We start from the raw sequence: 67296 nt of genomic DNA, 5'->3' as shown, positions 1-67296 counted from the left end.
AATTTAAAAAACGCACAATGAAGATTTCAAAGGAAGAAATTAAAAAACCCAACTGAAGCTAAATCTGGGAATCATACAATTACATATTATGCTTACATGGAAATGTGTAAAATGAGTACAACCATGCAGGGAAAGGAAGTGAAAACCCACCAATCTCGTACGACTTTGCTTCCATCACCATGCTTCTAGTATCCAATTAATGACAGCATGCATGCTAAAAATTGACGGAGATGGGGATTGAGCTCATATCATTTACAAACACAAAATAAAAAAGATCAAAGAAAAAGAACAACTTAGAGAAGTGAAGGCGGAGCAAAAAAAAAAAAAGGAGTATAAGATTTGGCCACATAATCAAAGGAGATGGGGAGTACATATAATAATATTGTAGCCGGAATGGAACAAATGGGAATGTACGTGGGAACTAAGAAATTACTGCTTGGTAGTGGGAGAAGTTCACTGTTTTTTTTTAAACTAACGATAACCTCTATCCCTTTTCTCCCACATTATTATTATTATTATTAATATAATTTTGTTAGATATTAATATCTCCTCCTAAAATGGAGGAGATACGTTCCTGTCCATTTATTTTTTTAAAACTTTTTCTTCCTTTTTTTTTTCCAATAAAACAAATTTTAATTTTATGTTTAATATTTGTCTCCTAAAATGGAGAGCAGTTACATTGTTTTTGTTTAATATAATTTTGTTAGATATTTTTAATATAATTTTGTTAGATATTAATATTTCCTTCTAAAATGGAGGAGAAGTTATTCACAACATTCCTGTTATTTTATTTGTTTTTTTGTTTCCTTTTTTTTTTTTTCCAATATAACAAATTTTAATTTTTCTGTTCAATATCTCTCTCTCCTAAAATGGAGAGCACTTATTCACTATGTTGCTTTTTTTTTTTTTACTTAATTTTTTAATATTTCTCTCCTAAAATGATGTTCAGTACAATTATCTCTGACTTTAATATCTCATCCTAAAATGGAAGAGTTATTCATCACGTCCCCTACTTTTATTTGTTTCTTTTTGTTTAATATAATTTTGTGAGATATTAATATCTCATCCTCAAATGGAGGAGTTACCCATCACGTCCCTTTACTTTTATTTGTTGTTTGTTTGTTTAATAATCTAAAATATAGCAAGAACCGTACTAATCAAAATGGAAGCATAAACATTCTAAGAAATATTTGTTAAAAATCATGCATCAAGAAATTAAGGTGAATAAAAGAGAAGAATAACTAAAAAAGAAACCCGGCTAGTCAAATTTTTTTTGAGGCACTTTCCCATAGATATCTATTTAAAAAACCACACGATAAATGCTCATAGCAGTTTCAAAAATGACGCCACATTCATCCTCTTCTCTTCCGAACGGTTTTGCCATTTTAGTTTGGATTATCTATTTTTTTTCTATTTATTTTAATTTGTTTTATTTTTAATATTTTTTTGTTGCCTTTTTATTATTTATCTCTCTCTCCTCTCCATAACTACTAACTTTTAGAGGATAATTATCATGATTTTTTATTTTAATTACCATGTTTTGTTTCCAATACAGTTTCTGATAAGTTAAATTCTTTTTTACGTTTTTGTCCTCGATTTTGGGATTTTTTGGACTTTGATTGTGAAGGAAACAAAGGGACTTTTTTGGTATTTCTAAATGCTTCACTAAACTGGCCTTCTCACTTTATATATAGAACTAAAAATTGACAGAGATGGGGATTGAGCTCATATCATTTACAAACACAAAATAAAAAAGATCAAAGAAAAGAACAACTTAGAGAAGTGAAGGCGGAGCCAAAAAAAAAGGGGAGTATAAGATTTGGCCACATAATCAAAGGAGATGGGGAGTACATATAATAATATTGTAGCCGGAATGGAACAAATGGGAATGTACGTGGGAACTAAGAAATTACTGTTTGGTAGTGGGAGAAGTTCACCCTTTTTTTTTAAACTAACGATAACCTCTATCCCTTTTCTCCCACATTATTATTATTATTTTTAATATAATTTTGTTAGATATTAATATCTCCTCCTAAAATGGAGGAGATACGTTCCTGTCCATTTATTTTTTTAAACTTTTTCTTCCTTTTTTTTTTTCCAATAAAACAAATTTTAATTTTATGTTTAATATTTGTCTCCTAAAATGGAGAGCAGTTACGTTGTTTTTGTTTAATATAATTTTGTTAGATATTTTTAATATAATTTTGTTAGATATTAATATTTCCTTCTAAAATGGAGGAGAAGTTATTCACAACATTCCTGTTGTTTTATTTGTTTTTTCGTTTCCTTTTTTTTTTTCTTCCAATATAACAAATTTTAATTTTTCTGTTTAATATCTCTCTCTCCTAAAATGGAGAGCACTTATTCACTATGTTGCTTTTTTTTTTTACTTAATTTTTTAATATTTCTTTCCTAAAATGATGTTCAGTACAATTATCTCTGACTTTAATATCTCATCCTAAAATGAAAGAGTTATTCATCACGTCCCCTACTTTTATTTGTTTTTTTTGTTTAATATAATTTTGTGAGATATTAATATCTCATCCTCAAATGGAGGAGTTACCCGTCACGTCCCTTTACTTTTATTTGTTGTTTGTTTGTTTAATAATCTAAAATATAGCAAGAACCGTACTAATCAAAATGGAAGCATAAACATTCTAAGAAATATTTGTTAAAAATCATGCATCAAGAAATTAAGGTGAATAAAAGAGAAGAATAACTAAAAAAGAAACCCGGCTAGTCAAAATTTTTTTGAGGCACTTTCCCATAGATATCTATTTAAAAAACCACACGATAAATGCTCATAGCAGTTTCAAAAATTACGCCACATTCATCCTCTTCTCTTCCGAACGGTTTTGCCATTTTAGTTTGGATTATCTTTTTTTTTTTTCTATTTATTTTAATTTGTTTTATTTTTAATAATTTTTTGTTGCCTTTTTATTATTTATCTCTCTCTCCTCTCCATAAGTACTAACTTTTAGGGGATAATTATCATGATTTTTTTATTTTAATTACCATGTTTTGTTTCCAATACAGTTTCTGATAAGTTAAATTCTTTTTTACGTTTTTGTCCTCGATTTTGGGATTTTTTGGACTTTGATTGTGAAGGAAACAAAGGGACTTTTTTGGTATTTCCAAATGCTTCACCAAACTGGCCTTCTCCCTTTATATATATATTTTTAATATTTTTTTGTTGCCTTTTTATTATTTATCTCCCTCTCCTCTCCATAAGTACTAACTTTTAGGGGATAATTATCATGATTTTTTTATTTTAATTACCATGTTTTGTTTCCAATACAGTTTCTGATAAGTTAAATTCTTTTTTACGTTTTTGTCCTCGATTTTGGGATTTTTTGGACTTTGATTGTGAAGGAAACAAAGGGACTTTTTTGGTATTTCCAAATGCTTCACCAAACTGGCATTCTCCCTTTATATATATAGACTAGCCTCTCTGCACGCACTAACGTGCGTGCGAGAGATATTTTTGCATCACGGGCGCTACGCGCCCCAAAGATGTGTTGTTTTAGATATTCTTATATTTCTTAAGTGATTATTTTATAAAATGTGTTTGTGTCCATCACAACAATTTCTTATTATTTTCAATTTTTTATTATGTTCAATCATCTAACTTAGTCTTTTTGCACCTACCCATTGTACCCAAAAATGAAATTTATGAATTGTACACTAACCAATCCACCTTTTTTTTCTTTTTTTTTTTTTGCTTGCTAATTATTATGGTGTCTTTTTTTTTTGTTTGGCTGATAGAATTTGATTTCACGAAATGAGCTATGCTTGATCATTATTATGACTTTGGTAATTAAGTTACTCAGTCTAGTTAGAATTTTGTTATCTCCATCAGTACCATTTTACCCTTATATATTGTACAGAAGATCAAGAGTTAGGTTCCTTAATTATGGGCAATATTTTTTTATTATGGTGGACAAAAAGGTATTATGGGCAATATTTGGCGTCATTCGAGCAGGTTGGCAGATCATTTGTTCAATGGTTGTGTGAATGGGATAGTTGATGCAGTTAGAGGAGTGAGTACATAATTATGGGTGTGCCATTTTGGGTTGGGACTGAGATGTTCAACATTAGAGCATGGGCCAGGCTACGTAGTTCCAATTGCTTGAGTTGAAGAAAGGTTGATGAGATAATGGTGTTACCGTACAATCATCCCATCATTCCAAAGTGATAATGGTGTTATCGCATGCCATATTGTCATATTGCCACATTTGTTGAATAATTTAGGAGCATATATTCCATCCAATTTGCACATATGTGAGTAATCTCTCATACATTTTTTACTATTTTTTCTTTAAAACAACAACGAAGATAAAATGGGAAACATATACTATTTATAAATAAAAAAATTTGAAAATATGACATGTAATTTGATTTCTAAATACATATTGACAACACTTAATGTCCTTAAATCAAAATGTTTCAGATTCATAAGTTTTCAATCAAAGTTATAGGCTAGCTAGGGATGAACTCCTAATATATGAAGCAAAGCAAAATATGGACAACATGTACATATGTAAACATAGCGCCTACGTGTGAAATCAAAGCCATGCTTGCCACCCATTTGCTTGCACTTGATGCTTTAGATTTTCATGGTTAATCTGCAAGCAATGATGATAAAATAAGAAGTCTAACAATAATGCACAATCCCAACTATAAAGATTGTAAGCAACTTAACCTAAATACCTTTAAGTTTGACAATTTTCTCATGGCAATACTTTTACTCCAGTTATTTGTAGAATACTGAAAGATAAATATATTTGTCAAGTTTGAGGTATCAAATTGTAACAATATTTACAAAATTAAATAATAAGAAATATTACCTTAATCTTGTACTTCAACCTTTGTACTTTGAGACGGGTGTGATGCTTGTAAAATTGACAAAAAATGCAATTTTATTTATATTTGAAAATTGAATGCAATTTGAATTTATAGTATACTTTTGTATGAAAATAAGAGAAGACTTACCGTATTTAGAAAAGTTGTTTGGCCACTGTTAATCTTTTTTCTGCACCCATAAATTGTTTTATTTTATTTTATAATTTGAGATAATTAATTTGTAGAATGATATAGAGAATGCCATTAAAAATAAATAGGTAAGAAATGGTGTTGTACCTTATTTGTTGGACTTTATTCCAAATACATATGATATGAGGAGTTGTTGAAGGTTTTAATTCTTCCACAGCCTTTTTCATGCGCCACCTATATATTGAAGGTATATACAATGTTAGATTTCTTGTAACAAATTTGTATATAATTTAGGATACATACTGCTCATGCTTCTTCTTTTTCCACTCTTTGAGAATCAGTTGGCTTAGATCAGTAGTTTTTACTCCAACAGATATCTCCCAACCAGGTGTAAAAATACAGACACGTCTGTTTGAGATCTTATCAATAGGTTCCTTCTTCATTTTTTGTGGGTATTCTTGTAAATGTCCTAAGAATGAAAACAAATAATTTTTAAAATTACCATAGCACACGTATAGTACATTAAGATAATCAAAATTGAAATTCACAATCTGACCAAAATTTAAAAAACGCACAATGAAGATTTCAAAGGAAGAAATTAAAAAACCCAACTGAAGCTAAATCTGGGAATCATACAATTACATATTATGCTTACATGGAAATGTGTAAAATGAGTACAACCATGCAGGGAAAGGAAGTGAAAACCCACCAATCTCGTACGACTTTGCTTCCATCACCATGCTTCTAGTATCCAATTAATGACAGCATGCATGCTAAAAATTGACGGAGATGGGGATTGAGCTCATATCATTTACAAACACAAAATAAAAAAGATCAAAGAAAAAGAACAACTTAGAGAAGTGAAGGCGGAGCAAAAAAAAAAAAAGGAGTATAAGATTTGGCCACATAATCAAAGGAGATGGGGAGTACATATAATAATATTGTAGCCGGAATGGAACAAATGGGAATGTACGTGGGAACTAAGAAATTACTGCTTGGTAGTGGGAGAAGTTCACTGTTTTTTTTTAAACTAACGATAACCTCTATCCCTTTTCTCCCACATTATTATTATTATTATTAATATAATTTTGTTAGATATTAATATCTCCTCCTAAAATGGAGGAGATACGTTCCTGTCCATTTATTTTTTAAAACTTTTTCTTCCTTTTTTTTTTCCAATAAAACAAATTTTAATTTTATGTTTAATATTTGTCTCCTAAAATGGAGAGCAGTTACATTGTTTTTGTTTAATATAATTTTGTTAGATATTTTTAATATAATTTTGTTAGATATTAATATTTCCTTCTAAAATGGAGGAGAAGTTATTCACAACATTCCTGTTATTTTATTTGTTTTTTTGTTTCCTTTTTTTTTTTTTCCAATATAACAAATTTTAATTTTTCTGTTCAATATCTCTCTCTCCTAAAATGGAGAGCACTTATTCACTATGTTGCTTTTTTTTTTTTTACTTAATTTTTTAATATTTCTCTCCTAAAATGATGTTCAGTACAATTATCTCTGACTTTAATATCTCATCCTAAAATGGAAGAGTTATTCATCACGTCCCCTACTTTTATTTGTTTCTTTTTGTTTAATATAATTTTGTGAGATATTAATATCTCATCCTCAAATGGAGGAGTTACCCATCACGTCCCTTTACTTTTATTTGTTGTTTGTTTGTTTAATAATCTAAAATATAGCAAGAACCGTACTAATCAAAATGGAAGCATAAACATTCTAAGAAATATTTGTTAAAAATCATGCATCAAGAAATTAAGGTGAATAAAAGAGAAGAATAACTAAAAAAGAAACCCGGCTAGTCAAATTTTTTTTGAGGCACTTTCCCATAGATATCTATTTAAAAAACCACACGATAAATGCTCATAGCAGTTTCAAAAATGACGCCACATTCATCCTCTTCTCTTCCGAACGGTTTTGCCATTTTAGTTTGGATTATCTATTTTTTTTCTATTTATTTTAATTTGTTTTATTTTTAATATTTTTTTGTTGCCTTTTTATTATTTATCTCTCTCTCCTCTCCATAACTACTAACTTTTAGAGGATAATTATCATGATTTTTTATTTTAATTACCATGTTTTGTTTCCAATACAGTTTCTGATAAGTTAAATTCTTTTTTACGTTTTTGTCCTCGATTTTGGGATTTTTTGGACTTTGATTGTGAAGGAAACAAAGGGACTTTTTTGGTATTTCTAAATGCTTCACTAAACTGGCCTTCTCACTTTATATATATAGAACTAAAAATTGACAGAGATGGGGATTGAGCTCATATCATTTACAAACACAAAATAAAAAAGATCAAAGAAAAAGAACAACTTAGAGAAGTGAAGGCGGAGCCAAAAAAAAAGGGGAGTATAAGATTTGGCCACATAATCAAAGGAGATGGGGAGTACATATAATAATATTGTAGCCGGAATGGAACAAATGGGAATGTACGTGGGAACTAAGAAATTACTGTTTGGTAGTGGGAGAAGTTCACCCTTTTTTTTTAAACTAACGATAACCTCTATCCCTTTTCTCCCACATTATTATTATTATTTTTAATATAATTTTGTTAGATATTAATATCTCCTCCTAAAATGGAGGAGATACGTTCCTGTCCATTTATTTTTTTAAACTTTTTCTTCCTTTTTTTTTTCCAATAAAACAAATTTTAATTTTATGTTTAATATTTGTCTCCTAAAATGGAGAGCAGTTACGTTGTTTTTGTTTAATATAATTTTGTTAGATATTTTTAATATAATTTTGTTAGATATTAATATTTCCTTCTAAAATGGAGGAGAAGTTATTCACAACATTCCTGTTGTTTTATTTGTTTTTTCGTTTCCTTTTTTTTTTTCTTCCAATATAACAAATTTTAATTTTTCTGTTTAATATCTCTCTCTCCTAAAATGGAGAGCACTTATTCACTATGTTGCTTTTTTTTTTACTTAATTTTTTAATATTTCTTTCCTAAAATGATGTTCAGTACAATTATCTCTGACTTTAATATCTCATCCTAAAATGAAAGAGTTATTCATCACGTCCCCTACTTTTATTTGTTTCTTTTTGTTTAATATAATTTTGTGAGATATTAATATCTCATCCTCAAATGGAGGAGTTACCCGTCACGTCCCTTTACTTTTATTTGTTGTTTGTTTGTTTAATAATCTAAAATATAGCAAGAACCGTACTAATCAAAATGGAAGCATAAACATTCTAAGAAATATTTGTTAAAAATCATGCATCAAGAAATTAAGGTGAATAAAAGAGAAGAATAACTAAAAAAGAAACCCGGCTAGTCAAAATTTTTTGAGGCACTTTCCCATAGATATCTATTTAAAAAACCACACGATAAATGCTCATAGCAGTTTCAAAAATTACGCCACATTCATCCTCTTCTCTTCCGAACGGTTTTGCCATTTTAGTTTGGATTATCTTTTTTTTTTTTCTATTTATTTTAATTTGTTTTATTTTTAATAATTTTTTGTTGCCTTTTTATTATTTATCTCTCTCTCCTCTCCATAAGTACTAACTTTTAGGGGATAATTATCATGATTTTTTTATTTTAATTACCATGTTTTGTTTCCAATACAGTTTCTGATAAGTTAAATTCTTTTTTACGTTTTTGTCCTCGATTTTGGGATTTTTTGGACTTTGATTGTGAAGGAAACAAAGGGACTTTTTTGGTATTTCCAAATGCTTCACCAAACTGGCCTTCTCCCTTTATATATATATTTTTAATATTTTTTTGTTGCCTTTTTATTATTTATCTCCCTCTCCTCTCCATAAGTACTAACTTTTAGGGGATAATTATCATGATTTTTTTATTTTAATTACCATGTTTTGTTTCCAATACAGTTTCTGATAAGTTAAATTCTTTTTTACGTTTTTGTCCTCGATTTTGGGATTTTTTGGACTTTGATTGTGAAGGAAACAAAGGGACTTTTTTGGTATTTCCAAATGCTTCACCAAACTGGCCTTCTCCCTTTATATATATAGATATACTTGGATTTCCATATAAATTTTATTAATTTTAATTAGTTTTTGTTCAGAAACATATATTAGATTGAATTAATTAAAACATTTCAATTTTCATAGACTTGCACCCCTTGTCCAATCGTCCTCAAATACTCTTTTCGTCATCCCAATCTCCTCCCTCCTTAAAGTTCCTCTAATTGTCTTGTGCTTCTTCATCCTCCTTCATCCTCTTTTCCAAAACAAATAGAAAGAACATTAAAATAAAAATAAAAAACAAAAGGCCAATTGCAAAAGTAAAAAAAAAAGCATAATTAATTTCAATAATTGGCAAGCAATTGCAGCATAAATCTGAGGATTTTTCAAGAACAGTGACCCCATAACCTTCAATCTGATAGAAAACTTGTTCCCTTTGACTCCTTCATCAAATTTTTAAAGATGCATATAAACTCATTGTTCAATGAAACGATTAGCTAACCCTTATTTTATGACAATAAAAAGGAAAACAAATACGATCAGTTAGAAACCAAATAAAATTTGACAAAAAAATGGAGATTGCAGGAGGCTGAAGAGGAAGGAGGGAGGAGATTGGGGTGAGAGGGAGAAAGGAGATGGAGTGGAAAACGAAGCGTCCAACCCAATCAATCCTAATTAGGGTGTTTTAATTATTAATTTTTTTGTAAAAGAATAAGTGTGTTAATTATAGTAATCTATCTATATCTTTAATCTTTAATATTAGAAAGCCAGCAATCAATTTTGGTGTCTCAAGGCTTCACCAAAAAGAATGGGACTATAAAGCCCCTCAAACAAAAAAAACCAAAACTAACTGAAAATAATAGAAACAAAATAGCAGGGATAATTTTGTCATAAAAAAAATAAATTAACAAAACATTAGAAGCAGTTTTCTTCCCACTATTTTGCGAGAAGAATCTTTAATATTAGAAAGCCAGCAATCAATTTTGGTGTCTCAAGGCTTCACCAAAAAGAATGGGACTATAAAGCCCCTCAAACAAAAAAAACCAAAACTAACTGAAAATAATAGAAACAAAATAGCAGGGATAATTTTGTCATAAAAAAAATAAATTAACAAAACATTAGAAGCAGTTTTCTTCCCACTATTTTGCGAGAAGAATCCGCGTGATGGAAGCAAAAGAAACTGTCGTCGTCCCACACAAGAACCACACCCGGAGGAATCCTTTGATATTACGCGTATTGGAACTCTTTGACTCATCTCAAGAACCACACCCGTTCTTCCCGGAGGAAATTTTGGTATTTTAGATTGCTTTTTGGGGAATTTAAAGTTACCCAGAAACTCCAATTGCATAATTTGTGGATATAATTTGTTGGTATAATCTTAAACTAGCCTCTCTGCACGCACTAACGTGCGTGCGAGAGGCATTTTTGCATCACGGGCGCTACGCGCCCCTAAATGTGTATGGTGTTAGTTTTGTTCCATTGTGGTTGTCAATGTATATGCTTTAGAAAGTATGATACCAAGTTTGGAGGTGAGGGATGAAATCTAGAAGATGACTGCACCTAATTGGAAGCAATAAATTGAAGTTGTTGACGTGGATACTCTCTCACACACAGCAATGCCTATTACGGTGTTCTCAAGCACGTGCGAAATACACTTTTTAAATTACGGCACGCTACACGCAACTTACACATTTTAGATGTATTTATATGCGAGGATTGGTTCAAAGTATAGAAACATAAAATAAAGGCGATTATCATCTCTAATAATACAGGCGGGATCTAAAGTATTTTGTCTAGAATATGTAAAAAAAAAAAAAAGTAATAAATAACAGAGAAGATCCTTATAACTTAGTTGCAACTAAAAATTAAATAAAAAGTATAAAAACAATCCGAGAAATTTAATTGACCTAGATACACATGACACCAAAAAATATAATGAACTCATATCATTCGTCCTGTTGAAAATTTAATGCGTTTGGTTAAAATCAAATATTAGCATTATTTGTAATTGAAGTGCATTAAAAGTTGAAAAAGGGAATTAAACATTAAAAGAAAGAATGTAACCTTATGTTGAATTCGAGGGAAGCAAAATATCTTTGTACACAACATTTCTTGTGAAGACTCCTTCGTTACCGTGTAACTCTCCTTTCTTTACCAAGACTTTTGTTGTAGACGCTGAAACTCCTCTTGCTAAAGCCACGTACAATTGTCCATGACTGAATACGTGATCTGGTAGATAAATACCCACATTTGGTATTGTCTGCCCTTGTGATTTATTTATAGTTAGTGCAAAACTCAATTTCACTGGAAACTGTTTCCTCATCATTTCGAATGGGAGTCCTGCGCTTTCTGTGGTCTTTAAAGAGATTCTTGGTAAAAACACTCTAGTTCCAGCAAATTGTCCAGATAAGATTTCGGCATCAATTAGATTATTGTAAGCTCCATGGCAAGCCAGTCTTGTACCATTGCACAACCCCATCTTCGGATCGATATTTCTCAAAAGCATTATCGGGGCACCTTTTTTCAAAGTTAACTGATGAGGGGGCATTCCACCAGGTGAGATTGAATTCAAGAATTCTTGTTGATACAAATTTCTCACATCGTCCTCAACTGAATCGAAAGAGTATAAGATATGTTCAATCCCCGGAAACTTATCGATGATCATTTTATTGATTTTGTCAGCATCCTCATTTTTTGGTGTTATAATTGCTCTTTCCACCAAGTATCTTGCATCACATACATGACATTCCAAATCGGGGAAAACTTCATTAACCAATTGGACAATGGATTCTTCACCATTCCATGGAATAACCATAGATGATGGCAATTGCATCATGTCGTCTATCATAGTTTCTTGTTCCCCATTACCAACATGAAGTAAGAACTCTGAAAAGTCTTGATCATTGATGGATCTCATGTTATGCCTAAGACGAATGATTTTCACGTGTTCCCAAAATGAAGCATTAATCATACTTGCTTGCATCAATTCAGATCTTGTACCTTTTGGAACAACTGGAAGAACTTGTCGAAAATCTCCTCCAAAGATTATGACCTTTCCTCCATATGGTAGGTCAACGCCCATTATATCTTTGAACGTTCGATCGAGAGCCTCAAATGCAAACCTGTGTGCCATTGGTGCTTCATCCCAAACAACAGCTGATGTTTTTCTTATCAATTCTGCCAAATCTGACTGGATACTAATAGAACATGTGGAAGATGCATCTGGACTGAGGGGAATTTTAAATCTAGAGTGTGCTGTCCTTCCACCTGGTAATATGGTTGCTGCAATTCCAGATGTTGCTGTTGCCAATATAATATGACCCTTACTCCTTAAGGTTGCTAACAAAACACGATATAAGTATGTCTTTCCTGTCCCTCCGGGACCATCCACAAAAAATATGGCATTGTCTCGTTGTTCAATAGCAGACACAATCGAGTTATACGCTGTCATTTGGTCTTCATTTAAATTTTGTACCGCATTGAGGTCTGCTTCAGAGATGTCAAGTGAAACTTCATCTTGTATTATCCTTGGAATTGTGTTGTCTCTAACACAATCTTGTGTTATTTGTGGTAAATCGTAATCAGATACAGACTTACTATGTTGCACTAATAGTCCGTTCAAGTCTTGCAAAAGCTTGTTCAAGATAGAAGTATTATTTGTGGTACTTGAAACAGAATAATCTTCCACCATAAATGAATGAAATTCATCCCATAATCTTCTTACTCCATGTGGCTCACAATAAACTAAGATGGTAACAAACAACCTTCGCAAAGCTGACGGCATGCGAATGTTAGTGGCTTCACAGAGACACTGTCTGATGCTATCATCACCTTCTAGCAAACCTCGTTGTTCCACTGCCTTTTTAAATGTTGGTTGTACAATGTCATTGACTGTTCTTAAGTTCTCAAATGATGTTGGTCCTCTAACATGATTAAGAAGGATGCGTAAGTAGAATTTTTCACCCTCATTCGGCGAGACTGCATATATCCGGCCAATAACTTTATGGTTATTCATCCTCTCACTCCAGAGTTTATCTCTTTGACTCCATTTGAACCGTTCAGGGAATTCCCGGTATAAGTATTGTCTTGCTTCCGGGCAAGTGGTATTCTTGGTAAAAAACTCTGTCAGCATAATCATCGAGTTAGTGTCATCTGCCAAAATATCTGCTACTCTTTGGTGAGGGTAAAAATGAATAGTTTGTCCTTCAGGAAGATGAATTTGTAATCGTTCCACCGATGGATAAAGTCGATTAGTTACAAATTTGAATATTCTCCATAAAGCTTCAGGTGCACAAACCCATCTTGCATCAACAAACTGCTTTATTTCATCTTGAATAGGTTCATGATGGACTTCAAAAGCTACTCGGTCGGGACCTTTGTAAACGTATTTGTACAGATACTTAACACTCTTAATGCTGCAACAAATCTCAACATTAATATGACAATCATATCTGAGGAGTAGCCATGAGTTGTACGGAATGACCCACCGATTATCCACCATTATACGTGCATTATGATCTAATGGGATTGGATCATAATTGTCTCTTCTACGATAGACTGGATAAGAATCATTTCCTTGAACTGTAGTTGGTGCAAATGGCTTAGGATAATTTCGTTTACAGCTACCACGTTTCATACAGGTTGATCGTGAATTGTGTATTCCACATGGACCATGTATCATATGCCTTAAGACGGCACCATACAATTCAGGCTCTTCATTTGGATTTGGTTTTTCAGCCCGTACCACTTGATCATAATCATCTGGACTATTAAGCTTATCATTTTCTTCTAACATGAGAAGCATGTGAACATGGGGGAGACCGCGCTTTTGAAACTCAATGACATATACATATGCAAGAACTTTGCCTAAAACACCTTTTTTTATAACATCATTCTTCAACTCTTCAAATTTTGCACGGAAAACCCTTGTAAGCAAATCTGGTCGATCTTGTGGTGTTTGGCCAGGTAGTAGCTCATCACTTATTTCTTCCCAAGTTGGATTACATGTCATTGTTAGGAAAATGTCTGGTCTTCCATATTTTTGAACCAAAGTCATTGCATCTTGATACCTTTGATACATGTCTCGGGGACTACCAACAAAAGATGATGGTAATATAGTCCTACGACGACCGACGTCTCCTGTATTTGTTTTGTTATAAGTCGTTAATAAATCTAAATATGTTATTTTGTTTCAACCCTTTAATAAGTCTCATTTAATGTGACAGAACATGAACTTAAAGAATATATGTTTTATTATAAACTGATTAGCTTCATACCTGCATTATTTTGTTCTGCAATTAATGAGTCTTGCAGTCCTCGATAAAATTCAGATCGAATTGTGTGTTGATTATTACGCATCCATCTAAGCTTTTGTGATTCGATCTTGACGTAGTTATCAACTACATATTGTTGCAATAGGCGGCCACCACGAAGTAGAAGCGATTCGTCATGTTGACGGATCTAAAATGATAAAATTCATTGTTCAACACAATATAAGTTTTAAAAATTAATATTGTATTCATAGAGATGAAGGTCTTAGGTTACCTGAAGAAGATACGAATAATAGTCACAACATGTCACTTTTCTGCTGTTGTTATTTCGAGTATTCACATCCCATCCATATGTTCCATAAGGTAACAACAATGGATATTGTAAAGGGTCATAGTAGCCGACACAGTCTTTGATACTCTTAAGTTGACCATCTGTAGTTTGCACAACAATATCTCGACCTCTAATGTTTTCTGATCCTTCACCACCTACTATGATTGCAGCAACCTGAGATGCAGATGGTAAACAATATTGTCGTTGATTCGCGGGCTGCTCTTTGATAATCAATCTACAACTTTGCAAATCTTGACGTTGCGCAAGGTGGTGAAATGTTTGCACAAATGGATTATATTGATTCAAGATTTGTTGGATTTTTTCAACCACACCTCTGTTTAGTGCTTCACTTTCTCTCATTCGATTGTCTATTTCATGAGCTGTGTCATATATACATTTGTAGGAATCTCGGTCTACTATCTCTAATAGGCAAAAGACTTCCAATCTTATGATATATGGAACCTTGAGCACGAAATGTGTAAATACCACGTCTTCCAGTTGCTAGGTTTTCGTCAACATGAACTCCCATTGAAGTGAAGGCAAAAATGTGGTTGTAAGCTCGTATATTCTGCCTAAAATGTCTTCCCTCGGCAGATTGGTTGCAAAAAAGCTCAGTCATTTCAGGAGGGGACGGTGCCAATGGTAGAGCAAGCTTTCCACGTAAGCAACACATTTCAGATGTTTCATGAGAGAACAAACGGGCATGACAATCTGGACATGTGGTTGGATTTGGCATGTGAAATCTTGGGATTTCCATGTTTTCATTAAAGTTTCTAGCACAATTATGAATTGGCCTTCTTCCCATAGTATGATGTCGAGGTGGTACGTCCTCGTTAGGCTGGATCTCATTTTCATTAATGAGATTAAAAGCATCTGCTTAAAAAGGAAACATTAAAGGTGTTTCATGATTTAGAGAGCATAGTTGAAATTGTAGGTATTAATATTCAAAAGCTAATACCTTCATTGATGATGGGCAGATAACAATGACTCATTGGAGTATTCGAACTGAACGATTGCGCTGTTGTATTTTCTGTTATAATCAAATGAAATGGAAGTAAGGTAATAAGTAGTGTTTACAGAAATGATGATATTGATGTTTATCTTTTTCAAAGTTGTACTATGGTAGTTTGTGCGATTACCATTATTAGTGAAACTTTGTATTAGTCCATCCCGAGGCAAGCGTGTCCTATTCGATCGGGCAATTTGCCTTATATGAGTTAAGCGCATTGTTCTTGGAACTTGATTGCTGCTGCCTTCTCCAAACGGCACTATGTTTAGTCGTTCAACATGATTGCTACTGCCTTCATCGAATTGCACTATGTTAGGGTGTTGAACTTGATCGGCATCACCACCAAATAGCATTATGTTTGAGCGTTGAATTTGTTGAACACGATAATTGGATCGTCGCCGTGCTAAATATTCATGTCTTTGGCTTGAACTCATTGAATTCCGCCTCATACGTTGTTGATCCCGCCATTGCTCTCGTTGGCTTTGTGTCTCATCAGTAACATATGCATTTTGTTGCTCTAAACCAAGAAACGTAATGGTGCACGAAAAATATTAGTAAGCATAGAATATTATTTAAGTACCTACATACGTCTTTTTTTTTTCCTTTTGTTTTTGTAATTGAATCATTGGTATACATTACGTTTTTTTTTTATTTTCGTTTGATTGAGACTGCCTAGGTCACATAATAAGTGGCAGAGGAAGAAGAAAACAAAGAAAAAGTGAATGTTTTGTATTTTGAGCTATTTTCTCTTTAAATTCTGCAGATTTTAGTGATCAGAAAAGCAAAAACTATGGATTGTTTTGGATGCCAGACCTTGGATGAATAGTATTGTTTATTTTAATTGATCACAGAAAAGAAAAACTCATTTTTTTTGGATGAGAGTGGTTTTCTTCTTGCTGTTTTCGGATGAAAATGAATGCAACGCCAATATCTCTGAATCTAGGGTTTACTAAAATTTAGTGAATTTCATGCGCTGAATCATTGATTTATGATTTCATTTCTCTGATTTGGGTTGTGCTTTTTGCTTCCTTTGATTTTGCATCTGTATAATTATGTGCTGCATGTTTTTGTTTAACTTCACAATTTTTTCCATTTAGTATCGATGTACTATATCTTTATGTGATGTTATTTTTATATTTTTCTCTTGACTATTATAGTTGAACTGTTATTCCAAGTTTACATAATATTCCTTTCCTTATTTGTTTATTTTTATTTATTTTTTTAATTTTTATTTATTTATTTATTTTTCTTGTTTGGAGTACTTGTTAAAACGTTGGTCACTATGGTAAATATATACAATCCAAATGTTGAAATTATTATAGACATAACAGAATTATTAAATGGATGTTTGCATTGATAGTACAAAAAGGCAATGACAACTTAGAATCACTGATTTGTTCAATCTTATTATATTTGTCTTAATAATTTGTCTTAATAATTTGTACAAAAATGTTAATACAACATACGAATTGAATAGAGACAAAAAAATAAGAAATCATAGTTACCCGCAGATGTCGGTCCTATGTTTTCTTGGTTTACTTCTGTTTGATTTTGGACTATATTGATTGAGTTCAAGCAGGTTTGATAATTGGCACGTCGTCGTATTGAAATTCGAGCCCGCTGTGATGAATTCATAGATTGTCGTCTTTGTCTTTGTTGATTGCTCCTATGATTTTGCCTTTGTTGATTACTCCTACGATACCTTGGGTCTGACTGTTGAAAATTGTGAACATTTGTTTGTCCAAAGTCAACTTCTTCATTGCCAACCTACATTGAGAAATTGCTAAACAGAATGAATTTTATTTTATTTTATTTTATTTTTGAAAAAGAAGAAAAAATATATCATCTGTACAAAAGAGGAATAATGCAGATAAGGTAACAACCTCTGACATATCGCTTCTATCAATTCCCTCCATACTTGATATGTTGTAGTCCTCCAAAAATCTTAAAACTGAAATTTCAATTTGATGATTCTTAATAAAGGTAAAATTGAAGAAAAATATGAAAACATAAAAAAAAAAAAAATTAAGCTTACATCCATTATATATAGTTGAACCATAAATCATAAGGCAAAGGGAAAATACCCTTTATCTCTCTCTCTCTCTCTCTCTCTCTCTCTCTCTCTCTCTCTCTCTCTCTCTCCTCGTTTTTAAAAGGCCATCGGCTGCATTGCCTTCCTGAGGGCCTAATGGATGACCATTCTTGTCATCCTTTTCTATTTCATCTCTGGCAGGGAAAGTAGCCTATTCTGTTTTGGACGTACATGTTTAATATTGATCACGATGATGTTGAAATAACTCAAGTACGAAAAATGTAAAGTCTTATCTCATGTGAAGATTAATTAGAGTTTTGTTCTAAAGTAGGCATAAAAAGGTGATGCCTTTGACAACATTCAAAGTAAATATTAAGCAGGTTGTGCGATTGTCTACCATCTAACAAATTAAGAGTGAAATGAAGGAAGTACCTTAGTAATGCAGTAATTCTGTTTGTATCTCTGTTTAAATGCTCCACTAATTCAATGCACCAAAGCCTATTTAACCAAAAAGAAATGAGCAGAATGTAGATAGGGAATTGATATTAGTAATGCAAACCACCCACTACCGATTAATAGTCCATGTTTGTAATCCTTATTTAAGCTTGACAGGACCAAAACAAATGAGTTTGAGATTTGAGTATAAAAGATTAAGATTGAGAGTTGAAATGTTGTACCGAGCAAGACTCTTTCTCGACCTGACATTATGCTGTTGTAACAATTATGCCAGTAGAAAGCAAACAGCAAGAGAAGGATATACCTACCACTGGAGATAACTTTTATTTGAAAACACCTCTTGGACCCGCTCTCACCCGAATGTATTTCTGGCATATCGAAAACAACAGAAAAGAACATTCCTATTAATTTCACTACCTGTGATAATAAAAAATGAAACAGATAACAAATTTTATACCAAATGTTGGTCTACAGAAGCACCACATATTACTGATGATTATTCTTAGGGGTGGATCATTTAAACATATTTGAACGATCATCCAAATATTGGTTGGATGATCGAAAATTTTACCTCTGGAGGGATACTTGGATATGCATTAAGTTTGATAAGCATCAGTTCACGTTCTACTTGTGGCTCCCTTGAGAAGTCTTCAACCTGATAAAGCAGAATTATAAGTGAAGATAATGCAGAAACTACCAAAAGGTTTTACACGAAATACTAAAGACATCCACTAATTATAAACAAACCACCGAAATTAGGACTTAAATTTAAACACAATCAAAGCTAAAAGGAATATCAAAGTTTATTCAAACTTAAAAAATAGAATGAAAACATATACTTAAAATTTGATGTTAACAAATCCCTAATTTTAGATCACTTACCTTTAGTGCAAAAATCCTTGAAACAGAAATGGAAAGATGACGAAACGTGAAAGCACAATACTTCGAAACCCTTTTTTTCACAACTTGCAGAGTTGAAATTTTTCAAACACCTGCATTTGTCAAAGGAATTGATCACATTATATCCACTGGAAAAATTTGTTTTTCAGAGACTATATAAACTTTTGTTTTTTAATAGCTCTAAAGTAAATTAGTCACACACAAACGATAAATAAATTAGGCCAACACTATTAGTAACCCAAAAAAATTGCAGAAAAATCTACAAAATAGCAAGACATGAGAAATATCTGTGCATAAGAGAGAGTGAGTGTTTAACATATATCATATACCCATGGTGAAACACAAATGGAAAGTTTTCCTTTCAGTTTTGCAGCTATTCTCCCGGTTGGCCTTGGCCTCAATGAATCGTGACATTAAAAGTGGACCATAGCTTGGTTTTCTTATGAGCTACATGACGGACACAGATTAACACGTCATGACACAACTTAATGATCTAACCGATCCTACACTTTCTTGCAGAATGCCAGGCAGCAAGATTCAATAGATTAATGTTATTATATTCAATACCGCAAACCAAATTGTAAAGTGAACTCTAAAAAGTAAGGCCTATGTTAGACATTTGTATTATATAGCAACTTCATTTCCATCACAGAGTACACATCATTGAACAAACTAAGAAGATACATGTTGTAAATCCAGAAGCTTTCTTTCAAGATCTTTAACAGCATCGTGTCGCTCTTGAATTTTGACCAAAGTGTCCATTATCTACAATTTGATACACAATTTTGGACCTGATCAATCTTAATCAAAAAATTAAGTGTTTCAACAACCCAAGCTAGAAGAGTTAGGAGCTTAAAATTAATTGTTCAAGATGTCAAAAAATTTGTCAAGTTTGTGAGAGAATGCACAATTTCGATAGTAAAAAGTGTTTATTTGGGGGTAGAGAATAAAAAAGGAAATTTGACAAACCTGGCCTCCACCTTGTTCTTGGATTGCCATCCAGAAAATATGTTCACTGTATTGTGTGTCGATTAATCTTTCCATTGTCTGTACGATGTTAAATAATTAGAAACTGAGCTTTCACATTGGTATAGATATACCGTAATTTCAACAGTGCAATAAGTTTTACCTCTTCATCAGCTCTTATGCTCGTTACTGACATTCACAAAATGCAAGAGAAATAAACTATAAAATCAGATCATAGAAATTCAAGTAGAAGCTTCAGATATAGCAACCACTGATGAGTGGCAAGCGAGGGATTCAAACCTGTAAAAACTCGCCTCTCGACAACATCACAATACTCTTGATGGATGGTGTCCCTTAGAGTCTGCATGTTTTAAGTTAAAAAGTAACACTATTTTATCGATTAAAATTTGCATGTAACCTCAAAAATATTAAGATTATATGGTATGGAGTCAGACATGGCGAAAAATATATAATTTACAGCAGAAAGATGCTTAGAAGCATCCACTATGAGAACTGGTCTGCCGTTAACATCAAGAAATTCGTGTACATTAGTTTTTTCTGTTTCGGCTATACCCTGCACTCAATCACAGGATTAGGGAAGTACCAAAAAACACTGAAATAGTATGGCCACTGATTCATCCTACTCTCTCTCCCTCTCTAAAGCTTTTGCTCTGATATTTTGACACATGAAACCTGCAATTTTGCGTTCTGGGTAGTTTTTGAACATGAAAAATGAATGCCATATGAAGGTCTTGTGAAGAATTTTGGGTTGTTTTGATTTTGGTTTTGGTTTTTTGTGGGATTGTTAAAATGTCTCAGAATTCTGATACAATGAGAGGAATCCCACCTGGGATTTTGCTGATTAGAAGCATTAGAGGCAAAGACTGGAGTCTTTCTACATATAGATATGTGATTTTGCTTGTTACTTTCATAGCGTATACATGTTACCATGCATCTAGAAAACCCAGTAGTATAGTTATGTGAATTGAAAAAGACCAAAGCATATCTTTAATATTAGAAAGCCAGCAATCAATTTTGGTGTCTCAAGGCTTCAGCAAAAAGAATGGGACTATAAAGCCCCTCAAACAAAAAAAACCAAAACTAACTGAAAATAATAGAAACAAAATAGCAGGGATAATTTTGTCATAAAAAAAATAAATTAACAAAACATTAGAAGCAGTTTTCTTCCCACTATTTTGCGAGAAGAATCCGCGTGATGGAAGCAAAAGAAACTGTCGTCGTCCCACACAAGAACCACACCCGGAGGAATCCTTTGATATTACGCGTATTGGAACTCTTTGACTCATCTCAAGAACCACACCCGTTCTTCCCGGAGGAAATTTTGGTATTTTAGATTGCTTTTTGGGGAATTTAAAGTTACCCAGAAACTCCAATTGCATAATTTGTGGATATAATTTGTTGGTATAATCTTAAATATGCTTTGGTCTTTTTCAATTCACATAACTATACTACTGGGTTTTCTAGATGCATGGTAACATGTATACGCTATGAAAGTAACAAGCAAAATCACATATCTATATGTAGAAAGACTCCAGTCTTTGCCTCTAATGCTTCTAATCAGCAAAATCCCAGGTGGGATTCCTCTCATTGTATCAGAATTCTGAGACATTTTAACAATCCCACAAAAAACCAAAACCAAAATCAAAACAACCCAAAATTCTTCACAAGACCTTCATATGGCATTCATTTTTCATGTTCAAAAACTACCCAGAACGCAAAATTGCAGGTTTCATGTGTCAAAATATCAGAGCAAAAGCTTTAGAGAGGGAGAGAGAGTAGGATGAATCAGTGGCCATACTATTTCAGTGTTTTTTGGTACTTCCCTAATCCTGTGATTGAGTGCAGGGTATAGCCGAAACAGAAAAAACTAATGTACACGAATTTCTTGATGTTAACGGCAGACCAGTTCTCATAGTGGATGCTTCTAAGCATCTTTCTGCTGTAAATTATATATTTTTCGCCATGTCTGACTCCATACCATATAATCTTAATATTTTTGAGGTTACATGCAAATTTTAATCGATAAAATAGTGTTACTTTTTAACTTAAAACATGCAGACTCTAAGGGACACCATCCATCAAGAGTATTGTGATGTTGTCGAGAGGCGAGTTTTTACAGGTTTGAATCCCTCGCTTGCCACTCATCAGTGGTTGCTATATCTGAAGCTTCTACTTGAATTTCTATGATCTGATTTTATAGTTTATTTCTCTTGCATTTTGTGAATGTCAGTAACGAGCATAAGAGCTGATGAAGAGGTAAAACTTATTGCACTGTTGAAATTACGGTATATCTATACCAATGTGAAAGCTCAGTTTCTAATTATTTAACATCGTACAGACAATGGAAAGATTAATCGACACACAATACAGTGAACATATTTTCTGGATGGCAATCCAAGAACAAGGTGGAGGCCAGGTTTGTCAAATTTCCTTTTTTATTCTCTACCCCCAAATAAACACTTTTTACTATCGAAATTGTGCATTCTCTCACAAACTTGACAAATTTTTTGACATCTTGAACAATTAATTTTAAGCTCCTAACTCTTCTAGCTTGGGTTGTTGAAACACTTAATTTTTTGATTAAGATTGATCAGGTCCAAAATTGTGTATCAAATTGTAGATAATGGACACTTTGGTCAAAATTCAAGAGCGACACGATGCTGTTAAAGATCTTGAAAGAAAGCTTCTGGATTTACAACATGTATCTTCTTAGTTTGTTCAATGATGTGTACTCTGTGATGGAAATGAAGTTGCTATATAATACAAATGTCTAACATAGGCCTTACTTTTTAGAGTTCACTTTACAATTTGGTTTGCGGTATTGAATATAATAACATTAATCTATTGAATCTTGCTGCCTGGCATTCTGCAAGAAAGTGTAGGATCGGTTAGATCATTAAGTTGTGTCATGACGTGTTAATCTGTGTCCGTCATGTAGCTCATAAGAAAACCAAGCTATGGTCCACTTTTAATGTCACGATTCATTGAGGCCAAGGCCAACCGGGAGAATAGCTGCAAAACTGAAAGGAAAACTTTCCATTTGTGTTTCACCATGGGTATATGATATATGTTAAACACTCACTCTCTCTTATGCACAGATATTTCTCATGTCTTGCTATTTTGTAGATTTTTCTGCAATTTTTTTGGGTTACTAATAGTGTTGGCCTAATTTATTTATCGTTTGTGTGTGACTAATTTACTTTAGAGCTATTAAAAAACAAAAGTTTATATAGTCTCTGAAAAACAAATTTTTCCAGTGGATATAATGTGATCAATTCCTTTGACAAATGCAGGTGTTTGAAAAATTTCAACTCTGCAAGTTGTGAAAAAAAGGGTTTCGAAGTATTGTGCTTTCACGTTTCGTCATCTTTCCATTTCTGTTTCAAGGATTTTTGCACTAAAGGTAAGTGATCTAAAATTAGGGATTTGTTAACATCAAATTTTAAGTATATGTTTTCATTCTATTTTTTAAGTTTGAATAAACTTTGATATTCCTTTTAGCTTTGATTGTGTTTAAATTTAAGTCCTAATTTCGGTGGTTTGTTTATAATTAGTGGATGTCTTTAGTATTTCGTGTAAAACCTTTTGGTAGTTTCTGCATTATCTTCACTTATAATTCTGCTTTATCAGGTTGAAGACTTCTCAAGGGAGCCACAAGTAGAACGTGAACTGATGCTTATCAAACTTAATGCATATCCAAGTATCCCTCCAGAGGTAAAATTTTCGATCATCCAACCAATATTTGGATGATCGTTCAAATATGTTTAAATGATCCACCCCTAAGAATAATCATCAGTAATATGTGGTGCTTCTGTAGACCAACATTTGGTATAAAATTTGTTATCTGTTTCATTTTTTATTATCACAGGTAGTGAAATTAATAGGAATGTTCTTTTCTGTTGTTTTCGATATGCCAGAAATACATTCGGGTGAGAGCGGGTCCAAGAGGTGTTTTCAAATAAAAGTTATCTCCAGTGGTAGGTATATCCTTCTCTTGCTGTTTGCTTTCTACTGGCATAATTGTTACAACAGCATAATGTCAGGTCGAGAAAGAGTCTTGCTCGGTACAACATTTCAACTCTCAATCTTAATCTTTTATACTCAAATCTCAAACTCATTTGTTTTGGTCCTGTCAAGCTTAAATAAGGATTACAAACATGGACTATTAATCGGTAGTGGGTGGTTTGCATTACTAATATCAATTCCCTATCTACATTCTGCTCATTTCTTTTTGGTTAAATAGGCTTTGGTGCATTGAATTAGTGGAGCATTTAAACAGAGATACAAACAGAATTACTGCATTACTAAGGTACTTCCTTCATTTCACTCTTAATTTGTTAGATGGTAGACAATCGCACAACCTGCTTAATATTTACTTTGAATGTTGTCAAAGGCATCACCTTTTTATGCCTACTTTAGAACAAAACTCTAATTAATCTTCACATGAGATAAGACTTTACATTTTTCGTACTTGAGTTATTTCAACATCATCGTGATCAATATTAAACATGTACGTCCAAAACAGAATAGGCTACTTTCCCTGCCAGAGATGAAATAGAAAAGGATGACAAGAATGGTCATCCATTAGGCCCTCAGGAAGGCAATGCAGCCGATGGCCTTTTAAAAACGAGGAGAGAGAGAGAGAGAGAGAGAGAGAGAGAGAGAGAGAGAGAGAGAGAGAGAGAGAGAGATAAAGGGTATTTTCCCTTTGCCTTATGATTTATGGTTCAACTATATATAATGGATGTAAGCTTAATTTTTTTTTTTTTTTATGTTTTCATATTTTTCTTCAATTTTACCTTTATTAAGAATCATCAAATTGAAATTTCAGTTTTAAGATTTTTGGAGGACTACAACATATCAAGTATGGAGGGAATTGATAGAAGCGATATGTCAGAGGTTGTTACCTTATCTGCATTATTCCTCTTTTGTACAGATGATATATTTTTTCTTCTTTTTCAAAAATAAAATAAAATAAAATAAAATTCATTCTGTTTAGCAATTTCTCAATGTAGGTTGGCAATGAAGAAGTTGACTTTGGACAAACAAATGTTCACAATTTTCAACAGTCAGACCCAAGGTATCGTAGGAGTAATCAACAAAGGCAAAATCATAGGAGCAATCAACAAAGACAAAGACGACAATCTATGAATTCATCACAGCGGGCTCGAATTTCAATACGACGACGTGCCAATTATCAAACCTGCTTGAACTCAATCAATATAGTCCAAAATCAAACAGAAGTAAACCAAGAAAACATAGGACCGACATCTGCGGGTAACTATGATTTCTTATTTTTTTGTCTCTATTCAATTCGTATGTTGTATTAACATTTTTGTACAAATTATTAAGACAAATTATTAAGACAAATATAATAAGATTGAACAAATCAGTGATTCTAAGTTGTCATTGCCTTTTTGTACTATCAATGCAAACATCCATTTAATAATTCTGTTATGTCTATAATAATTTCAACATTTGGATTGTATATATTTACCATAGTGACCAACGTTTTAACAAGTACTCCAAACAAGAAAAATAAATAAATAAATAAAAATTAAAAAAATAAATAAAAATAAACAAATAAGGAAAGGAATATTATGTAAACTTGGAATAACAGTTCAACTATAATAGTCAAGAGAAAAATATAAAAATAACATCACATAAAGATATAGTACATCGATACTAAATGGAAAAAATTGTGAAGTTAAACAAAAACATGCAGCACATAATTATACAGATGCAAAATCAAAGGAAGCAAAAAGCACAACCCAAATCAGAGAAATGAAATCATAAATCAATGATTCAGCGCATGAAATTCACTAAATTTTAGTAAACCCTAGATTCAGAGATATTGGCGTTGCATTCATTTTCATCCGAAAACAGCAAGAAGAAAACCACTCTCATCCAAAAAAAATGAGTTTTTCTTTTCTGTGATCAATTAAAATAAACAATACTATTCATCCAAGGTCTGGCATCCAAAACAATCCATAGTTTTTGCTTTTCTGATCACTAAAATCTGCAGAATTTAAAGAGAAAATAGCTCAAAATACAAAACATTCACTTTTTCTTTGTTTTCTTCTTCCTCTGCCACTTATTATGTGACCTAGGCAGTCTCAATCAAACGAAAATAAAAAAAAAACGTAATGTATACCAATGATTCAATTACAAAAACAAAAGGAAAAAAAAAGACGTATGTAGGTACTTAAATAATATTCTATGCTTACTAATATTTTTCGTGCACCATTACGTTTCTTGGTTTAGAGCAACAAAATGCATATGTTACTGATGAGACACAAAGCCAACGAGAGCAATGGCGGGATCAACAACGTATGAGGCGGAATTCAATGAGTTCAAGCCAAAGACATGAATATTTAGCACGGCGACGATCCAATTATCGTGTTCAACAAATTCAACGCTCAAACATAATGCTATTTGGTGGTGATGCCGATCAAGTTCAACACCCTAACATAGTGCAATTCGATGAAGGCAGTAGCAATCATGTTGAACGACTAAACATAGTGCTGTTTGGAGAAGGCAGCAGCAATCAAGTTCCAAGAACAATGCGCTTAACTCATATAAGGCAAATTGCCCGATCGAATAGGACACGCTTGCCTCGGGATGGACTAATACAAAGTTTCACTAATAATGGTAATCGCACAAACTACCATAGTACAACTTTGAAAAAGATAAACATCAATATCATCATTTCTGTAAACACTACTTATTACCTTACTTCCATTTCATTTGATTATAACAGAAAATACAACAGCGCAATCGTTCAGTTCGAATACTCCAATGAGTCATTGTTATCTGCCCATCATCAATGAAGGTATTAGCTTTTGAATATTAATACCTACAATTTCAACTATGCTCTCTAAATCATGAAACACCTTTAATGTTTCCTTTTTAAGCAGATGCTTTTAATCTCATTAATGAAAATGAGATCCAGCCTAACGAGGACGTACCACCTCGACATCATACTATGGGAAGAAGGCCAATTCATAATTGTGCTAGAAACTTTAATGAAAACATGGAAATCCCAAGATTTCACATGCCAAATCCAACCACATGTCCAGATTGTCATGCCCGTTTGTTCTCTCATGAAACATCTGAAATGTGTTGCTTACGTGGAAAGCTTGCTCTACCATTGGCACCGTCCCCTCCTGAAATGACTGAGCTTTTTTGCAACCAATCTGCCGAGGGAAGACATTTTAGGCAGAATATACGAGCTTACAACCACATTTTTGCCTTCACTTCAATGGGAGTTCATGTTGACGAAAACCTAGCAACTGGAAGACGTGGTATTTACACATTTCGTGCTCAAGGTTCCATATATCATAAGATTGGAAGTCTTTTGCCTATTAGAGATAGTAGACCGAGATTCCTACAAATGTATATATATGACACAGCTCATGAAATAGACAATCGAATGAGAGAAAGTGAAGCACTAAACAGAGGTGTGGTTGAAAAAATCCAACAAATCTTGAATCAATATAATCCATTTGTGCAAACATTTCACCACCTTGCGCAACGTCAAGATTTGCAAAGTTGTAGATTGATTATCAAAGAGCAGCCCGCGAATCAACGACAATATTGTTTACCATCTGCATCTCAGGTTGCTGCAATCATAGTAGGTGGTGAAGGATCAGAAAACATTAGAGGTCGAGATATTGTTGTGCAAACTACAGATGGTCAACTTAAGAGTATCAAAGACTGTGTCGGCTACTATGACCCTTTACAATATCCATTGTTGTTACCTTATGGAACATATGGATGGGATGTGAATACTCGAAATAACAACAGCAGAAAAGTGACATGTTGTGACTATTATTCGTATCTTCTTCAGGTAACCTAAGACCTTCATCTCTATGAATACAATATTAATTTTTAAAACTTATATTGTGTTGAACAATGAATTTTATCATTTTAGATCCGTCAACATGACGAATCGCTTCTACTTCGTGGTGGCCGCCTATTGCAACAATATGTAGTTGATAACTACGTCAAGATCGAATCACAAAAGCTTAGATGGATGCGTAATAATCAACACACAATTCGATCTGAATTTTATCGAGGACTGCAAGACTCATTAATTGCAGAACAAAATAATGCAGGTATGAAGCTAATCAGTTTATAATAAAACATATATTCTTTAAGTTCATGTTCTGTCACATTAAATGAGACTTATTAAAGGGTTGAAACAAAATAACATATTTAGATTTATTAACGACTTATAACAAAACAAATACAGGAGACGTCGGTCGTCGTAGGACTATATTACCATCATCTTTTGTTGGTAGTCCCCGAGACATGTATCAAAGGTATCAAGATGCAATGACTTTGGTTCAAAAATATGGAAGACCAGACATTTTCCTAACAATGACATGTAATCCAACTTGGGAAGAAATAAGTGATGAGCTACTACCTGGCCAAACACCACAAGATCGACCAGATTTGCTTACAAGGGTTTTCCGTGCAAAATTTGAAGAGTTGAAGAATGATGTTATAAAAAAAGGTGTTTTAGGCAAAGTTCTTGCATATGTATATGTCATTGAGTTTCAAAAGCGCGGTCTCCCCCATGTTCACATGCTTCTCATGTTAGAAGAAAATGATAAGCTTAATAGTCCAGATGATTATGATCAAGTGGTACGGGCTGAAAAACCAAATCCAAATGAAGAGCCTGAATTGTATGGTGCCGTCTTAAGGCATATGATACATGGTCCATGTGGAATACACAATTCACGATCAACCTGTATGAAACGTGGTAGCTGTAAACGAAATTATCCTAAGCCATTTGCACCAACTACAGTTCAAGGAAATGATTCTTATCCAGTCTATCGTAGAAGAGACAATTATGATCCAATCCCATTAGATCATAATGCACGTATAATGGTGGATAATCGGTGGGTCATTCCGTACAACTCATGGCTACTCCTCAGATATGATTGTCATATTAATGTTGAGATTTGTTGCAGCATTAAGAGTGTTAAGTATCTGTACAAATACGTTTACAAAGGTCCCGACCGAGTAGCTTTTGAAGTCCATCATGAACCTATTCAAGATGAAATAAAGCAGTTTGTTGATGCAAGATGGGTTTGTGCACCTGAAGCTTTATGGAGAATATTCAAATTTGTAACTAATCGACTTTATCCATCGGTGGAACGATTACAAATTCATCTTCCTGAAGGACAAACTATTCATTTTTACCCTCACCAAAGAGTAGCAGATATTTTGGCAGATGACACTAACTCGATGACTATGCTGACAGAGTTTTTTACCAAGAATACCACTTGCCCGGAAGCAAGACAATACTTATACCGGGAATTCCCTGAACGGTTCAAATGGAGTCAAAGAGATAAACTCTGGAGTGAGAGGATGAATAACCATAAAGTTATTGGCCGGATATATGCAGTCTCGCCGAATGAGGGTGAAAAATTCTACTTACGCATCCTTCTTAATCATGTTAGAGGACCAACATCATTTGAGAACTTAAGAACAGTCAATGACATTGTACAACCAACATTTAAGAAGGCAGTGGAACAACGAGGTTTGCTAGAAGGTGATGATAGCATCAGACAGTGTCTCTGTGAAGCCACTAACATTCGCATGCCGTCAGCTTTGCGAAGGTTGTTTGTTACCATCTTAGTTTATTGTGAGCCACATGGAGTAAGAAGATTATGGGATGAATTTCATTCATTTATGGTGGAAGATTATTCTGTTTCAAGTACCACAAATAATACTTCTATCTTGAACAAGCTTTTGCAAGACTTGAACGGACTATTAGTGCAACATAGTAAGTCTGTATCTGATTACGATTTACCACAAATAACACAAGATTGTGTTAGAGACAACACAATTCCAAGGATAATACAAGATGAAGTTTCACTTGACATCTCTGAAGCAGACCTCAATGCGGTACAAAATTTAAATGAAGACCAAATGACAGCGTATAACTCGATTGTGTCTGCTATTGAACAACGAGACAATGCCATATTTTTTGTGGATGGTCCCGGAGGGACAGGAAAGACATACTTATATCGTGTTTTGTTAGCAACCTTAAGGAGTAAGGGTCATATTATATTGGCAACAGCAACATCTGGAATTGCAGCAACCATATTACCAGGTGGAAGGACAGCACACTCTAGATTTAAAATTCCCCTCAGTCCAGATGCATCTTCCACATGTTCTATTAGTATCCAGTCAGATTTGGCAGAATTGATAAGAAAAACATCAGCTGTTGTTTGGGATGAAGCACCAATGGCACACAGGTTTGCATTTGAGGCTCTCGATCGAACGTTCAAAGATATAATGGGCGTTGACCTACCATATGGAGGAAAGGTCATAATCTTTGGAGGAGATTTTCGACAAGTTCTTCCAGTTGTTCCAAAAGGTACAAGATCTGAATTGATGCAAGCAAGTATGATTAATGCTTCATTTTGGGAACACGTGAAAATCATTCGTCTTAGGCATAACATGAGATCCATCAATGATCAAGACTTTTCAGAGTTCTTACTTCATGTTGGTAATGGGGAACAAGAAACTATGATAGACGACATGATGCAATTGCCATCATCTATGGTTATTCCATGGAATGGTGAAGAATCCATTGTCCAATTGGTTAATGAAGTTTTCCCCGATTTGGAATGTCATGTATGTGATGCAAGATACTTGGTGGAAAGAGCAATTATAACACCAAAAAATGAGGATGCTGACAAAATCAATAAAATGATCATCGATAAGTTTCCGGGGATTGAACATATCTTATACTCTTTCGATTCAGTTGAGGACGATGTGAGAAATTTGTATCAACAAGAATTCTTGAATTCAATCTCACCTGGTGGAATGCCCCCTCATCAGTTAACTTTGAAAAAAGGTGCCCCGATAATGCTTTTGAGAAATATCGATCCGAAGATGGGGTTGTGCAATGGTACAAGACTGGCTTGCCATGGAGCTTACAATAATCTAATTGATGCCGAAATCTTATCTGGACAATTTGCTGGAACTAGAGTGTTTTTACCAAGAATCTCTTTAAAGACCACAGAAAGCGCAGGACTCCCATTCGAAATGATGAGGAAACAGTTTCCAGTGAAATTGAGTTTTGCACTAACTATAAATAAATCACAAGGGCAGACAATACCAAATGTGGGTATTTATCTACCAGATCACGTATTCAGTCATGGACAATTGTACGTGGCTTTAGCAAGAGGAGTTTCAGCGTCTACAACAAAAGTCTTGGTAAAGAAAGGAGAGTTACACGGTAACGAAGGAGTCTTCACAAGAAATGTTGTGTACAAAGATATTTTGCTTCCCTCGAATTCAACATAAGGTTACATTCTTTCTTTTAATGTTTAATTCCCTTTTTCAACTTTTAATGCACTTCAATTACAAATAATGCTAATATTTGATTTTAACCAAACGCATTAAATTTTCAACAGGACGAATGATATGAGTTCATTATATTTTTTGGTGTCATGTGTATCAAGGTCAATTAAATTTCTCGGATTGTTTTTATACTTTTTATTTAATTTTTAGTTGCAACTAAGTTATAAGGATCTTCTCTGTTATTTATTACTTTTTTTTTTTTTTACATATTCTAGACAAAATACTTTAGATCCCGCCTGTATTATTAGAGATGATAATCGCCTTTATTTTATGTTTCTATACTTTGAACCAATCCTCGCATATAAATACATCTAAAATGTGTAAGTTGCGTGTAGCGTGCCGTAATTTAAAAAGTGTATTTCGCACGTGCTTGAGAACACCGTAATAGGCATTGCTGTGTGTGAGAGAGTATCCACGTCAACAACTTCAATTTATTACTTCCAATTAGGTGCAGTCATCTTCTAGATTTCATCCCTCACCTCCAAACTTGGTATCATACTTTCTAAAGCATATACATTGACAACCACAATGGAACAAAACTAACACCATACACATTTAGGGGCGCGTAGCGCCCGTGATGCAAAAATGCCTCTCGCACGCACGTTAGTGTGTGCAGAGAGGCTAGTATATATAAAGGGAGAAGGCCAGTTTGGTGAAGCATTTGGAAATACCAAAAAAGTCCCTTTGTTTCCTTCACAATCAAAGTCCAAAAAATCCCAAAATCGAGGACAAAAACGTAAAAAAGAATTTAACTTATCAGAAACTGTATTGGAAACAAAACATGGTAATTAAAATAAAAAAATCATGATAATTATCCCCTAAAAGTTAGTACTTATGGAGAGGAGAGAGAGATAAATAATAAAAAGGCAACAAAAAAATATTAAAAATAAAACAAATTAAAATAAATAGAAAAAAAAAAGATAATCCAAACTAAAATGGCAAAACTGTTCGGAAGAGAAGAGGATGAATGTGGCGTCATTTTTGAAACTGCTATGAGCATTTATCGTGTGGTTTTTTTAAATAGATATCTATGGGAAAGTGCCTCAAAAAAATTTTGACTAGCCGGGTTTCTTTTTTAGTTATTCTTCTCTTTTATTCACCTTAATTTCTTGATGCATGATTTTTAACAAATATTTCTTAGAATGTTTATGCTTCTATTTTGATTAGTACGGTTCTTGCTATATTTTAGATTATTAAACAAACAAACAACAAATAAAAGTAAAGGGACGTGATGGGTAACTCCTCCATTTGAGGATGAGATATTAATATCTCACAAAATTATATTAAACAAAAAGAAACAAATAAAAGTAGGGGACGTGATGAATAACTCTTCCATTTTAGGATGAGATATTAAAGTCAGAGATAATTGTACTGAACATCATTTTAGGAAAGAAATATTAAAAAATTAAGTAAAAAAAAAAGCAACATAGTGAATAAGTGCTCTCCATTTTAGGAGAGAGAGATATTAAACAGAAAAATTAAAATTTGTTATATTGGAAGAAAAAAAAAAAGGAAACGAAAAAACAAATAAAACAACAGGAATGTTGTGAATAACTTCTCCTCCATTTTAGAAGGAAATATTAATATCTAACAAAATTATATTAAAAATATCTAACAAAATTATATTAAACAAAAACAACGTAACTGCTCTCCATTTTAGGAGACAAATATTAAACATAAAATTAAAATTTGTTTTATTGGAAAAAAAAAGGAAGAAAAAGTTTAAAAAAATAAATGGACAGGAACGTATCTCCTCCATTTTAGGAGGAGATATTAATATCTAACAAAATTATATTAAAAATAATAATAATAATGTGGGAGAAAAGGGATAGAGGTTATCGTTAGTTTAAAAAAAACGGTGAACTTCTCCCACTACCAAGCAGTAATTTCTTAGTTCCCACGTACATTCCCATTTGTTCCATTCCGGCTACAATATTATTATATGTACTCCCCATCTCCTTTGATTATGTGGCCAAATCTTATACTCCCCTTTTTTTTTGGCTCCGCCTTCACTTCTCTAAGTTGTTCTTTTTCTTTGATCTTTTTTATTTTGTGTTTGTAAATGATATGAGCTCAATCCCCATCTCTGTCAATTTTTAGTTCTATATATATAAAGTGAGAAGGCCAGTTTAGTGAAGCATTTAGAAATACCAAAAAAGTCCCTTTGTTTCCTTCACAATCAAAGTCCAAAAAATCCCAAAATCGAGGACAAAAACGTAAAAAAGAATTTAACTTATCAGAAACTGTATTGGAAACAAAACATGGTAATTAAAATAAAAAATCATGATAATTATCCTCTAAAAGTTAGTAGTTATGGAGAGGAGAGAGAGATAAATAATAAAAAGGCAACAAAAAAATATTAAAAATAAAACAAATTAAAATAAATAGAAAAAAAATAGATAATCCAAACTAAAATGGCAAAACCGTTTGGAAGAGAAGAGGATGAATGTGGCGTCATTTTTGAAACTGCTATGAGCATTTATCGTGTGGTTTTTTAAATAGATATCTCTGGGAAAGTGCCTCAAAAAAATTTTGACTAGCCGGGTTTCTTTTTTAGTTATTCTTCTCTTTTATTCACCTTAATTTCTTGATGCATGATTTTTAACAAATATTTCTTAGAATGTTTATGCTTCTATTTTGATTAGTACGGTTCTTGCTATATTTTAGATTATTAAACAAACAAACAACAAATAAAAGTAAAGGGACGTGATGGGTAACTCCTCCATTTGAGGATGAGATATTAAGATCTCACAAAATTATATTAAACAAAAAGAAACAAATAAAAGTAGGGGACGTGATGAATAACTCTTCCATTTTAGGATGAGATATTAAAGTCAGAGATAATTGTACTGAACATCATTTTAGGAGAGAAATATTAAAAAATTAAGTAAAAAAAAAAAAGCAACATAGTGAATAAGTGCTCTCCATTTTAGGAGAGAGAGATATTGAACAGAAAAATTAAAATTTGTTATATTGGAAAAAAAAAAAGGAAACAAAAAAACAAATAAAATAACAGGAATGTTGTGAATAACTTCTCCTCCATTTTAGAAGGAAATATTAATATCTAACAAAATTATATTAAAAATATCTAACAAAATTATATTAAACAAAAACAACGTAAATGCTCTCCATTTTAGGAGACAAATATTAAACATAAAATTAAAATTTGTTTTATTGGAAAAAAAAAGGAAGAAAAAGTTTAAAAAAAATAAATGGACAGGAACGTATCTCCTCCATTTTAGGAGGAGATATTAATATCTAACAAAATTATATTAAAAATAATAATAATAATGTGGGAGAAAAGGGATAGAGGTTATCGTTAGTTTAAAAAAAAACAGTGAACTTCTCCCACTACCAAGCAGTAATTTCTTAGTTTCCACGTACATTCCCATTTGTTCCATTCCGGCTACAATATTATTATATGTACTCCCCATCTCCTTTGATTATGTGGCCAAATCTTATACTCCCTTTTTTTTTTTGCTCCGCCTTCACTTCTCTAAGTTGTTCTTTTTCTTTGATCTTTTTTATTTTGTGTTTGTAAATGATATGAGCTCAATCCCCATCTCCGTCAATTTTTAGCATGCATGCTGTCATTAATTGGATACTAGAAGCATGGTGATGGAAGCAAAGTCGTACGAGATTGGTGGGTTTTCACTTCCTTTCCCTGCATGGTTGTACTCATTTTACACATTTCCATGTAAGCATAATATGTAATTGTATGATTCCCAGATTTAGCTTCAGTTGGGTTTTTTAATTTCTTCCTTTGAAATCTTCATTGTGCGTTTTTTAAATTTTGGTCAGATTGTGAATTTCAATTTTGATTATCTTAATGTACTATACGTGTGCTATGGTAATTTTAAAAATTATTTGTTTTCATTCTTAGGACATTTACAAGAATACCCACAAAAAATGAAGAAGGAACCTATTGATAAGATCTCAAACAGACGTGTCTGTATTTTTACACCTGGTTGGGAGATATCTGTTGGAGTAAAAACTACTGATCTAAGCCAACTGATTCTCAAAGAGTGGAAAAAGAAGAAGCATGAGCAGTATGTATCCTAAATTATATACAAATTTGTTACAAGAAATCTAACATTGTATATACCTTCAATATATAGGTGGCGCATGAAAAAGGCTGTGGAAGAATTAAAACCTTCAACAACTCCTCATATCATATGTATTTGGAATAAAGTCCAACAAATAAGGTACAACACCATTTCTTACCTATTTATTTTTAATGGCATTCTCTATATCATTCTACAAATTAATTATCTCAAATTATAAAATAAAATAAAACAATTTATGGGTGCAGAAAAAAGATTAACAGTGGCCAAACAACTTTTCTAAATACGGTAAGTCTTCTCTTATTTTCATACAAAAGTATACTATAAATTCAAATTGCATTCAATTTTCAAATATAAATAAAATTGCATTTTTTGTCAATTTTACAAGCATCACACCCGTCTCAAAGTACAAAGGTTGAAGTACAAGATTAAGGTAATATTTCTTATTATTTAATTTTGTAAATATTGTTACAATTTGATACCTCAAACTTGACAAATATATTTATCTTTCAGTATTCTACAAATAACTGGAGTAAAAGTATTGCCATGAGAAAATTGTCAAACTTAAAGGTATTTAGGTTAAGTTGCTTACAATCTTTATAGTTGGGATTGTGCATTATAGTTAGACTTCTTATTTTATCATCATTTCTTGCAGATTAACCATGAAAATCTAAAGCATCAAGTGCAAGCAAATGGGTGGCAAGCATGGCTTTGATTTCACACGTAGGCGCTATGTTTACATATGTACATGTTGTCCATATTTTGCTTTGCTTCATATATTAGGAGTTCATCCCTAGCTAGCCTATAACTTTGATTGAAAACTTATGAATCTGAAACATTTTGATTTAAGGACATTAAGTGTTGTCAATATGTATTTAGAAATCAAATTACATGTCATATTTTCAAATTTTTTTATTTATAAATAGTATATGTTTCCCATTTTATCTTCGTTGTTGTTTTAAAGAAAAAATAGTAAAAAATGTATGAGAGATTACTCACATATGTGCAAATTGGATGGAATATATGCTCCTAAATTATTCAACAAATGTGGCAATATGACAATATGGCATGCGATAACACCATTATCACTTTGGAATGATGGGATGATTGTACGGTAACACCATTATCTCATCAACCTTTCTTCAACTCAAGCAATTGGAACTACGTAGCCTGGCCCATGCTCTAATGTTGAACATCTCAGTCCCAACCCAAAATGGCACACCCATAATTATGTACTCACTCCTCTAACTGCATCAACTATCCCATTCACACAACCATTGAACAAATGATCTGCCAACCTGCTCGAATGACGCCAAATATTGCCCATAATACCTTTTTGTCCACCATAATAAAAAAATATTGCCCATAATTAAGGAACCTAACTCTTGATCTTCTGTACAATATATAAGGGTAAAATGGTACTGATGGAGATAACAAAATTCTAACTAGACTGAGTAACTTAATTACCAAAGTCATAATAATGATCAAGCATAGCTCATTTCGTGAAATCAAATTCTATCAGCCAAACAAAAAAAAAAAGACACCATAATAATTAGCAAGCAAAAAAAAAAAAGAAAAAAAAGGTGGATTGGTTAGTGTACAATTCATAAATTTCATTTTTGGGTACAATGGGTAGGTGCAAAAAGACTAAGTTAGATGATTGAACATAATAAAAAATTGAAAATAATAAGAAATTGTTGTGATGGACACAAACACATTTTATAAAATAATCACTTAAGAAATATAAGAATATCTAAAACAACACATCTTTGGGGCGCGTAGCGCCCGTGATACAAAAATGTCTCTCGCACGCATGTTAGTGCATGCAGAGAGGCTAGTTGTAATTAAGTGAGAAGGCATGTCCAACCCAGCCGTCACATAAGGTGATATAAGATTGTGGTATAATAATGTGGTAAGTAGCATTATTGTGAAAATATTATGACGTTTTGTTACTAGCTAAAATAATAGGGTAAAAAAAACGAAACCTAAAAGAATAGGTACTTGAAAGTATTTGGTAAGTTGGAAAAATGAGCTACCTTAAAATAAACACGTAGCATCGACAAAAAAGAAAAAGAAAAATTAAACACTTAGTAGAAGGGTCACGTAGTACTACGGTCTAGTGGTTTCTTCTTCATTTGTAAGTGAGAGGTTTTAGGTTTGATTCTTGCCAAAGGCGAATTTAAACCACATTATTGTTACCCATTGTGAGGCTTAGCCTACTTCTTCCCCCTTAGTATAGATAATTTCGTTTGTTAAAAAAAACAGAGGAGCCAATGGTGGCTAAGAATTGTGTTTATTCTTGTAAATCCATCTTTTGCACTAACTGATATGACCATATGGTTTCGTTTGGTGTAAAGGAATATATTGAACTAGATAATCTATTGTTAGTAAATCATAGAAAAATAACATACTAGTAATTTGTAACTTTTTTCTAAATTAGTGAAAAAACGTAATTAATGAAGCTTTCAGTTTCAGAAGGATTTCAAGGAAACCTAGAGATCAAGTGTTAAACCCGCATAAGAAGGGAGATGAAAGAAATGATGAATTCGCTTTGACTTAATTAAAAAAACAAATTGAAAGAGATGATGGCCAACATTGCACACCAAATTCACCAATCTATATGTTGTCTGGTGCCCACCGTAGGCAACTGCAACTTGGAGACTAGAGAGCACGTTCTCTGTATATACACTACTAGAAGGTATATATATTCCCGGAGAACATTTCTTAGAGAACTGATATATTTTATTCTACTTTATTTCATTATTGTGCTTGCAAATTTAATATTTACAGAAACAAAGAAAATTAATTGTGAAAAAAGAAAAAAAAAATAGTTATAAGACAATAAGTAAGTGAGCATGAATATACTAGTCAAATTTAATTAAGAGATCATAAGTTTGAGGGGGAAAAAAATATATATCGTTTCATTATTCATCTTGATCCCTTCTCATTGTCAACTTCTCCATCAATGACAGATCAAGATTAGTGGTGCTATTATCATAATCTTCCTTATTCAACACCGCCACAACCACCCACCCCCCCCCCCCCCCAACCCGATCACCCTTGTTAATTTGATCCTCATCTGTCTCTAGCTTCTTTCTTTTCACATAACTCTAACCTAACTCAAGTTTGAACTCTCACAAATACATTTGAGGTTATCAGTTCTGCTTTGACGTACCGTTTGATCAGAAACCGAAAGTAGGATTTAGCCTCATGTAGTATCGGAGCTGCATATGGAGGGAAATTAGTTTGCCAATATGCGGTGGGATACCTCATATATGAAAAAAAATACATATAAATCTAACCTAACCCTAATTTTTTTTTAAGAGAAACCTAACCAAAGTTCTAATTCAGATATGGAACGACCTTGGAGACTTGGGACCATTATTAATTCAAGAGATTCGCCAATCGACTACCACATGGACGACGGTATATTGCCCCCACAGTATCTATATCAAGAAGCTAATTCTAAAGCAAATGCTTTCGAGGATTGTGACACTATTGATTTAATGAAAATCTTTAAACCTATTCATCTGTCTGGATTCCGCCATTGGTTAAGAGGGTTCTATATATGTTCGTTCGAACTCAATTAAGATAGAAATGAACTAATGAAAAAGGAAAGAAAGAACCTAAAAGTTGACTTAGATTAAATTAGTTCGTACATATAATATATATATTTATGTTGTTTTTTTTTTCCCGATGCTTCCCTGATTGGTTGATTAAATATAAACTTGATTTAACTAGCCTTTAGATTCATTAATAGGGTTTTTTTTTACTTCTCACACACCCTTTATTAATTTTTTCCCTTTGATATTCTTCAATTCACTCAATTCAATGATAAAAAATTAAAAAGGTGTGTGAGAAGTAAAAAATGATGTGTGAATATCACACACCTCATCAATATTCGTCTCCACTCAAATTAAACTACTATCTCATGCATGTACGATTTAATTAATGATGAAAATGATTACATATTTTCCATGAGATACATGGATCCATATCGATTCATTAGTATTCGTCTCTACTGAATTTTAATTACTATTTCATGTTTAATTTACTTAAATTATTGAAAACGATATATGTTTCTGATGAGATTCGTGAACTTGGGCTCTGTTTGGATGAAGAAATTTCAAGTCTTAATGGACTCGTATGTTTAAGCTAAATCCCTTGAAACTTGAAATTTTCTCATCCAAACTTGTAGTTGCAATGTGAATACATTGCAGTTGTAATAAGTCTTCATATATATATATATATATATATATCCTGTCGTTTTCTAAAAGAATATAGATCTTAAAGTTCGATTACGCAAACGTTCAATTTTTATGTTCTTTCATCCATAAAGTAAAACTTCAGTGTGAGAACATTTCAAGGGATGCACCTTCTACACAAGTATAATTAGTCCACGACAACTAATTAGTCGTAAAGTGGCTTCTCAACTTTGTTAAAAGAAGCCTCAATATTTATACAACAAAAAGAGACACATATAACTGGGGAAAAGTTCAACTGCCTATGCTTCTAACACGGTTTTACAATTGAACTCTTATCCAGCCATGCACACGACTCTTTCCTAGCAACCATGCAACTTGACTTGTTCATGGCCTCCATGAAAGAACAATTAAGCTAAAATATATGTGGGAACCCACAATCATTGGTCGAAATAGTAGACCTTGATTGATTAAAACATTTCGAAGTCTACGAGTTACATATATGGAAGTTTTTTAAAGCATCAGTCCAGCCTGTTATACTGAATAAACAAACATGTCTTTTCAACCACGATTTCATATATTGCATGCTATAAAAGGGGATAGCTCTCACCCTTTCAAAAGCAACTCAACTCACTCACAAACAAGTTCTAAGAACGAAGTACAGTTTTCTGGCAATAACATCTGAATTGCCAGAGAATGATAGCCTCGAAACAGCCGAGGCATTGGCCTCCAATGTTTTATGTCGTGGCATTATGCCTTTTAGCCACAAGTGTGCTTGCTAATAAGCCTTACACTTATTCTTCACCACCACCACCCCACAGCACAAAACATTACTACAATTTCCCACCACCAAAGCAATCTGCGCACCCTCCATACCGTTACAAGTCTCCACCACCCCCATCACCCTCACCACCATCACCATATGTCTACAAATCTCCTCCACCCCCATCTCCATCACCTCCTCCTCCTTATGTCTATAAGTCACCACCACCACCTTCCCCATCACCTCCTCCTCCCTATGTCTACAAGTCGCCACCACCCCCATCACCATCACCTCCACCTCCTTATGTCTACAAGTCGCCACCACCTCCATCACCATCACCTCCACCACCTTATGTCTACAAGTCACCACCACCTCCATCACCATCACCCCCTCCTCCGTATGTCTACAAGTCACCACCACCTCCATCACCATCACCTCCTCCTCCCTATGTCTACAAGTCACCACCACCTCCTTCACCCTCACCTCCTCCTCCTTATGTCTACAAGTCTCCACCACCCCCATCACCTTCACCACCACCTCCATATGTCTACAAATCTCCTCCACCACCATCTCCATCACCTCCACCTCCTTATGTCTACAAGTCACCACCACCTCCATCACCATCACCTCCACCACCTTATGTCTACAAGTCACCACCTCCTCCATCACCATCACCCCCTCCTCCATATGTCTACAAGTCACCACCACCTCCATCACCATCACCTCCTCCTCCCTATGTGTACAAGTCACCACCACCTCCTTCACCCTCACCTCCTCCTCCTTATGTCTACAAGTCTCCACCACCCCCCTCACCCTCACCACCACCTCCATATGTCTACAAATCTCCTCCACCCCCATCTCCATCACCTCCTCCTCCTTATGTCTATAAATCGCCACCACCTCCATCACCATCACCTCCACCTCCTTATGTCTACAAGTCGCCACCACCTCCATCACCATCACCCCCTCCTCCATATGTGTACAAGTCACCACCACCTCCTTCACCTTCACCTCCTCCTCCCTATGTGTACAAGTCACCACCACCTCCTTCACCATCACCTCCTCCTCCTTACGTCTACAAGTCTCCACCACCCCCATCACCCTCACCACCACCTCCATATGTCTACAAATCTCCTCCACCCCCATCTCCATCACCTCCTCCTCCTTATGTCTATAAGTCGCCACCACCTCCATCACCATCACCTCCACCTCCTTATGTTTACAAGTCGCCACCACCTCCATCACCTTCACCCCCTCCTCCGTATGTCTACAAGTCACCACCACCTCCTTCACCTTCACCTCCTCCTCCCTATGTGTACAAGTCACCACCACCTCCTTCACCCTCACCTCCTCCTCCTTATGTGTACAAGTCTCCACCACCCCCATCACCCTCACCACCACCTCCATATGTCTACAAATCTCCTCCACCCCCATCTCCATCACCTCCTCCTCCTTATGTCTATAAGTCGCCACACCTCAATCACCATCACTCCACCTCCTTATGTCTACAAGTCGCCACCACTCCATCACCTTCACCCCCTCCTCCGTATGTCTACAAGTCACCACCACCTCCTTCACCTTCACCTCCTCCTCCCTATGTGTACAAGTCACCACCACCTCCTCCCTATGTATACAAGTCACCACCACCTCCGTCACCATCACCTCCACCTCCTTATGTCTACAAGTCACCACCACCTCCATCACCATCACCTCCACCTCCTTATGTCTACAAGTCACCACCACCTCCATCTCCATCACCTCCACCTCCCTACATCTATAAATCACCACCACCTCCATCACCTTCACCTCCTCCTCCTTATGTTTACAAGTCACCACCACCTCCTTCACCTTCACCTCCTCCTCCTTATGTCTACAAATCACCACCTCCACCGTCACCTTCCCCTCCTCCTCCATACCACTACAAATCACCTCCACCACCAGCAAAGTCACCACCACCGCCTTACCACTACAAGTCCCCACCACCGCCATCAAAGTCCCCACCACCTCCATACATCTACAGCTCACCACCTCCTCCATTGAAGTCTCCACCACCACCTGCATACTACTACAGGTCACCTCCACCTCCGAAGCATTACTAAGAGCTAATGGTTATAGCCATTTGAAAGGGTCGGAATAACTTCTTGTTTTGGATGTTAATTGGGTACCATTTCTTTTCATCGTTATTCAGTTCACAAACAAGTGCATTTTTGTGCATAATAAGGGTCTAACAGATCCTTCCTGTATTCTGTTGTAAGAACTCATTGTACTACTTGTTTAAAGAGCTTAAATGAAAGTGAAGAACATTAATTTCTTGTACGTGATCAAAGTGTTTTAATCTTCTATTTCATTACTTATGACTTTTTGTTTGATTAGATTTGTTCTTTTTGGTTTAAAAGTTAAATGCATGTCAGTTTACCGTAGCTATTATTCTTGCACATGATAAGGCATGTTAAACAAATAACCATGCATATTATAACTGAATTGTTACCGGGTTTTTCAAATCATGACTAAAAGTCAACACGCAAAACACGTAATCAAATTAGAAGAAATGTTAATTGGAGTTGACCTAATGTCGCCATGTTCTTGAAACATTATGCTCTTTGGGGCCTACTACCGGCACTTTGCTCTGGCATAATATAAATACTCACTGTCAACTCCTGATTTAAACCTATGTGGTGGAGATGGTGTGAAAAATTCTGTATATATGTAATTGTAAGCAATGAAGCTAGTGTGAATAATCGTAAGAAATACCATCACATATTTCAAACACGGCAACTGTTGGCCAGCCGGACAACAATCATAACTAAGAATTTTATTGAGAACAAAAATAAACAACCAGTTAATGATACAAATATCAACAGCATGATGAAACCATATTAGAATATTGGATTTATAATGCAAATAAAGGCTTGCAGATTCGCAACGTCTTCGAAACATAATTTCGTCCCTACTTAGGCGTGGACTTCGCTAGGATTCAACTATCTATAATTAAAATCTCAACATCAAAACTTTGATTTTGGCGAACTTCATTGTGTTTCTCTCCCATTTCGTATATATGAATGTTGTTGCTAACTGACGTTAAATGCAGAGGAGATTTATAGGAATCATATGCCTTTTTAAAACAAATGCAACAGTTTGATTCAAATTCAAACCATTACGACTGTTGTAAACAATTTTATGTTTTAGTCCAAATTAACCTAAATTAATTATTATTCTTTATTATAAAAACTAATCTAAGTCATTAGAGACGGAAATAGATCATCTCCAGATCTCTTCCACTAAGATCATCAGATCAAGTGATCCGGATCTTCCAAATTTCATCTAACGGGCCACCTGTTTTGACCCATTAAAAATTATGATAATTTTTGCCGTTGAATAAAATTTAAAAGGTCCAAATCACTTAATTTGGTGGTCTTAATGAAGGAGATCTAAAGATAATCCCTTCGATTAGAGTCAAAGAGCCCCAGTTCCCAAGACCCTAGTCCTTGATTTTTTTAATAGATAGGCCCTAGTTTTTAATTTAATTTTTTTTTTTCAACCTAGTTTTTTATTGATAAATATAATTATATTACATAGTTTAATCGACCATCTAACCCAAATCATACATGGACCTCCACACAGACACCCTAATTCGTTTTGAAAAGTGTTACTACATCCTAATTTTTATTTCTTACACACTTTTATTAATTAGTAGCTATTAATCTTTAATCTATTGCTTTGATGGTCAAAAAATAAGAGAGTGTAAAAAGTAAAAAGTAAAAATAAGTGTATGAATAGAACTACCTTTCATTTTAATATGAATGTTGGCCTAATACTTATAAACTACTATAAGAGCATCTCTTAAGGAGATGTCAAATATAATATGTCAAAATTTATTTGATTGACGATGCGGGCAATTGAATATAGATGTTAAATCTTTTTCTTTTCCAAGGATATGTTAAATATTTATTTATTAATATATTGGACCCCATTAATTACATTAATGACTAAAAATAATTTAAATTGATTTTAATTTCATCTTATTGGTTGTTAATGAGACTCATGCATTAAAAATTAAATTAAAAACATTTGACTCTATCTTTATTTGCTGTTAAAAAAACAATTGAACAATAAAAAGTCAGATGACTCAACAGACACATCATATATGATACATCTCTTAGAGAACATCTTGATGTCTAGTCTTTAGTGTACTTGACATCTGTTTTAAAAGTGATCTGGTGTCTTCTACTCAAAACATACGCAAACTTAAAAGGCAGAAAGGGAAAGCTTACTAAGGTGACCTTCTTTCATTCATGATCTCTTGAGCATATTCCTAGAAGCGGCCAACTTCAGAAAAGTAAAAGAATTCTTACAAAGTTCACATAATATTGTAACACATCGTTATACATTTAGGTTAGGGAGGATAAAAGTGAATTAGAATATTATGTAATTTTATGACATTTTTTAGTACATACACTTGTTTGGAATAATGTTATTCATACCATATGTTTTGTACCACATTTTCATACCACATTAGATGACATTTGATGTGGAGAACCACATCATTTGAAAAATTTGCAAAACTCAAAAAAAGGAAGAAGAAAGACTCATCGTATACCACAAATGATGTGGCTGTTCACATCAGATACCACATAAAATTATATAAAAATGTAGTATAAAAACATGATATGGATAGCATTACTCTGTAATAAAATGTTCATAGTGTAATCATCAATGTTAATAGTGTAATACAAGTCTAAGTATAATGGCCTAAGACTTCTCCCAAGACCTCTCAGCCAACTTCCCCGCCGACCCCAACTCCTTCGGCGGCTACCCCACCCACCGTCTCTCCGGCATCCCCTCCCACATCGGTTTTTCCGGCGAAGAGCCCGTCCAAGAGTGTGTCTCCACCGGCTCAATCACCGGTGCCCCATACGCCAACCGTTGCCTCTCCGGCCAAAACTCCGGTGAGCGCTCCCAAGAAAAGTCCAGCCGGGGCTCCGCCAGTTGCAGAGGGTCCTGAGATTGCAGCGACCCCATCGTTACCAGTGGGCATTCCTTCCAGTTCTGCAACACCGGCAGGATCCCAAGGAATGTTCCCATCAAGCGGTAGGCCACCGATTCCGGCGCCGGCAAGTATGTCACCGGATAGTGCTGCCCAGGGTCCATCAAGCGATGAATCGTCTGCGTCGGGTTTGAATGCGGTTCGGGTAGTTTTGAGCGGGCTTTCTATCTGGTTTGCTTTGGCTCTCTATATCGATACACTTCGATTTCCTGTTCTCAAGAAAAGATATATATATATATATATATATATATAAAATTTTATTAATTAGGACTTAATTCTTTTTTTGGTCCTGTACTGATTAGTCATTGGTGTATTTTCTATCTTTTTCTATCAAATGATAAATATTCGTTCTATTATCAGTATTTATTTACCCCTTAATTATTTTTTATTTAATATATATATATATATATATATATAGGTCGAAAAGATGGATTTTTTTTTTGTCAAAAAGATGGAAACTTATTAAAGCCGAATGACAAGTTTTGTTTGAGCGGTAAAAATATTATAAAAAATCCGGTCAATCTTATCCTAAAAGAACTCGCCACCATGCTTGGTAGCAAACGAAGCCACCACGTGAGCAGCAAAGTAATCTTCCTGCGAAACGAACCAGAACATAACAAAATCAAAATGCATAGCTAAAGAATCAATATCAAACATCACCCCTTCTAATATTGCATCCGGTTCCATTGGTCTATTAATCATACGAATCAACAATATTTTGTTTGCTTTGCTTAAGTTCTATAGGACGGAATAAATAAATCTAAAAAAAACCAATAAAAAGTAAGAAATTGAGGGTGTGGAAAACATTTTCCTACTTTTCTTGGTGCACTGTAGATGCCTTTACAGTTGTTATGACTAGGGCTCTAACCTATTTAGTTTGGCTTCTCTGATGCAATGATATCTCAGGTTACTCACGTGACCGAGCATACTACTGTGCTTAATTGAATTTGAGGAAGGCTTGGTGTGGTGAACAAAACTTTGGAATGGTGTTTAGTATTCAGGCACAAATGGTGAATAAATGGTCCATCCATATGGATTTTCAGAACAAAAAGAACTGAAAAAAAACAGACAGAAAAGCAGATTCCTTCCCGAGAATTTGGCAACTTCATCTTCCTCCTCCTGCAGCTCCTTGTATTTGCATTTCTCCCCAAAACCTACTACTGAGTCTCAGTGTCACTCAAGTGTTCCTTCAGCTGCATTTACAAGTTTTCATAGTCTCCGATGTTGTATTTCCGCAAAGCTTAACACATTGGTGAATGCAAGATTAATTAATTGGAGGTGTGAGTTGAATGTTGGTGATATATTGTATGATTAATGAGTGAACTTAATGATACATGTATGCATAGAGACGATTTTCGTATCAAACTGAATGTTTAGGAACATGTGATTGATCAAGTACATGTGGAAGGAATTCGTGTTCGTAGAAAGTGTAAGTTGTACCAAGAAATCAGATTGGAATATCAAAGAGTTCGTTCAACTAAGTCATTGTGTGGGAGCTCTATGCAGCCCTTGGGATGTTAATCTTCAAAATTTCGTTCGTAGAATGCTTCTGCCCAACTTTTTCTAGTGTTTCCCTTTGCTTTCACATGAATATACAAATTTCCAACACTTTTGCTGATATTGCTTCTCCTTTTAAGTGAATTGTTAAGTTCTTGTATGTATAAGAATATGAACCTCCTAGTCGTACAAATTGGATTTTCCTCTTCATAATCCTCTTCATAATTTGACATTTTTCTTTAGGCAAATTCCACTGAAATGAGTTCAAATCTTGCAAAACTTGGGTTGGTAGCTATTCTTGCTTATGGTCTGTTTGATGCGGTTACATATACCTCGTTTTTTGTCCTTGCATTTCTTGGGTACAAGAAGAGTACTGGGAACAATCTAGCAGCTAATATGAAGGCAATTTTAAGGGTAGTAAATGCTCAATTTTCTTTTGCACTCTTTTATGAATTTCATTTGGATAGGAATGGTGAGATGACATTACTTGTTACACTAGAAAAAGTCTGGTTTTGGTATAAAAGCTTAACTGCAGAAACACATCTGAAATCTGAGATGACATTACTCGTTTTGCTACGAAGAAAGTTGGGGAGGGGTCAAACATCTTAGGTTGAGATTACATATACAAAGGTGTCAGATTTACACAATGGGTTTGCATAATGAGTTGTTGATGACTACATACACATTGAGAATTAGCTTATGTCTTTGTGTTCGATGAGGGAGTGGGTTTTTATTTTTATTTATTTTTATTTTTATTTTTTGCAGTGGTTACTAAGAGTAAGAAGTAACGAGAGAAGGAAATGGGTCAGATTTTAAATTTTTGTACTTTTCTTGTTCTTATAAGAAGGAAATCGATCAGTTGTTCCAGTTTTATCTTCCAACTCTCTATTTTCCAATTGTATTTTGGTGTCATTCCATTTTAATCTTAGTTCCATTCAAATGAAGACATTTGAAGAACCTAACGTAAAACATCTGTACAAGCAACATGCATCTTAGCAACGCCAATAAAATCATCTATGAGAGTTGATCCAATCTAGGTAGGCTACATGGGGGGTTATTGAAGACAAAGCTGTCGGGATCCATATTAAAACTCCAATTTGGCAACTGATGAGCAACAAAATTCTACTCCCTGAAAACATGTTTCATGCCTCAGCTCAGCTCACATATAACCAATTGACTCATCAATGTTTTGCATCTGCTCACAATTGTATCAAGTATCAAGAGGATAATAGCTATCAACCAGATTTTGCTAGAACAAAGTGACAACAAACACCTCTGTCAATGAAATCTCCTTGTCCCAAATTGGCAGAGAACTCCACCCACACTGATCTTAAACCATCAACATTAAGCTTATACCAACGAATATCACGAGGTTCCCAAGCAATGGGAGCAGCCTTCTATTAGGTTTATGGGAGAGAACCAACTCAACCTTTCACCCAGTTCTTGACTTTTTGCGTGTTTAGTAACAAGCATGGAATTTGAAGGGCTAGTTGATTCATAACTCAATACTTGAAAATTAGGAATCAAATCAAAATGTTTATTTATTTTTTATTGGTAATACATTTACAAACTTGATTTAGAAAATACATATAAAGATAACTTTTAGGTGGTGATATCCATACACCGATTTTTACCTCACACATCTCTATTATTTTCGATTGTCAATCAATTGAAACAGTTAAATAACATAAATTAATAAGTGATATGCGAGAAGTAGAAATAAGTGTGAGGGGGCACAGAACTAAAATACCCAAAAATACCAGAACACAGAGTAGGTAAATTTCAGTTGCAAATGAAAATTACAAGCACTGGGATTTTGTCTCTTTATCGCTGAGAGATTCTCTGTGATCGATGGCAATGGCGACAATGGCAGTCGTCTGCAAATGCGCAACAGCGAGGAGGAGCTTCTTCTGCTTCAGAGAAATCAGTTTCGACGACAAGCCCAACTGCCGAAACCTCCTCCGAAACGTTTCGACCCTGCCCGTCTTTAAAAAAGGCCTCTTCACTTGCTGCAGCCCATCCTTGCTGGAAATAGTATTCTCAGGTTTATCTCACACAATTACGGTTTTTTCCCGTTTTCTTTTGAGTTGCACGGTCTGTTTGGTTCGCGAGAAAACTTGAATAGGTTCAATTAGGTTGCTGAAGTGAATACTTGAAAAGGTTCAGTTGGGTTGCTAATAAATTCCAAACAATAAAATTTAGACGTGAATTGTGTTAATCGATTTTTTTTTTTTTGGTGTACATTCTTTTAATCGATTTGACGAGAAGTTCCTAAGCTAATTTATTGCTTTTGAATGTTCAATGGGATCCTATAAATATGTCTGTGTGATAATTAGATGATTTGTTGCCTGCAGTATGGATGCACCAGAGAATTTGAGGTTCTTGACGTTGCCGTCTTCCCGAGATAAGAGAATTCCCATGTATGTGATGATGCCTGTTGATGCCTTCTGCATTGATGGTACGGGGCGTCCAAGGATTAGGAAGTAAGTTTTATTATGACTTTCTGTTGATGAGGCTAGTGATGCATTTTCATTCTTAATTTAGTTGTTATACTCTTTTAAACGACGGAGTATGATTAGCTACAAGGTTGCAGTTAACTATCTAAATTTATTTATTTTTAATTTAGTTTCCTTTCGAGTGAGACAGAATCTCCTTATATATTGCTGGATTTATTGTTGTTTCAGAATCAAGGCCTTAACTGTAGCTCTAAAAGCACTCAAGTTGGCAGTTGTCCACGGTATTGTAGTTGAGGTTTGGTGAGGAATCGTAGAGCGTTTCTCTCCTCTTGCATATGATTGGTCTCTATATGAAGAGCTTTTCAAATTGATTTTTGACTCAGGTTAAGTTTGAAGTTGCATGTTGCCAAATCTTTTCACTCAAACGTGGACTCTTCTTCTAGCAGAAAAGGGGGTGTAACTCTTCCACTTTGGATCATAGAGGTTTGTCTTATTTGATATTTTGAAATCCCATTTGAAGTTATTAGTCTGGTACAATGCACATGGCTGTATTGGAAAGCTTAATTTACCCGATCATACTTTAAGAAACGTAACCCATTTGGATGACTAGAGATACTATCAATGTTTCTTCAGTTTCATGCTCTACAACGTGCTATGGTACTGTGTTCCCCATTAGCATACTTGATTTTAGCTTTGATATGCTTAAAAAGTTTATCAATGCAAAGGGATTTGAAAGAAAAACTATAGTTTGGCCTTCGTTACACACCTATCAGCTTGAATCTTGAATCTAGATAAAGAAGTTGACTTCTTCTTTTTTTCCTCCCAAATTGGTGATCAGAATAAGCATATATATTATTGGGACCAAAATGGATTTTCCAATGATGATTATCTTACACTGGGAGTTGACCATGTTCCTCTCTTTTGCGGACAGACTGCCCTCTAATTTGTTGAAGATTTCATGTCAAGTTTTGCTAAGACATTTGAATTCTTAATCGGTACTATAATAGAAGAAATTAGTGTTGGTGTTGGTCCTTCTGGTGAACTTAAGTATGTTACAGTTACACTAGAACTATGAGTATGAAGCTAGTCCAATGATTTCTTATGCAACATTGTTGCATTGCTCACACAGATATCCTGCACATCCTTTTGGTGAAGGTAGATGGAAGTTTCCTGGAATCGGTGAATTCCAGTGCTATGACAAGTACATGTATGTTAAAAATCTTTCATTCCTCTGACGGAAATTTGGTTGCTATTGAATTTTTACTATTTACAACCTTGTTAGGATGGGTGATGGCTGCATGCAAGGAAGGAAAATTTCAGTGGAAAAAGAAGGGACCACAAAAAGCCGGCTGTTACAACAGTCTTCCATCTGAAGTTCCTTTCTTTGGAGAGGCAGAGGAAAGCTTTCTTTCTGATTATGGGTGTCTTTTTCTTGTATGAAACTGATGAAAGCAGCTTGCTTAATTACTTCCCATGAAATATTTCTGCATAGCTAAAGCCTAGTGTAACTTGCATGACATAATTGCTTTTATCGTTTTGTTCATGCATATTTCATCCTCGAACTACCACTTGGACTAAAATGCAAATGCTGAATTGAAGTTGTGTTTCTTTAGCCATGCAACATTTCTCTGTAGGTGCATATAAACAACATGGGCCTGCAATATATATTTTCAATCTTCACTGGAACTTTTCTTATAACTAACTCTATTTGCTTCTAGGGGTTGTACTTGCAGACTGTTTGCTACTTAAGTCTTAACTACTCTTACGTAACATGATTAAAAAGTAGATATGTTCTAATGATTTAATATGAAGTCATGACAAGGGAACGGGTTTTTAAGAAACTGCACTAAGTTAATGCAATTTGATTAAGAATGAAAATGCATTGATGCTCGTCTTCTAGAGAGAAAAAAAATTATCATAGGATCTACTGGTTAGTAAACTAAGGACAATTATGGAGTATAAGTGGAAAATTAAATTATATTATGGTTCTTTATCATGCAATACTTGGCATAACATGATTAAAATTATTGGAAAACACTGTGGAGCTTAGGAGATCTGACAGTGCCTTGACTCGTTGTAGGAATGGTACGGTGGTAGGTTGCTCCATCATGCAGATGATATTCTTGCAAAGGCAGCTAACATTCTGAAGAAATATCAAGAAAACAAGCAAACTTCAATTATATTGGCAGCTAAAATTGGTGGAAAATATTGGTGGTATCAGGCGATAGCACACCCTGCTTAACTTACAACAGGATACTACAACACTGCTGTTAGAGATGGTTATGATCCTCTTGCTTCACTTTTGTCTCGTCATGGAGCTGCTTTGCATGTTCCGTAAGATTCTATGTTTAAGGTTCTGACTGGAATTTTGTTCATTGTCCAACCTGATAATTAGGGCTTCTTAGACATCTGCTTGATTTCAAATGTATCTTTTCTACCAAGTTCACATGCTAAATATCTTATTGCAGCTGCTTAGAAATGATGGATGGTGATAACCCGGCATCCTGTCTTTGTAGCCCAGAAGGTTTACTCCAACAGGTACGAGGCCTGTTGTAAATAATGCTTCCTTAGGTTATTGCTTTGTTGGCACTTATTTTGGACTTACTTTAGATATTTTTTGTATAATTCAAGCTTTTAAGTTAGGTAGGACTAGCCCATGCGGCTGTGCTTGGCACGGCAGGTCGTGCAGGGTCTCTGGGTTCAACATGGGCTTGGAACGGGTCAATATGAGCTTTTTTAGTATTACAGATATTGGGTATTATAGATCAGTTTTTTAGGTTTCTTTTAGTATTTTATAATTCATTATGAGGTAAATCTTTAGTTTTAATTGGGTTGTCTTGCCTGGATAATAAAGAAGAAACATATGATAAGTCCATCAATAATCATTTTCTGTTTTATTGAAATTTGGAATACAATTTTGATATTAATAGAAAACAAATATAGAATTGCATCACTATACCGTATATCAGTATCTTATTACTTTGGATTGGCAGGGTCTGTCCATTTACACCACTGGGTGGTGGTAGTGGTGGCTTGCTGATGGCTTTCTTCTATAAAATGTCTGGCCTTATGCTTTGTTTATTGTATATTTAAAATACTATACAATTCCAATGTAACTTAACATGATTCAATTTGCACCAGATATGGAGTGTTTCAAAGAAAAGGGTACATTTGATAGGGAGAAATACCGATGAATGATTTGATAGGGTAAATTCATCCTTTGCTCAATAACAAAAGCAAATTTCAGGTACCATTTTTTCTGTTAGACATATATTGGATAATGCAAATGTCAGATAACTAGAAACACATGGCTTCTGATAGCGTTTAATGGTTAACCACTTTTTCTTTTGCCCATTCTATCCTGCGTATTCACGCGTTTGCTTTTCTCCTGCAGTTTGGTTTATGGCAAATACATGCTAACGGTTACCATTCCCAGGCTGTAGCAGTAAGATCATTTACGTATTTCAGAAAGAATGATAAGATCTTTAGGGCTGAAAATTGGAGTAACTTCGTTCCTTTTGTTAAAAAGATGAGCACAATTTGTCAAGCAGCCAAAAAACCCAACTTACCCGTAAGTTTATTGAACTACCTAGAGGAGCAGCCTCACTGCCCGATAATTTTTTGTCAAGGGCATGTGTAGAAGTTTGTAACTTCCTGATATGTTGACTGAAGTAACTTCGTGTTCCCATGACAGGCGTTCTTGAGTTGGAAGTGTAAATTTTTGAAACGGATTTGGTTGGCTGTAGAAACTGAATGCTTTATTACCAAATATGGGAAGAATAATTGGAATTGCAATTTTGGTACTACTGGTCTCATTGCATTGACAAATCCAGGTACGGCATTTCAACTTTAGGAATATCATCATATTGTCATATCTATCACTATGAGAAAATAATGTAGTCTTTGTAGATTGAAAACAACAATAAGAAAATGGATCCAAAAATTTAGAGAAGAAAAAGAACTAAGAGTTCACTCCTCCATAGTCCTTCAAATACTTAGTCTTGATTTTGGTGAGTGTGATTGCAGCATCTTTCATGTTAATCCTCTCTCCTGGCAATGCTGCAGAGCAAGCTAAAGCTAATCTCATAACGGATGATAAGCAATCCCTCCTGCTCACAAAATCACCATCTTCCTCCGCCCCAAGTATATCGGCATCCACAACTTCACCTATTGCAGCATCTGGAAATAATGAATCTGCAATCCATTGCTTTAAATCCATTTCCCCAACAAACATCTCGTCTGTTGGCTTCCTTTTTGTGAATGTCTCCATGAGTACAATACCAAAACTATACACATCCCCTCTTGTCGAAACGCTTCCTTCCATCCCAAACTCTGCAAAATTTGTATGTGAATTTAGTTATATATGATAAAAAGAAAATTATAACTCCTTATAAGACCAATATATACAAAGTTGAGAAAATACATCACCTGGAGCCATATATCCAACTGTGGCTAGGGTCATGGTTTCTGTCATCGAATCTCCACCGCCAATGAGTCTTGCAATGCCAAAATCAGCAACATGTGCAACCATATCATCATCTAGTAATATATTGCTTGGTTTCACATCACAATGAACGATAGGTATCGAGTAACCATGATGAAGATATTCTAGTGCCAATGCAACATCTTTCATTATATCTAACCTCTGCAGGAGAGTCATGGAGCGGTTTGGAGAATACAACCACTTTTCGAGGCTTCCATTAGGCATCAATTGAAGTATCAGGGCTTTGAAATCAAGATCATTGCAGCAACTTATGATTTTAATAAGATTCCGGTGACGGATATTGCTTAGCATTTCACATTCCTTCTCAAAACTTTTGAATGCCTCTTCTAGCTGCAAATTGAAAACCTTGACGGCGATATCTATCCCGTCTGAAAGTGTTCCCCTGTACACTGAGCCAAAACCACCTGTGCCTAGTAAGTTACTCTCATGAAATCCATTTGTTGCCCTTACAAGTTCTAGGCGCGAAACTCTTCTCCAAAGAACTTGATGTAGCGAGGCAGTTTCTCTAACAACTTCGACATTCCTTTTCTTGCATTGTATCAGAATCAATGCAGCGGCCGCTAGGAGTATTACTGATATGACCCCTGGGATGATATATTTAGCTTTCCTCCAGTTCGGCTTAACTTTTGTTCTATTTTTGCATAGTGGAACATGGAGTCGAGAAGCACCGCAGAGTGCACCGTTTGATGCAAATGAATCAGCAGAGAAGTTTCCGAAAGGCCCGCCGGTCGGAATTTCTCCTTGGAGTTTGTTGAAAGACAAATTCAGATGCTTGAGATACAAGAGTGCTTCCAATGACTTTGGGATCACCCCGGATAGATTGTTTTTGGACAAATCCAAGAATTCCAGGCTTAGCAAGGTTTTAAATGAACTGGGAATAGGGCCTTCTAAAGAATTGTTTGCCAAGGAGAAACTAATCATATTTTGAAGACCACCAATGCTACCGGGAATGTTTCCGGAGAAATGGTTATTTGATAAATCCATATCCACCACATCTCTCAACTTTCCGATATCCTCTGAGAGTGGTCCATCTAGAGAATTGGATGCCAAGTTTAGGTGCAATATACGGTTGAGTTCCCACAAGGAAGGTGGTATTTTAGAAGTTAACAAATTGGACACTAACGATAAACGTCTTAGAGCTACTGTCGAAGTACCCAAGCAGGAAGGAATTGAACCAGATAGCCGATTAGCACCGAAACGTAAATCGGCTAGGTTGTTTAGTTGACAGAGTTCATACGGGATATGTCCTTGGAGTTGGTTATCATTCAAATACAAACCTTGGAGATTTTTTAGCCTTTGTATTGAACTTGGAATTGCTCCACTCAACTGATTGTCTCCCAGGTTTAACTCTATCATGCTGCTCAAGTTGCCAATATCAACTGGAATGTTACCCTTGATGTTGGAAAATCTTAAATCAACATATTGGAGTGACGTAGATAGATTGCCGCGAGGAGCTGGAATTTTGGTGTTTAGTGGATTATATGACAAGTATAATCTTGTTAGATTTCTAAGATTAAACAAGCAAGAAAGAGTGCTTCCTACTTGTGGAGCAGAAGCATCAATCGTCAAATTGTTCGAATGCAAGATAAGAAACTCGAGGTTTTTTAAGGAACAGAGTGTGATAGGAAGAAACCCGGTAAATGAGTTTATGCTCATGTCTAGCTCCTTGAGCTTGGAAGCATTGGAGAGGTTAGGGAGTGGTCCGGCCACGAGGTTATTTTGGGCCACACCTAGGAATTCTAGGTTTGGAACGTTAAGACCTATGTTTGCTGGGAGGCCACCTGAGAGCTGATTAATAGAAAGCCCTATTTCTCTTACCATGGAGTTATTGAAGAGTTTGGATGGGATGACGCCACTGAGATTATTAGTATGCAGTGTCAATATCTCTAACTGTGGAAGATCACCAATCTCATCCGGTATTGTACCTGTCACAATTTCAGCATGTATGTTTACATTAACTTTGTAACTTCAGTTTAACTAAAAACGAAACGATTGTAAAATGCTCCCACGTTTATTACCTTCTAAATTATTGTCGGAAAGAATAATCTTGCTTAAGTAGGTCAAATTGCCAAGACTTTTGGGTATGCTTCCACGGAAATTGTTAGACGCTAATGAGATTTCACGAAGCTCTTTGCATTGCCACAGTTTGGAGGGAATCATACCGTCAAGCTGGTTTTGATCCAAATATAATCGTCGAATACTCGAAAGATGCTCACACATATTGTCCGGAAGACTACCACTCATGTTGTTTCCGTATAGAGTGAAAGTAGTCAAAGAAGATATGTTGAGGACAGGCACAAAGCAGAGCCTTTTAGAGCATTGTCCTGCACAAACAACACCTCCAACTGACCTAAACTGCCTATCTCGTTCGGGAGTTCTATAAAATCAATCCGTGTATATTGTTAAAATCATGTATGCATATATAGGAGCAGCTTCTTAGTGGGAATCCCGTTCTATCATAGCAAAAGTGGGATACATTCTAAGGACCATGTACTCACTATATAGGACCTCTTTTTTGCTCTAGAATACGAGGGTCTTACACGGTAAATATACGATCCTATGATAGTCCTCTCATCTCATTTTTTGCTGAAGTTGAACAAGATCCCAGCTAAGAAGAGGCTTGTGTATATGTGTGTGTGTGTGCGTGTAACAAAACCTAAGTCATACAGTATACCTTCGAACTTGTTGTCGTCAAGGTATATGACCTTCACCATTGTTAAGTTGCCGATTTCTCTGGGTATGCTACCTGTTAAATATGTGCATGCGTGCCAACCAAAAAGAAGGGAAAAAAACAAACGAGATGATTGTTATACATTTTATAATATAGATGTTAAATGTAATGAAGCAAGCAACACTAATTTATATGCCTAGTACGTACGTACCTGATAGTTGGTTATTGCTCAGATCAATTTTTTCAAGTGCAGATAAGTTGAAGATAGCAGCGGGTATGAAACCAGAGAAGCCATTACCCCACAATATGAAGGTTTGAAGTTTAGGGAAGGACCCAAACCACGAAGGAATGGTTCCGGTAAAGTTGTTGTATTGAAGGTTAATTGCCTTCAACCGGCGCAAACGAGACAATTCTTGGGGTAGGGGACCATTAAAAAAATTATTCTTAAGGTGCAACTTAATGAGAAATGAGAGGTTGCCTAGATGCGGAGGAATAACCCCAGCAAGACCCATGGACGAGAGATTTAAGGCCGTGACTCTATGGTGGCGAGCACCGCAGGTAACACCAACCCAGTTGCAAATGTCAGAATTGGAGGCAGAGGACCAGTTGGCGGTCAAGATGTTTTGAGGGTCACTAGTGATGTGAGCTTTGAGAGCAAGAAGCGCAGACTGATCTGTGCTGAAATTGGTATGAGCTATTGCTAATGCACCTGCAGTTAAGTAATTAGCCATAATCATCATATAGATATAACACAAGCAGCGTATCATTGACAACATTCTCAACAGTAGGAAACGACTTTTCTCCATACACAGTATATATATACTCTCCTTAATTGTAATAGTTTTCGTCTTTCGATTTTAATTCGATGGAAAACTTGAACTCATTACATTCACATAAATAGGGAAACAAGATGGTGTTACCAAGCCTTGTGCACGACTTAGGCTTGCCCGGCTTCTACGTCGAGACTTGCATTGCCCGGCTTCTACGTCGAAGTGAGGAGACTTAGACTTCAAACGAAGACCAAACATCTTCATTGAAATTTAACAATATTGGTAATTTGTGCTGCACAGCGGAAGATGCCCAAATGTGGAATTGTAGTCTTCAGTTCACACTCGATCAAAACAAACAACATAGCATTGTGCCTCTACAATGCACTTAAAAAGTTTATTAAAATTTCTTATTTTCTTGGTAATTAAGGAGCCGTTTGATAACCATTTCGTTTTTAGCTTTTTCTTTCAACTTTCATTTTTTTTTTTAATTGAAAACTTGTTTTTCTAACTACTTTCAGTTTCCAAAAAAATGAAAACTAAAAACTAAAGGCTAAATTTTGAAAACTCAAGAAAGTAGTTACCAAAGAAGTTTAAAATTTTCAATTTTTATAAATGAAAACTGAAAATAAAATGGTTAGCAAACTGGCCTGTAAATTAGTATAAACATGGTAGTTACTAGCACTACGGTCTAATGACATTCCTCTCTATTTGTAAGCAAGAGGCTTTAAGTTCGACTCACTTGATGACAAATTTGATGCCTAATTACTATGGCAACCAACACACACGTTCGTGCCAGATTCTCATGTTCTGAAACATACTTGTCATTTGTCAACCTAAGGACCAACCTAGACATTGTTTTCCCACATTAGCCTCTTGTTCCCAACCAAAACCATTTTGTCACCCAACTTTTCCACTAACGCTACCTCCTGTGTGCACCCCAAAGTCCTTGGTCTCCATCACATGTTTAGTTGACCCAAACTTTTCTACTAGTTGGAGAAGAGTCCCGGTTTTCACCTGCAGGGATCAAACATGTCCAGCGTGACAATATGTCAATAATGTAACCATCAACCTTGTTATAATAATAACGTCATTTTGCATTATAAGTTGTAACCTTATCATAATCATAGTAGGATATTATACTTGGATATATTTCCGTTGCACTACCAACATTCAAATTAAATGGTACGACTACCTTTTTTTCTACTAAAAAGTACCATATTTTCATTATGTACTAAAATAACTGGTGCTCATATACATTGGAGAGGGGATGATATTTATAGTATTTACCTTGAGATATTTTCATCTTTTAATACCCAACAAAAATTTTAATTTTGCATGAGGAACTTGATGATAGTGTCATTGCATTTATACGAGTCATACATGCATGTACGAATGAGATTGTGGTTGGCACATCTTTTGGATGAAAGAGCAAATATCTTGAAGTACCGACAAAATGACCATTAAAAAAATATCTTCAGTAATTGCCGTAGAAAAAGTTGACCTGTTTATATTGTTTGAACACGCTTTACATTTTCAATCTTCAGCCGTACAACACTTTACCTATCATGCAATTTGACTTGTCCATGCAGGCCATGAAAGATCAATATTGAAGTCTTCGTGGGAACTCAAATCACGGGTTGAATATGCCTGAGACATTATATATTGATTGGCATCCCATTAATCCCAGTGTCTTTTGCTACGTAGAAAAGCTAAAGCATTAATCAGCCAGTTATGCTGAATAAAAACATGTATTACTCTAACATGATGTTACATGTCTACTAACAAACAAGTTTCTAAGAACTAAAACTTGAATTGCCAGAAGTGGCAATGTTTTATGCCTTAGCGTTTTGCCTCTTAGCAACTAGAGTTCTTGCCACTAAGGAGGTTGTGGTGGAGATTTAGACAATCAAATCCCTTAAGATAGTAAACAATATTAATGTCGTTCATAATTTATCATTAAAATAAGTTACAAGTTACCAACAAGATTTTTATGTCATGAAAATGTCGCATTAGACAAACAAGCTATAGATTTTAGTAGCTATTAGACTATATGTGTTTTTTTTTTTTTCGGGACCAGGACACGCGTATGGAAAATATGTTTGATATTTACGTTCTGTACGATATCCTTCCTTTAGAAGGAGAAAGGGTGCGTTTGATAATGCTTGTCAAACTTAAGTGGTGACCTATCATATCTCGTCAGACTCGTCTATGTTGTATAAGTTTCTAAATTTCCTTTTTTCTTCTTTGGTTCTCATTGCTTCTCTTGTCTCACTAACTAATTCAAAACATGCATAGCAACACGGGACGGCCCTGAGATTTGGAGAGCCCTGTGCAAGGCTCTAAGGAAGACCCTTAAAAAGTATGGAATCTTGGTTGATATGTTTTCTTTTATATTTTAATTTTTATGATTATGTATAAATTGAGATAAAGAAAAAAAAATTTTGGTGTTCTAGTTAGGTACCTATTTGCATTCCTATGTTTTTGGGTTCGGATTTCCTTATTATTACATACCTTAAAAAAATCCTTAGAAGGTCTAACATTTAATTTAGTTGCTATGTTTTCTTTTACATTTTAATTATGATCATATATAATTGAGATGATGTAAAAAAAAAAAAAAAAAAAAAAGGAATCACAGTGTGATGGCTAGGTACCTATTTACATCTCCTATGTTTTGGGTTCGAAACACAATGATTTAAATAACAAAAAAAATAAACATAAAATAAAACACAACTCATGCTTTTAAATACCCAAAAAAATTAAAATGAAACACAAAATAAATGTCATGCTTTAAATAACAAATAAATATAAATAAAACACACCTCATGCTTCTAAATACCCAAAAAATTAAAATATAACACAAAAACCGCCACTGGGTAGAATCGAACCCAGCTCATGGTACATGGATAAGACGCAGAAGACAATGGCACTGCAAGAAGAATTTGGAATTTTGCAGCAAATTTAAATATATATACTATACACAGGTAAAATAAAATCTTTATCAAGCCCCTCCAAATGGGGAGCTTTGTGCGGTGGCACCACTTGCACACCTCTAAGGCCGGCTTGCTAGGGAAATGAGGAAATTAAGCTGGTTCTTTCTCAAACTTGCCCACATGGTATACAAAGGTTATGGGCTTGGTCTTCCATAATCTTGACTCCACATAGACTCAATGAACTTCCATAACCATCCACACCACAATTCACTTGACAAGCACAGACATGTGACTTGGGCTTATCTTAGCATGAATAGTGATTATCATGATAAAACTTGGCGTGACAAATATGCATGAGTTTGCACAAGCGTGACTTGATTAACGTAGCATGGCATCATTATGAACATAACTCCTTCTTGATTCCGCACATTTGCACTGAATTTGGCCTCGGGTTGAGGCTTGCATAACTATTGCGCCTTGAGATTTGATTGGGCTTGCATGTGACATTTTTGGGCCTTAACAGGTATCTTATCCTAGATTTTCTCCTAGATATTCTCCCGATTTGATAAAGGTTACTTTCCCTACAAGAACTCTCTCTCGGACTTTTACACACATTCTCTCTATGCTTAACATAAGCCCCTACGCCACCGTCTACACGTAGACACGTTCATGAAGAACGCATGGACTATTCCAACTGGATTTCAGTCTCCGTCCACAAATGTACGTAAATTTGGTTCCAACAATGATTATTAACGTCATATGGATAGCAAATGTTGATGTCGTAACAACAATATTTCACAAATGTCATACTACTAAAGAGAGATGAGAAAAAAAAAATACGTGTTCAATTTATTTCGATTTGGATGCTAAATCACGAACCAAACCCCGAAATTTAAATAAAATTACAAAGAAGTAATCCCTAACTTCCTACAATTGTGTAAAAGCTTTAAAGAAATTATCACCAGAAGATTAGAAAATCAAATACAAGTAGAACTTTTGTCATCACCTTTTTTTTTTATTTGGTTAATTTGTCATCATCTATTGGAAACAAGTTTATATCTACTACTATATTTGCTTCTTGGTAAATATGTCATGCTTGAGTAAAGTAAAGTCATATTTTAAATCAATAACTTCACCTTCCAGCTATTTGAATTTGAACCATCATAGTTTTAAATCCAATTATTTGTTCATGATGATTCACACATGATCATATTCCTGCTTAATATTTTGTATATCCCAAAGTCCTTTTGCATTGTTAATTGTCGTCATTATATAATAAGTTTCTTCTCGACATATATTAGAAAATGTGTCAACAAGTATTTTAATTTGTGTGTCTGAATAGTTTTATTGTACTATTATATATAAGAACAATCCTTACATCATGATAAAAATAAAAAAAAAAATTGAAAGAGTCATACTATTTGGACACACAAAATTAACACATTTGTTTACACACTCTCTCATAGAGGTGCGATACAACTAATGAAAGCGTGTCACCAAGTGTGTTAATTTTGTATATCCAAATAGTTTTACTGAAAATAAAAAATATATAATGAAAAGTAGAATCTAGTCCTTAACCTTTCTTTTCATCATGGCCATGCACACTACCATCTTCACATTGAGAGCAAATCTTGTATATTATCAAGGAATTGAAAATATGTGTACCTCTATATCTTCTTAAGAACTATAGAACCATAAACTCCCCAAAATCCAACAATCCAAAATCCGACAATGAAACCTAGAGCTACAAAGATAAAAAACCAAGGAAGCTCGTCACATTCATTGCCCGCATTTGGGTCGACTTTATTCTTACCATCCGCATCACTTTCTATGCACCTGTTTAGAGGTGGAGCACCACAAAGTTTAGGGTTCCCCTCAAATGCGAAAGTGTTGCAGCTCTGAAGTTGCGTGCCCATGGGTATTCGTCCTTTGAGATTATTGTACGAGACATCAAATGCTTTCAAGAAATTAAGGCTCGTCATTGACAAGGGAATTTTTCAGGACAAATGATTTGTGGAGAGGTTCAAAATCTCTAAATATTTTAGGTTAGATATTTGATCAGGAATGTCACCAGAGACGTTGTTGTCGTCAAGATACAGCTCACGATGAAGCTCCAATTAGCCGATCTCAGTAGGTATACTACCATTAATGTTATTGCCCCTTAGGTTTATCATTCGTTGCAAGTTAGACAGTTGACGCACCATAAAACTTGGATTTTTTATCAGGCCACCTATGAGGGGAACTTCGAATTCATAATTGTCTATCTGAGATGTATTCATCATTAACATTGGTAATCTATAAAGTTGTTTTGGAAATTCACCTAAAATTTGGTTCAATGCTAGATCCACAAAAAAGAGTTTTGGAAGAGTCCCCAACCAACTTGGAATTGACCATGTGATTTGATTATGGTCTAGATACAATATCTCTAGATTCTTTAGGTTTGATAACCATCTAGGTACTTGACCAGTGAGCCCACAGTATGACAAAAACAAGACACGAAGATTCTGGAAGCCATGAAAATCAACCATGTCACAATCAGTTGGCATTGCCTCGCAGTCAAATGAACTAGCAAGGATGAGTGTTTGAAGACTTTTGCAACACATTAATATCTTCAGTGCCTCTGTGATATTGGTCAATTTTACATTATGAAGCGAGAGAAAGACAAGGATTTCAATGAAAGAATCTCAGGTTGTATTTGTTCTTTTAGAAAAGGATTATCACTCAAACGAATTGCTTTTAAGGACCTACATGAGTAAAGGCTTATTGGCATGATACCAGTGAAGTTATTCCTACGTAGGTCAAGTTTACTAAGGTGGCTAAGTTTAGAGAAATTAAACATGGTGAGATCTCATTTCCAAGTGATTAATCCCAAATTAGTTCTACGATATTTGTGCAATTCATCAAAGATGGGATCAAATATACCAAAAACATGCTGAGATAACCGGTGATCAAAATGAGCAATCACGATGTTACGTCCAATCTAGGTGGAAAATAATTCTTGGAAGTTGCAATCAGTTTCATGAATGTCTTACCAAAATAAAAGAGAAACAAAGTGGATTGACGGAATCTAACAAGGTGAGAATCTGTACTTTCCTTCGCCTTTTCTTAGTAACAAGATGGGATCGAATATACCAAAAATAGCTAACTTCTTAAAATCATGTCTAGGTTCTTCAAGCAAATATATTGTTCTTGAAGCTTGAAAAAAAAACGTTTTGTATTCAACCATTGCTAGGGAAATTTTGCAAAACAATATCAAATGGAAAGGTTTGACACCGTCAAAGAGGTCATATATTGATGCTATGGTTACAGATTTAAATGTGGATTTCTCACCGAAGAGGTCTAATCCTCCTATTGTGGCTGCAAACCTAAACATCACTTCCTCACCAACGAGGTCCGGTACCCGAACTATGGATATAGACCCAAATGTTGATTCCTCAGCCAAGAGGTCTGATCCTCCTACTATTGCTGCAAACATGAACACCAATTCCTCACCGAAAAAGTCTAATCCTCATCCTATGGCTACAAACCCAAACAATGTTTCCTCATTCTCTTCACAATCGAAAGAGTCTGACATTCTCATCTCACATGACACTGACAAAGATCCATATTATACAGCTGAATTTCTTAGAAGGAAACGATCCAGAAGAAGAGCTGAAAAAGAAGCATGCAAAAGATGACACGGCCCGATCTCGATATTCCCCGAATACCAAGATAAGCACGTGCTAACTGACACTCGAGGATGACGAAAACCATTTATTGAGTGCAAATGCTGAAAACAAGGGGTAGATAAGGCTTATAAATATGAAAGAATAATGAATATGCATTTAAGGAACGTGTTCAGAGCATACAACTAACTATAGTACTAAAGAAATAATATAAAATTGAATGAATAAAAGAATGGGTCCTACGCTGAGAGGACTTGAAGATGCTGATGCGTAAGTGCCTTGACGCCGGGATTGTACGCCTCGATTCTAAGTCCTAAAGGGGGCGCAAAACAAATATGAGTGGACCAAGTTGATATATATATATATATATATATATATATATCTAATAAAACAGTTATCAACGTACTAATCCCCAAGTTTTATGAAAACACATATATTATGATAAACATAGGTTTTCCGAAACCTAGCATGCCGTGCAATGTCTCAAATCATAACTTGTATATGTAATAATCACTAGTGAATGTCCGATAACCCCCAGGCCCCATGCCGGCTCCCCGTCTCTGAGTAGACAGTTAGAGGAAAATACACTACAGGCCCCATGCCGGCTCCCCGTCCCTGTGCTAATAGCCAGAGGAAACACACTCCAGGCCCTATGCCAACACCAAACCATCGACCGGGACGGACCGGAATCTATACTATAAAGAGGTGTTCTAAACATGTTCTAAATATCATATCGTCATCCAACATATATTCTACAAGAACACGGGTTATAGGAAAAATAGTAATAATTCAAACTAGCCTCAATAAACATATTATCTCATAAAACATAGTCATCAAATCATGCTTTTCATGTATGCATTTCCACTATCAAAACATGCATTTTTAGAAAGGGGGCATTCACAGTACTTTTCTGCCGAAGAGCCACGCAACTAGTGAAAACGGAAACGCCACAAATAATTGTCCCTAAGCACATAAATGGTACTTAGTCAAACTCTACTCAAACGATTGAATTTGGAAAAACAGACTTCAAAAACGAGTTCAGGACGTCGAAATTAGCCTAAGAGAGGTCCCGCACACCTAAAAAGTCAACAGTCAAAGTCAATGTTGACCGTTGACTGGTCAAAGTCAAAGTCAATGTTGACTGTTGACTAGTCAAAGTTAAAGTCAACGATGACTGTAAACCGGGTCAAAGTCAACGGGTCAAGGGACAGAGTCTGGGCTTGGATCAGGGTTGGGTCTGAGTTTTGGGCTTGGGGGTTTTGGGTTTGAAAATAAAAATAAAGAAAAATTAAATAAAAGGAAACTGGGTTGGATCTTAAAGGGTTTGGGCTTAGTGATCCAGCCCAAAGGCCTGGGTTTGGATTTCAAACTTGGGCTTGGGTAATTGGGTTGGACCTTAGGTTAATGGGTCGGGTTGACCCATTTTCAGGCCAAGGTTTTGGCCGGTTTTTGGGCAAACTTTAAACTCCCATAACTTATTCAATATGCAACGAAATTGGGTGAGACGAAAAGGAAAGTTGTAGTACTCAGCGAGACGAAGAGATTGATACCTTGCAAAGGAAAGTTGTAGTAGTCGTCGTGGTTTGGCCGGAAATTGCCTCGAAAGGGGCGGTGTTTATCGAAAAATTTGGAAAAACTACTCCGAGCTATTTTCTGCGATTCAAGCATATACACAACTTTGGAAAAGCTACTCCGAGCTATTTTCTGCGATTCAAGCCTATACACAACTTAAAACAAGTTTTGATCTAACCCTAAAACACATCCAAAGGTTTTTAGAAGCTTAGCAACGTCAGAAAAATACAAAACACGACGGAGAAGAAGATGAACAGTACCGGCTGAAAGGAAGAGGAGGGTTTGTGGTGCTCTTTCTTTGAATCTTAGTTCGCAGGGGTGATGGTGATGGTGTTGCAGGTAAATGGTAAGGGTGTGTGTGTGGGTGGATTGGAGGGTGAGAGGGTTTCGAGAGAGAGAAGGGAGAGATCACAGAGGGAGAATAAGAGAGAAGAGAGAACTAAGAGAGAATAAAGAGAGAGTTTTCAGAAAAATAAAAGAAAAGGGAAGGGAACTGGGGGACAAATCAGGAGGTGGGCCCCTTGGGCTCACCAAGTAAGACCCCAAAAACCATTTTTAAATGAAAATATCCCCAAACTTAGTGAAAATATAAAAATACCCTTTTTGTTTTATAAATCCCGGAACGGTTTGTTACAAAAGAAGCAAGGTAGTAGAAACTTTGGATTCTCATTTATGTGACATAATGGAGAAGCTTACCAAACAATTGGCCAAAACAGATGACAGAAAGCAAAAATTGCAGAAAGAAAGGTAAAGGTGATGGAGGAAGCGAATGAATGGGAGCAAAGAGAGCATGATGACCGAATTATGAGTATAGACACCACTAACATGGAGTCACGTGCAAGGGCTTACTACGAGCAGCAAAAGAATGATGTTTATTTCAAAACTATGGCACACAGTAAAGACTCCTCCAATATGGATCTTCACACAATAGCTCACTACGATCCTAGGCGATATTTATGCGAAAATGATGGCACACGATTCATAATATGAACATTGTTCTTATGAATCATGTTCTCCGCGATGATGTAGCTTGAATTATGAATGAATTATGTTAGCTATTCTGCTGAGCATTTTTGTCTTACAAGTGTTGATAAGCTTTACTTTCTTCTTCGCTTGACAACTGATTCAGCAACATCATTTCTTGAGAACGGAACATCATTGGTGGAGGGGGCCTAGGCATATCTCCTCCATCCGGCAGCCTTTCAAGGTTGAACCCCTGCCATCTCTTGCGTCACGGTGAGATCTTTATCCTCTTGGTGTTTGTTTGTCTTGATTCCTTGTCATTCCGACAAATCGATGATGTTTCCACGTTAGATCTCACCAGCATTTGAGGCTCTCGAGTCATTAGTAGTTTCCATCTAAGCGCTTGTGGAATCTAAATTAGAAAATGAAAAGGATACCTTGTTCAAGTGGAAGTGGAACACATATTTTCAGTATGAGACGCACTTATTTATTTTAATTATTCAAATACAATGATATATCTATACTAATGGATGAGAGAAATAAATTTGCATCGAACTTGACGCGCCTCAACCCTGATATCCCCAAATACCAAGGTAGGCACATGCTGGCCGACACCCGAGGGTGACAAAGCCATTAAAAACATATATACCGATAAAATATTTAATTAGAAAGATATAAACCGATGCAGAATCATGTTCAGAGCATACAATTACTAAGAATAATATGGAAGGTTTACTAAGAAAAGATATGAACAAGGAAATGATACCTATATTGAGAAGACTCGAGGATAACTAAGTCGAAGTGCCCTGACACCAGGATCATGTGCCTCAATCCTAACTCCTGGGCAGGTGCAAAAACAAAAAAGGTGAGTGGACCAAAGT

General features: G+C 34.9%; 6 protein-coding genes and 4 long non-coding RNA genes across 11 annotated transcripts; 6 read left to right on the top strand and 4 right to left on the bottom strand.

The window, feature by feature from the left end:
* Window positions 1-4426: 4426 nt before the first annotated feature.
* LOC125480076 lies at window positions 4427-4759 on the bottom strand. Its single transcript, XR_007260485.1, has 2 exons — window positions 4711-4759; window positions 4427-4625 (listed from the first exon to the last, which is right to left on the bottom strand). It is a non-coding gene; the product is annotated as an uncharacterized LOC125480076 (long non-coding RNA).
* A 6146-nt stretch (window positions 4760-10905) lies between these two features.
* On the bottom strand, window positions 10906-15302 carry LOC125480041. The gene is made up of 4 exons (XM_048590259.1): window positions 15008-15302; window positions 14489-14925; window positions 14221-14404; window positions 10906-14083 (listed from the first exon to the last, which is right to left on the bottom strand). Exons 1-4 carry the CDS (start codon window positions 15300-15302, stop codon window positions 11010-11012), a joined length of 3990 nt encoding a protein of 1329 aa, XP_048446216.1. The 3' UTR covers window positions 10906-11009.
* A 1807-nt stretch (window positions 15303-17109) lies between these two features.
* On the bottom strand, window positions 17110-18694 carry LOC125480020. Its single transcript, XR_007260429.1, has 5 exons — window positions 18614-18694; window positions 18351-18410; window positions 18019-18084; window positions 17438-17505; window positions 17110-17321 (listed from the first exon to the last, which is right to left on the bottom strand). It is a non-coding gene; the product is annotated as an uncharacterized LOC125480020 (long non-coding RNA).
* A 2430-nt stretch (window positions 18695-21124) lies between these two features.
* Window positions 21125-22642, top strand: LOC125480040 (putative syntaxin-131). Its single transcript, XM_048590258.1, has 6 exons — window positions 21125-21253; window positions 21775-21870; window positions 21988-22048; window positions 22160-22185; window positions 22268-22345; window positions 22550-22642. The coding sequence occupies exons 1-6, from the start codon at window positions 21125-21127 to the stop codon at window positions 22640-22642; spliced, it is 483 nt and encodes a 160-aa protein (XP_048446215.1).
* A 920-nt stretch (window positions 22643-23562) lies between these two features.
* On the top strand, window positions 23563-25137 carry LOC125480019. The gene is made up of 5 exons (XR_007260428.1): window positions 23563-23643; window positions 23847-23906; window positions 24173-24238; window positions 24761-24828; window positions 24945-25137. It is a non-coding gene; the product is annotated as an uncharacterized LOC125480019 (long non-coding RNA).
* Window positions 25138-26962: 1825 nt separating this feature from the next.
* Window positions 26963-31257, top strand: LOC103936792. Its single transcript, XM_048590257.1, has 3 exons — window positions 26963-27778; window positions 27863-28046; window positions 28184-31257. Exons 1-3 carry the CDS (start codon window positions 26963-26965, stop codon window positions 31255-31257), a joined length of 4074 nt encoding a protein of 1357 aa, XP_048446214.1.
* A 4642-nt stretch (window positions 31258-35899) lies between these two features.
* LOC125480074 lies at window positions 35900-36232 on the top strand. The gene is made up of 2 exons (XR_007260482.1): window positions 35900-35948; window positions 36034-36232. It is a non-coding gene; the product is annotated as an uncharacterized LOC125480074 (long non-coding RNA).
* A 3951-nt stretch (window positions 36233-40183) lies between these two features.
* Window positions 40184-42659, top strand: LOC108868431 (extensin-2-like). The gene has a single exon (XM_048590324.1). The coding sequence runs from the start codon at window positions 40277-40279 to the stop codon at window positions 42440-42442; it is 2166 nt and encodes a 721-aa protein (XP_048446281.1). The 5' UTR covers window positions 40184-40276; the 3' UTR covers window positions 42443-42659.
* Window positions 42660-48604: 5945 nt separating this feature from the next.
* Window positions 48605-53724, top strand: LOC103963926 (inactive beta-amylase 4, chloroplastic). Its single transcript, XM_018651561.2, is given in 14 exon segments — window positions 48605-48904; window positions 48907-48928; window positions 49239-49367; window positions 49569-49728; window positions 49731-49821; window positions 50165-50387; window positions 50470-50585; window positions 50650-50774; window positions 51421-51674; window positions 51809-51878; window positions 52482-52587; window positions 52735-52911; window positions 53035-53173; window positions 53406-53724. Coding segments are annotated over 11 exon segments (1416 nt in total). The 5' UTR covers window positions 48605-48735; the 3' UTR covers window positions 52539-52587; window positions 52735-52911; window positions 53035-53173; window positions 53406-53724.
* On the bottom strand, window positions 53130-57565 carry LOC103963906 (probable LRR receptor-like serine/threonine-protein kinase At3g47570). 2 transcript variants are annotated; one of them, XM_048590278.1, is made up of 6 exons: window positions 57436-57565; window positions 56727-57224; window positions 56519-56590; window positions 55863-56168; window positions 53769-55769; window positions 53130-53672 (listed from the first exon to the last, which is right to left on the bottom strand). In XM_048590278.1, the coding sequence occupies exons 2-6, from the start codon at window positions 57025-57027 to the stop codon at window positions 53302-53304; spliced, it is 3051 nt and encodes a 1016-aa protein (XP_048446235.1). In that variant the 5' UTR covers window positions 57028-57224; window positions 57436-57565; the 3' UTR covers window positions 53130-53301. The 2 variants fall into 2 exon arrangements, with proteins under 2 accessions (XP_048446235.1, XP_048446234.1); XM_048590277.1 differs by lacking the exon at window positions 57436-57565 and having other exon boundaries at window positions 56727-57386.
* Between the last annotated feature and the right edge of the window lie 9731 nt (window positions 57566-67296).

Source organism: the organism of the source record quoted next, unplaced genomic scaffold (genome assembly GCF_019419815.1).
Source record: "Pyrus x bretschneideri cultivar Hongxiangsu unplaced genomic scaffold, Pyrus_bretschneideri_v1 Contig31, whole genome shotgun sequence".
NCBI lineage: Eukaryota > Viridiplantae > Streptophyta > Magnoliopsida > Rosales > Rosaceae > Pyrus > Pyrus x bretschneideri.
Note: the sequence above shows the minus strand (reverse complement) of the source record. Positions and strands in the feature narration are given on the sequence as shown.

What these genes read in the sequence shown, in the direction of transcription:
- LOC125480041 (XM_048590259.1), bottom strand. Translation starts at nt 15,302, where the DNA reads ATGGAAATCCCAAGATTTCACATGCCAAATCCAACCACATGTCCAGAT. An exon ending in TTACACATTTCGTGCTCAAG is followed by an intron (nt 14,926 to 15,007) that starts GTTCCATATATC and finishes TATATGACACAG; the next exon opens with CTCATGAAATAGACAATCGA. An exon ending in TGCAGAACAAAATAATGCAG is followed by an intron (nt 14,084 to 14,220) that starts GTATGAAGCTAA and finishes AAACAAATACAG; the next exon opens with GAGACGTCGGTCGTCGTAGG.
- LOC125480040 (XM_048590258.1), top strand. Translation starts at nt 21,125, where the DNA reads ATGGAAGCAAAAGAAACTGTCGTCGTCCCACACAAGAACCACACCCGG. An exon ending in TCTTCCCGGAGGAAATTTTG is followed by an intron (nt 21,254 to 21,774) that starts GTATTTTAGATT and finishes GATTGAGTGCAG; the next exon opens with GGTATAGCCGAAACAGAAAA. An exon ending in GCATAAGAGCTGATGAAGAG is followed by an intron (nt 22,186 to 22,267) that starts GTAAAACTTATT and finishes AACATCGTACAG; the next exon opens with ACAATGGAAAGATTAATCGA.
- LOC103936792 (XM_048590257.1), top strand. Translation starts at nt 26,963, where the DNA reads ATGGAAATCCCAAGATTTCACATGCCAAATCCAACCACATGTCCAGAT. An exon ending in ATTATTCGTATCTTCTTCAG is followed by an intron (nt 27,779 to 27,862) that starts GTAACCTAAGAC and finishes TTATCATTTTAG; the next exon opens with ATCCGTCAACATGACGAATC. An exon ending in TGCAGAACAAAATAATGCAG is followed by an intron (nt 28,047 to 28,183) that starts GTATGAAGCTAA and finishes AAACAAATACAG; the next exon opens with GAGACGTCGGTCGTCGTAGG.
- LOC108868431 (XM_048590324.1), top strand. Translation starts at nt 40,277, where the DNA reads ATGATAGCCTCGAAACAGCCGAGGCATTGGCCTCCAATGTTTTATGTC.
- LOC103963906 (XM_048590277.1), bottom strand. Translation starts at nt 57,321, where the DNA reads ATGGAGAAAAGTCGTTTCCTACTGTTGAGAATGTTGTCAATGATACGC. An exon ending in TTCCGACAATAATTTAGAAG is followed by an intron (nt 55,770 to 55,862) that starts GTAATAAACGTG and finishes AAATTGTGACAG; the next exon opens with GTACAATACCGGATGAGATT. An exon ending in AGTTGGATATATGGCTCCAG is followed by an intron (nt 53,673 to 53,768) that starts GTGATGTATTTT and finishes CAAATTTTGCAG; the next exon opens with AGTTTGGGATGGAAGGAAGC.